Below are 71806 nucleotides of genomic sequence, written 5' to 3'. Positions count from 1 at the left end.
AGGAGACAACTGCAGCCTTTGCCCAGAAAACTGGATACAGCATGAGGAGAACTGTTACCACTTTTCTACTGAATGGAAAACTTGGCAAGAGAGTCAAGATTATTGTTCTTCTCGGGGCTCCAGACTTTTGAAGATACACAGCAAAAAAAAACAGGTAGAATTCAATTGTGGGGACTTTTCAGGCTACAAACAGCAGATTAGTCAGACAAGGAGAACAATATTTGATTTCATGTCTGTAGTGTTGCATGGAAGAACCTGGTTTGACTCCATGTTCTGGCATCTCAATTTCCGGGTTGCGCAGGTCTGGGAACACTGCAATTACAGTTCAGCTGGTGCTTAGAAAAGCAGGTCCTCACAATGGTCTGCAATGACTCTCATTAAGTATAAACAGGCACTGTCAGTCCCGTCTCCTCCCCACCCCAAGAGGCCTACTTACTCAGAAAGAGCAGGCGCTAAACGGATAGAGTTAAAAGTCCAAATACTGATGTGAGACTAAGACAATTTTTGATTGTTCCCATACAGGATTTCATAAAGCCTCTAGCATTTTCTTATCACTGGATCGGATTATTCCATAATGGGATCAATGAATCCTGGGTTTGGGAGGATGGCACAGCTCTAACCCTTAACCTGTAAGTCTCTGGCATGCCTAGTTAGGGGCATTAATAACAACTTCTGACTTTGCCAGTACATGCCAGTTAACAGTACATGTATGTTTCATTTCCAGGTTTGCAGAACATCCAGATTTTAATAGCGGTGACTGTGCAGCTTTCAGAATTGGAGAAGCCCACTCCTATGTTTGTACACAATCAAAACCCTATATTTGTGAGCAGAGGGCCACTTAGAGGAAGCCTGTTATACCAGCATAAGAAAGACTGGAGAAAGACACTGAGGCTTCTTCAGTGGCCCTCAGTGCCTCACTGAGGCACAACAATTCATGGAGCTCTTGGTAACTGGAACTTTTATGCTGCCCTTTAACAAGGGGCGGCATGTGCTCCCCTCCTTGGCTGACCATGGACCTGTTTCCTCCCCACCCCTTTTGAGGTGATTAGTGCAGCTAGCTGCTTGAGGAAGAAGCACATCTTGTTATGCGGGGAAGAGCAAGAACTACAATGGCCATTCCCTGCTTGCACACTCATGCAGAAACTGATCAAAAATCTTGTCCATAATAAATCATCTCCATTTTCTGACAGATTTTCTTCCCAGCTGAAAATTACTAGTTGTATATAGATGGTTCTTGTTACCGAGAGATATGCATAGAAGTCGCCATTTTGTGGGTCGGTCTTATTAGTCCTGATTAAACTGACCATATTTTTGTTGTTTAAAAAAGTGTCCTAGTTTTCTATTATAATGCTGTCATAAAGTGGGCTATCTGGGACACGGTGTGGGGAGGAGCATATACAAGACAGTCTGGAGTGGGTGGGGGAAAGAGGATGAAATTAATTATTTTCCTCCAGTAAACTAAATCCAGCTAGCTGCAAGATTCCATAACTTCCTCTGGAGATAGACAGAGATAAGCTTGACATGAACTTTGAACTACTTTTTATTGTTATATTTAAGGAAAAACTTCAGTGATTGGTTATAACAACTTAGGGCCACATAATCTCTTCTGTGCTAGAGAAGTGCAAAAAGATTTTAAAATGTACTACAAAATTGAGCTTTGTAAGTTAATAAATATGTTTCTACTAATAAGAAGTTTGTAGTAATCAACAGTGGGCATAGCTACAAATACTCATTGAAGAAATTGCATATTCTTATGTAGATGTAGAATGCTTCACTACTGTATACATAGCAGAATCTACAGTAAAGAGTCATGATGTACATAAATATATAGCAATTTCTTCAAGATCTTTGTGTCACTGTTCAGAGCAACTGGACCTTTATACCTCCTCGATGGTTCAGCAAGGGCACCCACTCTAAGCTCCTGGCTCCTCAGCCATCACCTCTTTTGGATGGAGATGTGCATCTTTCTCCCTCCTGACTGGAATATTTCTGGATTGCACAGTTCTATGCATATACTGTGACCTCCCCAGCAAATTCAGACTGCCTAAGCCAGCCTGCTTTACTTTTATCCTCAGAGACAGTAAACAGTGTAATTGCCCACAGTTAAGTTACCACACAGCTCTTGCTAAGCAAACACATTCTTAAGGTGAAAGTATTACAGAGAAAACATTAAAAACAATAAAAGAACCTATATGCTTGCTAATAAGCTTACCAACTACAACAAGGGCTCTGGCCCGTGAACAGTTCTTCAAACACTACACAGAGGTTTCTCCTATGGTCACAAGGTCATCACAATTTTTGCTCAGAACCAGCACATCCAGTCTTATGGGGCCTCAGTAGGCCAAAGTCCTTCTAGCCTTTCTCTCAGGATTGGGGCATCCCTTGAACCAAATTCCCTGTCTGCTTGATGGAGCGAAAGAAGGCTTTAAGTCAGTTTGAACTGAGGCTATTTATTTAAAAGTCCTTTCTTTGTTGATTGGTCCCCAGAAATAGTTTGTATCAGTATTTGCTAGACTATCCAGGTGGTGGTATCTCTCTGGAGTTGCTGAGTAAATCTGTTTAATCATCTCCCACTGTTCTTAGTTCCCGGAAGCTGTGGTCCCACTCCTCCATGGAATTACATACAATCCTTCATCCACAATGACAAACTTAGTTCAATAAGGTTTGTCCAGGATATTGTTATATCTCTCACACTTTGCATTCAAAGATGCATTTGAAAATGTCTGCTGAATCCTTATCTACTCACAGAAACATTCTTATTTTCCTAGACTAAGGTGCAGTTTTCTTCCTATAGCAAATTACTGCTATCACATAAAACTCTTAATTGGAAGATCTTGATATGTTCCATCTTCTGCAATGACTCTTTCAGGGCCTGATCCAAACCCCATTGAAGTCAATGGGAGTCTTGGATCAGACCCTCAAACAACACAATCGTTAAAAATAGAGGTGGATGAAATTTTCAAGATACACAACTTTCTTTTTTTTTCCCCTGTCCTTGCAAATTTCAATGAAAAAATAAGTTAGATTTTTTGACATTCTCAAGAAAAATGTATCCTATTTTTCAACAAGCTCCATAGCTGACTGAAACATTTTGAAATTGAAAAATGTTGATGTTTTTGTAAAAATTTCATATTTTAATTAAAAATTTGGATTATTTTTTAATCTCTAACTTAATTTTGTCATTCACTTCAGTCCATTAATGTAGCTTGACTGTCAGATCCCAAGGCTAAATTTCAGGACTGGTAGTTAGAAAAAAGGCATATTTTTACTTGTAGATAGAGCAAATTTGCTCTGAAATCACACAGACACAATAAATATGGGACTCCACAATGACATTTGTGCTATCATTTCTAAGAGCAAAACAGCATTTGAATTAAGTGCATTTATCATTTGAACCAGCAGCCTCTGTGTTTTTTGATCCTACCCTGAAATGCCAAAATAATACAAGAGACAGATAGTTCCTGTGGTGTTTCCAGCCCAACCAGAAGCTGAAAGCACTGGAAATCTAATGTTGGAAGTCTGCTTTCTCACAAGATTTGCAGACATGAGAAGTTCAACTTTTGCCTGCTTATCCAAACTAAGCCTCCAATCATTTTCTCATAAGATTTGTATATCACTAACTATAAGCAGTAACATAAACATCAGCCAAAATAATCCATATATATTTTAATGGATTCAGTCTTCTCTCAAGCTGGTAATAAGGAGATACATTGTACTCAGAGCTGGTTGGAGAAACTTTCACAGAACCATAGAATCATAGAATCATAGAATATCAGGGTTGGAAGGGACCCCAGAAGGTCATCTAGTCCAACCCCCTGCTCAAAGCAGGACCAATTCCCAGTTAAATCATCCCAGCCAGGGCTTTGTCAAGCCTGACCTTAAAAACCTCTAAGGAAGGAGATTCTACCACCTCCCTAGGTAACGCATTCCAGTGTTTCACCACCCTCTTAGTGAAAAAGTTTTTCCTAATATCCAATCTAAAGCTTCCCCACTGCAACTTGAGACCATTACTCCTCGTTCTGTCATCTGCTACCATTGAGAACAGTCTAGAGCCATCCTCTTTGGAACCCCCTTTCAGGTAGTTGAAAGCAGCTATCAAATCCCCCCTCATTCTTCTCTTCTGCAGGCTAAACAATCCCAGCTCCCTCAGCCTCTCCTCATAACTCATGTGTTCCAGTCCCCTAATCATTTTTGTTGCCCTTCGCTGGACTCTCTCCAATTTATCCACATCCTTCTTGAAGTGTGGGGCCCAAAACTGGACACAGTACTCCAGATGAGGCCTCACCAATGTCGAATAGAGGGGAACGATCACGTCCCTCGATCTGCTCGCTATGCCCCTACTTATACATCCCAAAATGCCATTGGCCTTCTTGGCAACAAGAGCACACTGCTGACTCATATCCAGCTTCTCGTCCACTGTCACCCCTAGGTCCTTTTCCGCAGAACTGCTGCCTAGCCATTCGGTCCCTAGTCTGTAGCTGTGCATTGGGTTCTTCCGTCCTAAGTGCAGGACCCTGCACTTATCCTTATTAAACCTCATCAGATTTCTTTTGGCCCAATCCTCCAATTTGTCTAGGTCCTTCTGTATCCTATCCCTCCCCTCCAGCGTATCTACCACTCCTCCCAGTTTAGTATCATCCGCAAATTTGCTGAGAGTGCAATCCACACCATCCTCCAGATCATTTATGAAGATATTGAACAAAACCGGCCCCAGGACCGACCCTTGGGGCACTCCACTTGACACCGGCTGCCAACTAGATATGGAGCCATTGATCACTACCCGTTGAGCCCGACAATCTAACCAGATTCTGTTAGAATAGAGACATAAACTAAATGTATATCCCCAATTTATTTTTAAGAAAAAAAAACAGAAGACCAAAAACATGTCACCATGGCTAAATAGAGTAAAACAAGCTGTTAGAGACAAAAAGGCATCCTTTAAAAACTAGAAATCAAATCCTACTGAGGAAAATGGAAAGGAACATAAACTCTGGCAAGCCAAGTGTAAATGTATAATTAGGCAGGCCAAAAAAGAATACTAAACTAGAAGCCTAACTGCTGCAGAGGGTCTCTGCCAATCTGACCCAGTGGAAAATTCCTTCCTGACTCCAGATATGGTGGTCACTTAGACCTGCAGCACGTGGGCAAGACCCAGCAGCCAGACTCCTGGGAAAGAATTCTCTGTTGTAACTCAGAGCCCTCCCCATCTAGTGTCCCATCACTAGCTGTTGGGGATATTTGCAGTCGCAGGTCGGCTACATGCCAGTGCAGGCAGTCCCATCATACCCTCCCCTCCATAAACTTATCAAGCTCAGTCTTAAAGCTAGTTAGGTTTTTTTGCCCCCACTAGTCCCCTTGGAAGGCTGTTCTGGAACTTCACTCCTCTGATGGTTAGAAACCTTCACCTAATTTCAATCCTAAACTTGTTGTTGGCCAGTTTATATCCATTTGTTCTTGTGCCCAACATTGGCACTTAACTTAAATAACTCCTCTCCCTCCCTGGATGTATTTATCCCTTTGATGTATTGATCCAGACCAATCATATCTCCCCTCAGCCTTTGTCTGGTTAGGCTAAACAAGCCAACCTCCTTGAGTCTCTTCTTATAAAGTAGGTTTTCCATTCCTCTGAACCTCCCAGTAGCCCTTCTCTGCACCTGATACAGTTTGAATTCATCCTTCTTAAACATGGGAGACCAGAACTGCACACAGATTCCAGATGAGGTCTCACCAGTGCTTTGTATAATGGTACTAACACTTCCCTGTCTCTACTGGAAATACCTCACCTGATGCAGTCTACGACTGCATTAGCCTTTTTCATGGCTGCATTGCACTGATGGCTCATAATCATTCTGTGACCACCAATACACCCAGGTCTTTCTCATCCTCTGTAACTTCCAACTGATAAGTCTCCAGTTTATAGCAAAAATTCTTGTTGCTAGTCCCTGTCGGGGGTTGGCTACATGCTCCAGACTGGCATTGTCACCTAATGATGGCATTTCAGGGTGTAACGCCTAATGGTGAGAATCCAAAGGCTGCCTTGCTATAATTCAGGGAAGTGTTGCCCATTGTTGAGCCACTTTGCCTAGCAACTGTAGCTCAGGGAAGTGTTGGGGTGAGAAGGGTGTAGGGAAACCCAGGCCCACTCTACTCCACCAGGTTCTAACCCAGGCCCCTTTGAAACAGTAGCCCTTGTACAGGGCCTAGGGTCCAATACCCCTAAGCGCCCTCCCTGGGTCACTTCCTATCCTTATTCCAGTCCCATCGATGTCATCATGTGTTGCACTTAGGATCCCTCTTGTGTTCCACTTTTATCCATCTCTGGAGTCTCTTCTGCTGATACACCCCGTCACAATCTTTAAGTGCATGACTTTGCACTTTACAATGTTGAATTTCATCCCTCTTCTATAACTCCATTTTCAAGCTAGTTCAGATCTTCTTGTACGATATTCCCATCTTCCTCGGTACTGACAATACCTCCCTACTTTGTGTTAGCCACAAATTTTATTAGCACACTCCCACTTTTTGTGCCAAAGTCATTAATAAAAATGTTAAATAAGATTGGTCTCAAGATCAATCCCTGAGGAACTCCACTAGTAACCTCCCTCCAGCCTGACAGTTCACCTTTCAATATGACCCATTGTATTTTACCCTTTAACCAGTTTCTTATCCACCTTTCAATTCTCATATTAATCCCCATCTTCTTCAATTTAACTAATAATTTCCCATGTGGAACTGTATCAAATGCCTTCCTGAAATCCAGGTAGATTAGTTCTACTATATTTCCTTTGTCTAAAAAAATCAGTTATCTTCTGAAAGAAAAAGATCAGGTTGGTTTGGCATGATCTACCTTTTGTAAAATATGTTGTATTTTATCCCAATTCCTCTTTACTTCTATGTCCCTAACTACTTTCTTTTTCAAAATTTGTTCTAAGACTTTGCATACAAGTGAGGTCAAACAAACAGGCCTGTAATTTCCTGGATCACTTTTTTCCCCTTTCTGAAAACTAGGTACTATATTAGCAATCCTCCAGGCATAGGGTAAGACCCCGAGTTTACACATTCATTAAAAATCCTTGTTATTGGGCTTGCAATTTCATGTGCCAGTTCCTTTAATATTCTTGGATGGAGATTATCCAGGCCTTCCGATTTAATCCCATTAAGATGTTTGAGTTTGACTTCCATCTCAAATGTGGTAATTTCTACTTCCATATCCTTGTTCCCATTAGCCACTCTGCCACCAACCCTATGTTGCTCAATACACTTATTAAAAACTGAGGCAAAATGTTTAAGTGTTGGGCCATGCCTAGATTACCTTTGATCTCCACCCCATCCTCAGTGCTTAGGGGTCCCACTTCTTCTTTCCTTGTTTTCTTTTTATTTGTATGGCTACAGAACCTTTTACTATTGGTTTTAATTTCCTTTTCAAGGTCCAACTCTGCTTGGCTTTTGGCAGTCTCACTTTATCCCTATACTTTCTGATCTCCAAGAGGTAGCTTTCCTTGCTGATCCATCCCATCTTCCATTCCTTGTAGGCTTTCTGCTTCACTTAGTCACCTGTTTGAGATGCTTTCTCATTCCAGCTTGGTCTGCAACCCTTCCCTATTAATTTTTTCCCCTTGCTTGGGATGCAGGCTTCAGATAGTTTCTGCAAGTTTGATTTAAAGCAATTTCAAGCCTCCTCCACATTCAGATCTTTGAGTTCTTCAGTCCAGTCCACTTCCCTAACTAATTCCCTAACTAATTTCCTTAATTTTTAAAAGTTTGCAGCTCTGTTTTTGTTTATCCTTCCATTTAGTCTAAATTGAATTAGCTCATGATCATTCAAACCAAAGTTGTCCTCTACAACTAGTTCTTCTATGAGGTCCTCACTACTCACCAAAACCAAATCTAAAATGGCATCACCTCTTGTAGGTTCAGCTATCACATCTAGGAAAATCTGGGCCCTACTATTATTAGTAGCATTTGTCATCCAACATATATCTAGGAAGTTAAAGTCTCCCATAATCACACAATTCCCAGTAGTATTTATTTCATTAAAAACAATAAAGAGGTCTCTATTCATATACCAATTAGGCCCTTGAAGTCTGTAGCATACCCCAAGCATTATTCCAGGAGACACTCTTGTAGCTTTCTTCCCCAAAGTTATTTTGACCCAAACAGCCTCTGTTTTATCCATTCCATCACTTCTAGTTTCTTTACAGTCTACCTCATCATTAACAGACAGTGCTACTCCACCACCTTTGCCTTTATTTCTGTCTTTCCTGAACAGCACATGCCCCTCAATACCTGTACTCCAGTCATGACGACTATTCCACTAAGCCTATCATATCTGGTTTCACTTCCTGCACCAGTAGTTCTAGTTCCTCCATTTAGTTACCCAAGCTCCCTGCATTGGTGTACAAACTTATTAGTTGTTTCTGCTTGGCTTCACCCAGATTCCTCACCCGATTAGGTACAGTCATTCTACTGTGAGTATCACCTACCTGACTGTTAGCTTCATGGGTATTGGCACTATATTTCCTCTTAATGTCCATTCTTCTGCCCACTGCTGTTCCTTTCTCCATTGCTGTATTATCTCCTTCTTGATTTTCCTCCCAGTCAGTATTAGAATCAGGCGTAGACTACATGAGCATCTCCCAACCATCTCCCCCGAGTTCCTAATTTAAAGCTCTTTTAATCAGTTGGACCAGCCTCCATCCCAGAAGTCCATTTTCCTCCCTACTCAGGTGGAGTCCATCCCATGAGAACAGTCCTCTGTCCATGAATGCCTCCCAGTGGTCAAACATCCCAAAAAAACCCTTATAGCACCACACCCTGAGCCATCTGTTGATCATCATAATCTTGTCTTGCCCTCACTCTGCTCCTCTAGGGACAGGTAGAATCCCACTGAAGATCACCTGAGTCTCCATTTCTTTAAGCTTCTTCCCCAGCCTGGCACAGTCTCCCTTGATACATTTCAGTGTGAATCTAGCTGTATCATTTGTTCCCACATGAAGGAGAATCAGTGGATTCTGTCCAGCTCCCATTAGGATCCTGTTCAGCCTCAGGTCCACATCCCATATCTTAGGTCCTGGCAGACAGCACACCCTTCTGTTCTCCAGATCACGTGTGGTGACAGGCCTTTCTGTTCTTCTTAGTAGGGAGTCACCAATCATATAAACCTGCCTTTTCCTGGTGTTGGTGCAATTCTATGGCCTTTGCCCTCCTGTTCTTTCTGGCTGCAAGTCTTCTTGTGTTCCAGTCTCACTTGCAATCTTCTGCATGTCATCCTCTTTCCCCTGGGGCTCCAAACTCTGGCTATCTCCATGGACTCTTCCCCTCATTTTGTAGGACTAGAAGCTTTTTTTTTTTCCTTTCTTCCCCTCTCACGTTCCATTGCTGCCTGCTGTGACACTTCTTCATTTTCCAACTCAGCAAACCTGTTCCGGAGCTCTATTTCTCCTTCACTGGCTGGTCTTTTCCTCTGCCTGATTCTTGTAGTCACATACTTCCACTGGCCACTTTCCTCACCCAGCAGTCTCCCCTCAGAATTCTTCAGTCCAGCTTGCATCAGCAAATCTTGAGTTTTCCCTTCAGCTTCCACGCACCTTCCCTCTGCCATCTGCTTGAATCCCCTTCGAAACTCAACCATAGTTTCCACCTGCATCTCCAAACCTCCAACACCACCCATCCACCTGCATACTAAAGCCAGCAACCAAAATCAGACCAACTATTATAACCCTCTGGAGACCAAGCTATTGTGTGTCACAGGCAATGAATAGGAAGCAGCACCAAGGTGCCCCAGTGCTCAAGGGTGGGGTGGGTGTGAGGGGGAAAGAGAGAAGCTGTTTTGCAGCTGCTGCTAGTTTTCTACAAGGCTGGACAAATCAGTTCAGATCCTCCATTAAGTTATGAAAGTTCTTTGTGACAGAGGATTCTTAGATTCTTCACAGAATGACCTAAATATATCTTGCCCTGGCAGCCTTCCATCATCCCACCTATTGTCATCAGAATTGGGACCATCACTAATTTTTGTATATAAATAAATTAAATGCACTTTGGAAACAGAATTGAGAAAAAACAAGTCAAATCTTAGATCCCTTAACCCTGTCAGGATCACTCTACTTCTTAAAGATATGAAAACCCCTTCGCTCTGAACATTTTGGGTAGCGCCAGCACATCAAATTAGCAGAATATGTCTAAGACTTCCTGTGTGGTTTCAGCCAGAACCTTCAAAGGTCATTAATATTTCTTCTATAAATTACTTCTTCCCTCTTATAACCGAACAGCCAATGTGCCTAGCTGTCAAGGGTAACTACCTGCCAGGGAGGAGCAAAAAAGAGGGTTAGCTATGGAGAATGAGGATGGATACACCACTTTAAAATTCTATTCACAAACTCCAGCTTCTGCCTTCAGATCTCCAGGTACCACTTACATATCTAATTATCATCTTATAAGAAGTCTAGCCATCTATTTGTGGTGGTTAATCAGTTGAATATCACTGTGGACAAAAGGGCTAATTCAATCCTTGAATGCATAAACAGGGAAAACTCGAGTAGGAGTAGAAAACTTATTTTAACTCTGCATTTGGCACTGGTGAGATCGCTGCTGGAATACTGTGTCCAGTTCTGGTGTCCACAATTCAAGAAGGATGCTGAAAAATTGAAGAGGGTTCAGAAAAGAGCCAGCAGAATGATTAAAGGATTAGAAAGCATGCCTTCTAGTGATAGACTCAAAGAGCTCAATCTATTTAATTTTACAAAGAGAAGATTAAGGGGTGACTTGATTACTATAAGTCTATACTTATAAACTATAAGGAAACGAATATTTAATAATGTGTTCTTCAACCTATCAGAGAAAGGTATTACATGATCCAGTGGCAGTGATTTGAAACTAGACAAATTCAGACTGGCAATAAGGAGTACATTTTTAACAATGAGAATAATTAACTATTGGAATTTACCAAGGGTCATGGTGGGGTCTCCACCATGGGCAATTTTTATTTCAAGATTGGAAGTTTTACTAAAAGATCTGCTCTAGGAATTATTTTGGGGGAAGTTTTATGGCCTGTGTTGTACAGGAGGTCAGACTAGATGAATACAATGGCCTTGGACTATGAATCTTTTCTATTGTCTACGCATTTATAATGTGCTTATCACTGTAGTGTTGTCAAATGCTCCTTTCATTTTTAAAACAGATAACCCAACATCACTTACTTGGCTCTGTGTTTCAGGAAATGAGTTTCAACATTTACACTTAATCCTCCTGCTGTTTTTCCTTCTGGGTATGTCACAGAATGGAAGTGATGTACCCCTTTCAATAGGAATTTTAGTAAAATGAGGATAAACAGGTTGAAACCTTTCTTCTGTCCACACTAATGTGTAATTCAGCTCACTCTCTATGCAGTTGCAAAATTTCACTGTCACAAATTACAAAAAAAAGTCCACTGAACTAGTTTGGAAATCACTGCAATATATCACTGTGACGTTCCCCTTGTGTTATCCGGACCGGTGATCTGCTAGGTCACTCCAAACCTTGACTCTGGGAGCCAGCCTTACCCTGCTCTACTGTGAGAACCCCCACTCCTGGGATGTTCACGCACAGCCTCTGGCATGAAAGCTTCTCCTTGGATTGTGCAACCGAATGAAACTAGCCAATATCTCCGGTTCCAGACACAACCCTAGGAACCTCCGTCTTGCAATGTCCAGTTATGCCCATTGGACGCTGCAAGCTTATATGAGTTCATCAATTTAACAAAGAAATTGATATGTACCAGACTTGTGATCCCAAGGGAAGTCTCTGACATGCTTCAAACTGCTTCAGGTAGAATAAACAAACAGATTTATTAACTACAATGATAAATTTTAAGTGATTATAAGTCAAAGCATAACAAGACAGATTTGGTCAAATGAAATAAAAGCAAAACACATTCTAAGATGATCTTACCACTTTCAATGCCCTTACAAACTTAGATGCTTCTCACCAGAGGCTGACTGGTTGCTCTTTGCCAGGCTCTCCCCTTTGATCAGGGCTTCAGTCGCTTGGTATGGTGTCTGTAGATGTAGGTGGAAGAGAGAGAGAGAGCATGGCAAATCTCTCTCCCTTTTATAATGTTATTTCTTCCCTCTTGGCTTTGCCCACCCCACTTCAGAGTCAGGTGAGCATTACCTCATCGCAGTCCCAAACTGACCAAAGGAAGGGGGGGTGACTCACTCGAGAGTCCAACAGATCCTTTTGTTGCTGCCTAGGCCACTGTCCTTTGTTCCTGTGAGGCTGGGCTGGGTTTGTCTCATACCTGCCCTGATGAGGTGTGAACTGCCTCTCTGCTGTTGGAGAGTTTTTGCCTGGGCTTATTTTAAGCCATGAGGATACATTTTCAGCCTCATAACTACATACATGAAATTATAACCTATAACATTACAACATTACTGTAACAACAATGCTCAGTGCATCATGAAGCTTCCAAAGATACCTGATATGACAAACTTTGCATTGGATACCACACAATCATTTTACAAGGATGAACGTGGGGGTGCTGGGTGTTCCCCCGAGGTACAGAGAGTCACAATCACACATCAGCAAATTATTCTGTTATGGGAGGAAAGGAGAGGCAAGTTGGCCAGTACGCTCATGTACTGAAGGGGCCCATTGGCCAGTGCTCTCCAGCTGGGATAAGAGTGCATTGCACAGCACGTTCTAATGGCATAGGGGTATGTTGGTTGGCTTGACCTTTCCAATTTCCAGCCAGGGGCTGCCTACCTGGACTCAAACAGCGCAATTACTTTTCAGCCTGCCCATGAGTTCTTCCACCTGTCTTTCTGTTATTTTTCTCCCTCTTACATTCTCTATCACCATCTCCACAGTGGTGGCTCATTGCAGTGATTCTTGAGATCCTCTGTTTGGCTTTGCTGATAACTGCGAGAGTCTTTGATGCCAACTGTAAGTATCAGCAGGTAGATACTAAAGGTGATTGTTCTACTAATAAACATACAGCCACAGCATGGAGAAATCAACTCACATATTTCCTAATGGACATGCATTTAGACATATAGGGCCAAATTCTGCCCATTGTCTCCAGTGGAGTTATACCAGCAGAGAATTTGGCCTATAAACCATGCCAAATGCAAGCATTAACAACGTACAAAACCCTAAATCCAAAGTAAGTTATCCTCTCCCCTATACATATCAGGGCATTAGTCTCCTGTGCTTATCTGTCACCCACAGCCAGCTCTCCGAAACCTGGGGCGGGGTCCTGCTGGCTCAATATAGGTGAAGACTGATGGTTCTCTCTATTCCCCTCCCTCTCCATTCTGCTTCTTTATCACCTTCTATACCCCACTCTGGACTATTCCATTCTCCCTTCTGCCCTGTCCCCTTCCCCTTCTGTCACTTCCCCTACTGCCTTCTCTTTCTCCTCCTTTTGTTCTATCTGCATCCTTGTTCCCCTTCCATTCCCTCCTCTCCCTCAGTTATTCCAGGTCTCTGATTCTTACCTCTCCTGAATTCTTATAATTATTGTAAATTGTTAACAACGGTACCAATGGATTTTGAATAGAAGGGCCACTTAACAAGAAAACAGAAGAGATAAGCAACAGGTAGAGCAATAGGCAGAGGCAAATAAACTTTTCCTCCCTTCTTCCAAATCTCTCAACCATCTTGCATGCCACAACTTTCAATCCAGCAGCTGCTCAGCTCCTCCAATTCCCTCTCAGCCTCCAGTTCTGATGGCTGCATGGTTATTACTGTCCCTGCCATTTTCACCCTTGACCATGCTGGTCCCCTAAACCATTCTTGTCAGCTGCACAGGTCCCAGCCTTGGCTTCTTATTCATCACCATTACATCTGCTCTGCTCAGCTGAGTACTTTTGGAGGAAATTCCAGGATTTTGCTGACTTCCTTTGCTATCAGTTTGTCCTCTCTTCCTTCAGCTCTGATCTTGACCCTACAATCCTATTTCTCCTCTTATCTGCTCTCAGGTCTCTAATCCTTGACAGCTCTTTGTTGCCTTGGCCTCTGGTTAAACTCATCAGAAGTGGTTCCTTGTTCTTCCCTTTTGCACCCAGTATCTTTCCCCTTTATTGATATTCATATGTGAACAGAAGAACAGCCATACAAGGTCAGACAAATGGTGCATCTAGCCCAATATCGTATCTTCTGACAGTGGCCAATGCCAGCAGCTTCAGAGAAAATGAACAGAACAGGGCAATTATCAAGTGATCCAACCCCTGTTGTCTAGTCCATGATTCTGGCAGTCAGTAGTTTAGGGACACCCAGAGCACAAGGTTTTGTCTCTGATCACCTTGGCTAATAGCCGTTGATGGACCTATCCTCCCCAAAAATATGGTTAAAGATGCATGAAATATGGTTAAATATGCATGAAAACATGACTGTGTCACAAGTTAAGGGTTTCATCTAACCAGCCCTTGGCTAGTGCCATTTATCAATCTCTTTTTCTATTTAATGGTACTTTCATTTTACTCTCATTTTAAGATAGTCAGCTCATTTGACTTCTATCTGCTTATCACTCTTCGAAATCTGTTTGCTCCTTTGCACATTTGCTAGCTCACCCGTTTACACAGTAGCCAGACTAGCTTCCCAGTGACACACTGCCCAGCCATTAACTTCTTCTTCGTTATCTTGGCAAGCTGTGCAGGTTTCTGCTTCATTTGGCACAGCCATTAGACAGGAAACTGGCTTTTTAGGGAACTTCCAGTTTTTCACTTGCTCTCTGTAGGCTTGATTCGTCTCTTCATCTCTATCTGCTGATGCAGAACATCGGGGAATGACTGACTCAGGCAGAAACATTCCTTCATGATGTCTGATTCTTTACCAAAGCCAGGTGGATATCTTCCCTTTCCAGACATACATTAAACACAGTGTTCTTCAGCCTATTCACCATAATTCCGTGTTGCTAACTGATTATGCTGAGTCATAGACCTTCAGTGTGTCCAGTGGGTTGCAGCAAAGAGGTGAATGTTGTCAGCAAGTCTCAAGTAATTTCAGTTCCCCTTTCTTCTCACATAATTTGTCCTAAGATGTTCTCCAGGCAGGAGATGGACATCTTGAAATGGAGTATTTTCTTCTCATAAGTAGCTGACTCTCACATTGGAGTAATGTTTATTATCAAACTTTCTTTTACCATACCACAGCACCGTAGGTGTATATGGCTTCTTTCCAGCAAATGTAAATAGATGAGGCCTGATTCTGATCTGACTTACAATAGTTTTACCTCAGTGCAGTTTCTCCTAATTTCACCAGCCAGCATCCCCCCTCATAGCAGGATCTCCATTTCTAGTGCCATAGATGCTGGAACTAGGGATGCTGGGGGTGCTGCTGCACCCCCAGGCTTGAAGTGGTTTCCATTATATATAGGGTTTACAGTATGATTCAATGGCTCTCAGCTCCCCCACTCTACAAATTGTTCCCGCTCCCCTGTCTAGTGCCTCTTGCCAACAACCACTCCAATCCTGCAATGGTCTGATTCTTCTCATGACTTGGCTTTCCAGCCAGGTTGCATTCAGTCCCACCCCTTCCAGGGTAGGAAAGTCCCACAATTAATAGTCCAATGATGCTATGCCAGTTCTTTGGCTCCTAATTGTGGGCTCAGTGTTCCTTATACCCCTTGTCTCCAGGCTTTCAATAGTCCTTACCCCTTGTATCAGGGTTTACTGCCTCCTAGGACTGTTCCTACCTTAGCCTGTCGCTAGGTCCTTTTCCACAGCCCCTTTTCAGGCTCAACGACTTCTTTCCAGCTCCTGTTAGGAGGAATGTCTCCCAGGGCCTTCTCTTGGAGGCTGGCTCCTGCCCTTTTATCATAGCTCACTACAGGACTTCACTCCACCACCGTGGCTTCCCTGTGTCTCTCCTGGCCTTTTACCAGAGTACCCTTCCTAGAAGAGGATCCCAAGGCCTGGTCTCCCTGGGCTTCCTGCCTCCCTACTGTCCTGAAGCCCTTCCTTTATATTTCCATTTAGCTCTGACCCAGCTGGGACTCATCCTTAACTGGGCCTGACACATACTGTAGTTGCCACCAGATGCCTTAGTTGAGCTCTCCAGCTACCCTTAACCCTTTCAGTGCCAGCATGGGGTACACACCCCATCACCCATTAGTCTAAGTGAGATCAGAATATGGTCCATTGTTCCTGCCTAAAGACAACTATGATGCAAAATTAGACCAAAAACATTGCAGCAGCCTTGTTACCAGATGTGCCCGTTACTCTGGGGTATGCTCATTTATTAGGGTTACTCTTCTGGGGGGAGGGGTTTCTGTAATTCTATTAATTTACTGCTTGTGTCACTTGTGTGTTCGTATGGAGCTCTACTCCTTCCTTCTGCAAGTTGCCTCCCAATGGAACTATCCTGCAGGAACTAGGCTCCCCAGGATTGGGTTCCTCCAGCCCTAGGACTAGATGAACACACACACACACACTAACAGAACAAGTCTGAGTGGACCAGGTCATTCAGCACTCTCAAGCTGATCCCCTTATATGTCCCTGTACTCAATCGGCTGGGTTAAGCAGCACTTTCAGCTGCCCCCTGCCCCTTATGTGCCACAGGTTTAATATGTCCCTATCCCCACCTTCACGTCACAATTGTACCAGTAGTAACCCACTTGATGAGCAAACCCCACAGTATTTTGGGCACTACAGGGATCTTTATCTTAGGTAAAAGAAGCGCTGCTGCAGAGTAAATGGGGGAAGCTAAAAACCCAAAAGAGTAAAGTTCAGAGAGAGAGAGAGAGAAGCAACCAGCTTAACCATAAAAGTTATTTATTGAATAATAGTGATAACTACACAAGGAGAGCCTAAACCAACATAACAGTTACATTATTAAAGATTAATACCTGAGGTAGAAAAGAAAACAGAGAGAGAGAAAGAGGGGGATCTCACCCATTCCATGGAGCATGAACTGGTCGGGGTTCCTGGGTGATGGTGGTAGCTCAGGGTCCTGAGTGCTGGAGACAGGCAGAGCCCCCAGCACAATCACTCAGGAGATGGAGTCCCAGTGGAACTGATTCATAGTTTGGATCTAAGCATCAGAACGCTGACTGGAAGGTGAGTAGGGATTTTTGTAGAGAAAATACAGTGGTTCAAGGGAGAACACTAGATTTGTTTATAGGTAAATTGATGACTCAAGGGTTTTCTTTAGGCTAGACAAAAGGAGCTGATCACTCTTGGCACTTTCAAGCTGGTGGTGTTTTCTTCCAGGGAGCTCACAATGCAACTAAGCTGCTTCAGTATTTTGGATACCAATCAAGGATTTATTACTAGAATTGGTCTGATAATTGCTGACCTGGGTGTGTGCAGGCATAGGTTTATTAACATCTGGAGCAGAGATTCCCATGATACAGTGCTTCCCTGCTTTTCTGGTCCCAGAGTTCAGTGCAGTTCTCTGTTCTTCATTCTTTATGCTAATCCCTGTCCCATCTTTCATGCAGATGAGGCTAGGGAAGTTGTCTCTATTCTTCATTCTGTATGCTAATGGAGATGTCTTAATCTTGTCATCCTTGTCAGGAGGGGTCTAGGTGTGTCTCCCAATGACCTTCACTGCTCTCTGCAAGCCTTTTCTCTGATTGGTTTTGGTTCAAGCAGAGACTGGTGCAGGGTGGGGGTGTCTTTCATTAGTCAGACAGGCTAGATACTGCACCCTGATTCCCCAAAAACACAGAGCTGACTGGTATCAGCCTGCAGTGGCTGAGGGCAGGACTATGATGTATAACATAAAACATTACAGCTGTTAGAGTGATCATTGTTCTGTCGATTATTTCATTTCCTCCATGGCCCAGTAAAAACAATGTATTGTTCCCTTATTCTGATCTGAAGCCTCTCAGATGTCCTGCCTGGAAACCAGAGAGCATGACAACCTCACCCAGCAGAGGGAAAACCTGGAGAACCTCACCCAGCAGCTGGAGCTTCTCCAAGCACAGAACTTAAACCTTTCAGAGGCTGTCCAGCAGCTGGCAAGCTACTGAAGTACTAAACCATATTGGGGAATCTGCTGTCACCCCAAGGCAGTTTCATAATTGTATGCAAAACTATGTTTATACACTTGGAGCCTGCTTCTGCTCATGGTGAAATCAATTATAATTTTGCCATTGACACTTCAGTAGGAGTAGGGTAAGGCCCTTAATCATGCAACAGCTAATGCCATTTTTGGCAATAAGTCCTATTACAAATAGACCGAAGAAATAATGATGGGTGAGTGGTACTAAAAAGTTTTAAAATGCAAAAGTTTCCAGCCATAGAATGATATTTTGCTAGGTAAATTACTCTGAAATTAAACTGCATCACCCTCAAATGACTGATAAATATGGTGTAACCCTCAACTTGGTTTTGTTTTGAAGGCTCCAAATGCTGCCTTTGTCCAGATAAATGGCTACAGCACGGAGAGGATTGCTACCACTTTTCTAATGAATTTAAAATTTGGCAAAAGAATAAAGATTATTGTTCTTCACTCACTTCCAAGCTGCTTCAGACAGACAGCAAAGAAGAACTGGTAAATATTTCTTTATTTTTTAATAGTGGTAGACATAAATCAACAAGATAAAAATGTCTTAATGGCCTAGGGCAGAATAAACTATACAACCCACTGTTATATGGGTAAAGGAAAGCTGCAGCTATTCATTATTTAGAACACAATGTAACTGCAGTATTTATTAGAAATGCTTTTCACTGTTCAATTATCTTCCTAACAGGCTGTAGTGCTGGTGGTGCTTGCTTCATTGGCCCAATACTGAGAATAACCCCACTGGTTTCCCCTCAACTGACATTAAAACACAAGTAACTGCTAGAGCAGATGGACAGAACTATTTTCAGCACTGTTACAGAATATTAGAGTCCTGTAGGGGGTCAAATTGACATGTCCTATGCACCACCTGAGTCCCAATTAAGACCTATTGTGAGGGCTTATGTGGGACTTAAAAGCATTAAGGCTGCATGCTGGCTTTCTGCTTAGCACACTTTTGGGAGCAATAAAAATAATTGATAGTAGGGCTGTCGATTAATCGCAGTTAATTCACACCATTAACCCAAAAAATTAATCACAATTTTAATCATACTGTTAAACAGTAAAATTTATTAAATATTTTGGATGTTTTTCTACATTTTCAAATATATTGATTTTAATTACAACACAGAATCCGAAGTGTACAGTGCTCAGTTTATATTTTTTTTTATTACAAATATTTGCTCTGTAAAAATGATGGTCCACACTGCTTTGGATTGTTATTAAGTAGAACCCATCATCAGCATGGACACACATCCTCTGGAATGGTGGCTGAAGTATGAATGGACATATGAATCTTTAGTGCATCTGGCACATAAATATCTTGCGACACCGCCTACAAAAGTGCCATGCGAATGCCTGTTCTCACTTTCGGGTAACATTGTAAACAAGAAGCAGGCAGCATTATCTCCTGAAAATGTAAACAAATTTGTTTGTCTGAGGGAATGTCTACACTACAGAATAAGGTCAAATTTATAGCAGTCGTTTTTTTAGAAATCGGTTTTATATATTCGAGTGTGTGCGTCCCCACAAAAAATGCTCTAAGTGCATTAAGTGCATTAACTCGGCAGAGTGCTTCCACAGTACCGAGGCTAGAGTCGACTTCCGGAGCATTGCACTGTGGATAGCTATCCCACAGTTCCCGCAGTCTCCACTGCCCATTGGAATTCTGGGTTGAGATCCCAATGCCTGATGGGGCTAAAACATTGTCGCGGGTGGTTCTGGGTACATATCATCAGGCCCCCGTTCCCTCCCTCCCTCCGTGAAAGCAAGGGCAGACAATCGTTTCGCGCCTTTTTTCCTGAGTTACCTGTGCAGACGCCATACCACGGCAAGCATGGAGGCTCAGGTAACCGTCACCCTATGTCTCCTGGGTGCTGGCAGACGTGGTACGCCATTGCTACACAGTAGCAGCAATCCCTTGCCTTGTGGCAGCAGACGGTACAATACGACTGGTAGCCGTCATCGTCATGTCTGAGGTGCTCCTGGCCACGTTGGCTGGGAGCGCCTGGGCAGACATGGGCGCAGGGACTAAATTTGGAGTGACTTGATCAGGTCATTCTCTTTAGTCCTGCAGTCAGTCCTATTGAACCGTCTTATGGTGAGCAGGCAGGCGATACGGATTGCTAACAGTCGTACTGTACCATCTTCTGCCAGGCAGGCAAGAGATGAGGATTGCTAGCAGTCGTATTATACCATCTTCTGCCAGGCAGGCAAGAGATGAGGATGGCTAGCAGTCGTACTGTACCATATTCTGCCGAGCAGCCATGAGATGTGGATGGCATGCAGTCCTTCTGCACCGTCTGCTGCCAGCCAAAGATGTAAAAGATAGATGGAGTGGATCAAAACAAGAAATAGACCAGATTTGTTTTGTACTCATTTGCCTCCTCCCCTGTCTAGGGGACTCATTCCTCTAGGTCACACTGCAGTCACTCACAGAGAAGGTGCAGCGAGGTAAATCTAGCCATGTATCAATCAGAGGCCAGGCTAACCTCCTTGTTCCAATAAGAACAATAACTTAGGTGCACCATTTCTTATTGGAACCCTCCGTGAAGTCCTCACTGAAATACTCCTTGATGTAAAGACACCCCCTTTGTTGATTTTAGCTTCCTGAAGCCAACCCTGTAAGCCGTGTTGTCAGTCGCCCCTCCCTCCGTCAGAGCAACGGCAGACAATCATTCCGCTCCTTTTTTCTGTGCGGACGCCATACCAAGGCAAGCATGGAGGCCGCTCAGCTCACTTTGGCAATTAGGAGCACATTAAACACCACACGCATTATCCAGCAGTATATGCAGCACCAGAACCTGGCAAAGCGATACCGGGCGAGGAGGCGACATCAGCGCAGTCACGTGAGTGATCAGGACATGGACACAGATTTCTCTGAAAGCATGGGCCCTGCCAATGCATGCATCATGGTGCTAATGGGGCAGGTTCATGCTGTGGAACGCCGATTCTGGGCTCGAGAAACAAGCACAGACTGGTGGGACCGCATAGTGTTGCAGGTCTGGGACGATTCCCAGTGGCTGCGAAACTTTCGCATGTGTAAGGGCACTTTCATGGAACTTTGTGACTTGCTTTCCCCTGGCCTGAGGCGCATGAATACCAAGATGAGAGCAGCCCTCACAGTTGAGAAGCGAGTGGCGATAGCCCTGTGGAAGCTTGCAACGCCAGACAGCTACCGGTCAGTTGGGAATCAATTTGGAGTGGGCAAATCTACTGTTGGGGCTGCTGTGATGCAAGTAGCCCACGCAATCAAAGATCTGCTGATATCAAGGGTAGTGACCCTGGGAAATGTGCAGGTCATAGTGAATGGCTTTGCTGCAATGGGATTCCCTAACTGTGGTGGGGCCATAGACAGAACCCATATCCCTATCTTGGCACCGGAGCACCAAGCCGGCGAGTACATAAACCGCAAGGGGTACTTTTCAATAGTGCTGCAAGCTCTGGTGGATCACAAGGGACGTTTCACCAACATCAACGTGGGATGGCCGGGAAAGGTACATGACGCTCGCATCTTCAGGAACTCTGGTCTGTTTCAAAAGCTGCAGGAAGGGACTTTATTCCCAGACCAGAAAATAACTGTTGGGGATGTTGAAATGCCTATATGTATCCTTGGGGACCCAGCCTACCCCTTAATGCCATGGCTCATGAAGCCGTACACAGGCAGCCTGGACAGTAGTCAGGAGCTGTTCAACTACAGGCTAAGCAAGTGCAGAATGGTGGTAGAATGTGCATTTGGACGTTTAAAGGCGCGCTGGCGCAGTTTACTGACTCGCTTAGACCTCAGCGAAACCAATATTCCCACTGTTATTACTGCTTGCTGTGCGCTCCACAATATCTGTGAGAGTAAGGGGGAGACGTTTATGGCGGGGTGGGAGGTTGAGGCAAATCGCCTGGCTGCTGGTTACGCGCAGCCAGACACCAGGGCGGTTAGAAGAGCACAGGAGGGTGCGGTACGCATCAGAGAAGCTTTGAAAACCAGTTTCATGACTGGCCAGGCTACGGTGTGACAGTTCTGTTTGTTTCTCCTTGATGAAACCCCCCGCCCCTTGGTTCACTCTACTTCCCTGTAAGCTAACCACCCACCCCTCCTCCCTTCAATCACCGTTTGCAGAGGCAATAAAGTCATTGTTGCATCACATTCATGCACTTTTTATTCATTCATCACACAAATAGGGGGATGACTACCAAGGTAGCCCAGGAGGAGGGAAGGAAAATGCCACACAGCACTTTAAAAGTTTACAACTTTAAAATTTATTGAATGACAGCCTTCTTTTTTGGAGGCAATCCTCTGTGGTGGAGTGGCTGGTTGGCCGGAGGCCCCCCCACCGCGTTCTTGGGCATCTGGGTGTGGAGGCTATGGAACTTGAGGAGGAGGGCGGTTGGTTACTCAGGGCCTGTAGTGGCAGTCTGTGCTCCAGCTGCCTTTGCTGCAGCTCAGCCATACACTGGAGCATACTGGTTTGGTCCTCCAGCAGCCTCAGCATTGAATCCTGCCTCCTCTCATTACGCTGCTGCCACATTTGAGCTTCAGCCCTGTCTTCAGCCCGCCACTTCCTCTCTTCAGCCCGCCACCTCTCCTCCCGGTCATTTTGTGCTTTCCTGCACTCTGACATTATTTGCCTCCACGCATTCGTCTGTGCTCTGTCACTGTGGGAGGACAGCAGGAGCTCGGAGAACATTTCATTGCGAGTGCTTTTTTTTTTCTTTCTAAGCTTCACTAGCCTCTGGGAAGGAGAAGATCCTGTGATCATTGAAACACATGCAGCTGGTGGAGAAAAAAAAAGGGACAGCGGTATTTAAAAAGACACATTTTATAAAACAGTGGCTACACTCTTTCAGGGTAAACCTTGCTGTTAACATTACATACATAGCACATGTGCTTTCGTTACAAGGTTGCATTTTGCCTCCCCCCACCACGTGGCTACCCCCTCAACCTTCCCCCCTCCCTGTGGCTAACAGCGGGGAACATTTCTATTCAGCCACAGGCAAACAGCCCAGCAGGAATGGGCTCCTCTGAGTGTCCCCTGAAGAAAAGCACTCTATTTCAACCAGGTGACCATGAATTATATCTCACTCTCCTGAGGATAACACAGAGAGATAAAGAACGGATGTTGTTTGAACGCCTGCAAACATACACTGCAATGCTTTGTTGTACAATGATTCCCGAGTACGTGTTACTGGCCTGGAGTGGTAAAGTGTCCTACCATGAAGGACGCAATAAGGCTGCCCTCCCCAGAAACCTTTTGCAAAGGCTTTGGGAGTACATCCAGGAGAACCGCGAATGCCAGGGCAAAGTAATCCTTTCACATGCTTGCTTTTAAACCATGTATAGTATTTTAAAAGGTACACTCACCGGAGGTCCCTTCTCCGCCTGCTGGGTCCAGGAGGCAGCCTTGGGTGGGTTCGGGGGGTACTGGCTCCAGTTCCAGGGTGAGAAACAGTTCCTGGCTGTCGGGAAAACTGGTTTCTCCGCTTGCTTGCTGTGAGCTATCTACAACCTCATCATCATCATCATCTTCTTCGTCCCCAAAACCTACTTCCGTATTGCCTCCACCTCCATTGAAGGAGTCAAACAACACGGCTGGGGCAGTGGTGGCTGAACCCCCTAAAATGGCATGCAGCTCATCATAGAAGCGGCATGTTTGGGGCTCTGACCCGGAGCGGCCGTTCGCCTCTCTGGTTTTCTGGTAGGCTTGCCTCAGCTCCTTCAGTTTCATGCAGCACTGCTTCGGGTCCCTGTTATGGCCTCTGTCCTTCATGCCCTGGGAGATTTTGACAAAGGTTTTGGCATTTCGAAAACTGGAACGTAGTTCTGATAGCACGGATTCCTCTCCCCAAACAGTGATCAAATCCCGTACCTCCCATTCGGTCCATGCTGGAGCTCTTTTGCGATTCTGGGACTCCATCATGGTCACCTCTGCTGATGAGCTCTGCATGGTCACCTGCAGCTTGCCACGCTGGCCAAACAGGAAATGAGATTTAAAAGTTCGCGGTTCTTTTCCTGTCTACCTGGCCAGTGCATCTGAGTTGAGAGTGCTGTCCAGAGCGGTCACAATGGAGCACTCTGGGATAGCTCCCGGAGGCCAATACTTTCGAATTGTGTCCATAGTACCCCAAATTCGAGCCGGCAAGGCCGATTTAAGCACTAATCCACTTGTCAGGGGTGGAGTAAGGAAATCGATTTTAAGAGCCCTTTAAGTCGAAATAAAGGGCTTCATCATGTGGATGGGTGCAGGTTTACATCGATTTAATGCTGCTAAATTCGACCTAAAGTCCTAGTGTAGACCAGGGCTGAGTGATTGGCTGAACAAGAAGTAGGACTGAGTGGACTTGTAAGATATAAAGTTTTACATTGTGTTATTTTTGAATGCAGTTTTTTGTACATAATTCTATATTTGTAAGTTGCACTTTCATGATAAAGAGATCGCACTACAGTACTTGTATGAGGTGTACTGAAAAATACTATTTCTTTTGTTTTTTTACAGTGCAAATACTTGTAATCAAAAATAAATATAAAGTGAGCACTGTACACTTTGTATTCTGTGTTGTAAATGAAATCAATATATTTGAAAATGTAGAAAACACCCAAAAATATTTAAATAAATGGTATTCTATTATTGTTTAACAGTGTGATTAATTGCGCAATTAATCACAATTTATTTTTTTAATCATGATTAATCACGATTATTTTTTTAATCGTTTGACAGCCCTAATTTGATAGTAATTAATAATGGTGAAAACATGATTGAGACTCAGGACAAATACAACAGCATGAACTTAGGTCTTGGGAGATAAGGGATGGAAGAGATGAGTTTCACTATTTCATTTTAAAATTATATAATTTTCATATGGAATGATAGCCATTAAAAAAATAAACTTTGTCATCCATTAATACAAAATTACCACATTGTTACTACAGTTATTTCCTGCTGAAAATAAAGAAAACAATGTATGCTGACTGTTGACAAAAAGCGATTTGCTAATGGCTACAATTATATTTTGTTACTGATCTGAAAACTTAAAAGTGCAGATCTACTCTCCAAAATGACTTCATAAAAATGGCAATTTATTATTTCACAGATTAGCTCCCTGTGTGTGCAGTCAGAGTCAGAGCTGCTTAGCTTAGTGATAAAAGTGATACTTTGAGATGAAATTTTCGAAAGCACCTATGTGATTTGGAAGTGAAAGTCCCATTTTCAAAAACAAGTTAAGTGCTTAGGAGCCTGAGCCTCATTGAAACTCATTGAGTCTTCGCCTCATAAGTGCCTGGGACATGTTTCAAAATGGCACTTTGGCTCCCAAGTCATTTAGGTGCTTTTGAAAATTTTACCCCAGATCTTCAGCTAAAGTAAATCAATGTTGCCCCATTAGCTTCAATAGAGCTACACCAAATTACACCATCTGAAGATCTGACCCTCAGGCTCCAGGTTGAGTTTACAGGGATGGCAGTTAGATAAAGGTATATTTTTACCTGTAATTTGTCAAAATTTCATCTTGAGTTACTGAGAGACAATGGACAATGAACAATAAAGTTTGTGATGTCATTTTGGCAGACGTACTGAATAATAAATATGCATTTCAATAATAAAGCATGGTCCCAGTGCTGTTGTGCTAGTGATTGTATAAACATATAACAAAGAGACAGTTCCAGCTCTGGGCAATTTATAATCTAAGCCTCTCAAACGTTAAAAGTTCTGGGCCTGATCCTCAGTTGGTATAAACTGGTGCTAAGTCTATTGAGGGTAATATAGCTATGCTGATTTACACCAGTTGAGAATCTAGCCAATTATCTCCTAATAGCCTCTGAAAACACTTTAATTTTATTTGAGAGAACCAACTATAAACCTATGTCACCATATTAGCCCGTCTGGCTGGGGTTTGAGATACAGGCTTTTGGCTGTTTGGCAGCAGAAAGCTATGCTACTTAATTAAACTTTTGCACACAAACAAGCTCTCTGCTCTCTCATATAGCTATGCTGATTTACACCAGTTGAGAATCTAGTCTATTGTCTCCTAATATCCTCTGAAAGCACTTTAATTTTATTTGAGAGAACCAACTATAAACCTAAGCTTCTGGTATGGGAGAGAAAAAAGGAATGGGGGGCTGATAGACAGCTAGCTATTTTATTCCAGGACACTAAACAGAGGGACTCAGCTGACTTTATTTTCCTTCTGGTTAGCATATCCTGAAGGCAAGAATTTTTCCAACCTGAGTGAGATCATCTTTGGCCTGTGAAATCATTAACTGCATGAAACTCCAGTGATGATACATATCACTGTGCAAGAGCATTAACATTAATTACTCTAATGAGACTATCCTGTCATTTCCAATGAAATATTCAAATAGGAGAAACTTAGTACTTACATTAGTTCTCTTGTTCTTGTGCAGGATTTCATAATGCAGGAGTTATTTAAACTTTCTGATGTTTGCCAAGGTCTTCGTTACCATGAAAATTACTGGTTTGGACTGTCATATAACACAGCCATTAAGAAGTGGGTGTGGGAGGATGGCAGCACTTTATCCTCTCATCTGTAAGTATCTCTTGGCATTTTAACTCATGTTTGCAATAGGATTAAAGGTATCTGCCTTAAATGAAATGTGAAATCTGACTTTGCATTCCAGATTTCAAATCCCAGAAAATAATTATAAATTTTATCGGAATGGGGTTTGTCCCTATTTTCAAGGTGAAAAAGTCCTTGCTGGAGATTGTTGGCAATTGGGATATACTATCCATGAGAAGAAAGGAAGATTTAGTGCCTGACTGGATTAAGACACCAAGAAAAGAAGAGGAAGCAGAATGGAACAAAGATAAGTATAGCCCAGGACTTTTGAATTGATAAGAGACTGGTCCCTTGGGATGTTACAAAACAACATATATTGTTATGTACAATTTTATTAAACAAAACTGGTTTTAATGATTGGGGCAAATATTGAGGGATTAGGAATGTGGAGCAGCAGCCTCATTTGATACACTACATCTTTGGGAATGTTCCTTATCTGGTCAAACTTCTCCCACAAGCCTGAATAAAGGAGAGATTCTGCTCTTAGTTACACAGGGGTAAAATGGTAGTAACTCCTTTGAAGCCAATGGAGTTACTCCTGATTTACACCTCTGCAAATGAGAGCAGAATCTCTCAGTTCAGAATCACAGGGAGCTAAACACGAGCACACTAAAGAGGAGTTTCATCACTAGAACTGATTTTAAAGCAAAAGAAGAGTATTGATGCACCCTAAAGTTTCTTTGGCTTGTCATTCCTACCTGCTTTCCTCTTACCATTTTTAGAGCCATGAGCTCAAACCAGTGACCTGAACCAGATCTGAACCCCTGCAAAGTTTGGGAAGTTCTGACCTGGGTATTACTTCTACAGTTTGGGCCTATCTCTCATTATTTTAAATGACTGTTTGATATAGTCTGTCTCTCTCCCTTCCAGCATGGTTCTTCCTGCTGCTGGAGCTTGGAGTGATGTCGGAACATTACTAGATAGTAGGAAACAAAAGGACATCAAAAGCTCAGCTTTATGACCTCACTGCAAGATGAGATTAGATGGGCTGGGAAGCAGCAAGCCCACTAGACCTAATGGGTCACATTCCATTCGCACACCAGTGCCATCTCTAGGGCCTCTTGTGAATGCAGAAAGAGATTGACTTAAACACTTCTTGGAACCATATTTATAATTAGAGCCCTACCAAATTCACAGTCCATTTTTGCAAATTTCATGGTCACAGAAGTTTTAAAAACTTGAATGTCATGGTTTCAGATATCGAAATCTTAAATGTCATGGTGTTGGAACAGAGCATGAATATGTATTTTTAAATGGCAAAATATAAACATGTAAAGTCTTTAAGTCAGAGTTGCTCAAACTGGGAGGTTGTGGGGTGAAGGGGGGAAGGTTGCTAGGCTACTGTCGGGGGAGTCGCAGTATTGCCACCTGAACTTCTGTGCTGCCTCCCCAGCCAGGTCGCCAGAGAGCAGCAGCACCAACGCTAATGGCAGCGCCAATGCCCGCAGCAGCAGAGAAGTGAGGGCGGCAATACCGTGCCGTGCGGTGTTCTGCCGCCTAACCCTCCACCCCTCAGCAAATGGGATTGGAGACACTTTCCGCATCCACGAACATCTGTCACCAGTTATGACAGGGTAAGGTGGCAGAAATTCTTTAGTGGGCATTTACACTGGCAGTGGATCTGGCTCTTTTTCTGGCAATCAGCCACCACAGTGAGAAAAGTTGGAAAACCACGTTAAGGGAAACAACAAACAGACACAGAACTGTAGCGTGTATAAGAGACAGAAAGAGAGAAAACAGTGACTCTGTCTGTAATATTTTGCATCTGAAATGAGCTGCTCTACAAAAATGGAAAAAAATCATAGCACTGCTGCCACTCCGTTAAATAAATGCCTTGTATTTAAATTGACGACAGAATCCTAACATCTCTTTATGCATGTGTGTGGGTACACACATACACACTTATCAAATTTGCCATTCTGTGCTAAGAATCTTCATCCATATTTTTGTAAATTTTCCAAGATTATGTAAACTTTTAGCTGATCAAAGCCTCTCATGCATCTGGAGTTTCCAGGCACCGTGAGCGCCTCAATTAATACAAAAGACAAACCAGTACTTTAGCAAAGGTTTCAGAATAGCAGCAGTGTTAGTCTGTATTCGCAAAAGGAAAAGGAGTACTCCTTTTCTTTTTGCTTTAGCAAAGTGAATTCCAAGGTGGTCAGGCAATTCAAATTGAAACTCTCTCTTGTAAAGATACATATGTCCACCCCCGCAGAGCTTTGGTGAGAAATACAGCACATATACAAGCCAGTTACCACTTCCTGTGTAGTGTCAGCCAAAGAAGGCACATAAGAGTCCAGTTCATGTACATGATATCTGTGACAGACCCAGGGTTGGACACTGCTATGGCGTGATATGCTGTTCTTTTTCTCCCCTTTAAATATTCTTTTGTTTGAGGAAAAAAGCCCTGCAAGATAGAATGCTAACAGTCATTTTGGGCCTCCTTTGTTCACTTCAGTGTAAAATCAGGGTACTCAGCACCTTAGGATCTCACTTTGGGAAAGCAAAATACTTCATTGCATCTTAAGAAATAAAAGTATTGACCCAAACTGTATTGATGGACCCTAGCCAGCTACCAAAGGACTGTGACCTGGATTCACAAAAGGTCCTTAGATGTTGTGATGCTGAGCATTGAAACACCTCACTTTTGGGCACCTAAAAAGACATAGGAACACACTGTGATATACATGCACACTGAGTTAGGTGTCTAGGCTCCTTATACAAGGAATGGAGAGAGACAAGCAGAATGGGATTCAGAGAAGCCAGGACACTAGGCAGGGATGTGTCTTAAGCCCCACCCCACTCAGGGAGATAGGAGCCTGAGTCCAGACTGCACAGAGGTGCTTAGCCCTGATAGTGATTCACGCATAGGAACCCCTGTTCTGGAGGCAGTCAGCGTAGGCACCTAAGCTACTTCTTGTGAGAATGAGTTAGTCAGGTGCCTAACTCCACGCAAAACAAATGGAGTAGAAGATGGTGGTGCCTACCTCTAACCAGGGGTTAGAGTACTTGTTTGGAATGTGGGAGAACCAGGTTCAATTTCCCTCCCTCACTTGGTAGGGAGAAAGAATTAACACCAGGCTCTCCCACTACTCAGCACAACATGCTCTAATCATGGGGTTAAAGGCTATTCTTATAGTCACCTTCCTCACTCTCTCCTGTTGAAGTTGTTCCAGTCTGGATAAATAACTAAAAAGTGACTGGAGCAGGGGGACTGGACCCTAGATCTCCCCCTCCCAGCTGAGTGTCCTAACCCATGGACTAGAGTCACTGTCTTGGTATTTAAAGTTATTTTACTGTGTCTAAATACTTAAATAATCAATAAGAAAAGGAGTACTTGTGGCACCTTAGAGACTATCCAATTTATTTGAGCATAAGCTTTCGTGAGCTAGAGCTCACAAGCTTATGCTCAAATAAATTGGTTAGTCTCTAAGGTGCCACAAGTACTCCTTTTCTTTTTGTGAATACAGACTAACACGGCTGTTACTCTGAAACCTGTCATTAAATAATCAATGGGACAGGAAGAGAATGGCTGCAGGGCCCAGTTCACCTGCTCCATTCACTCTTTAATTATTTGTCCAAACTGGAACAACTTCATCAGGAAAGGCAGAAGAAGCCTCACATCAGATTACTATGCCACAGGAAACATAATCCCAGCAAAGGATGTTTTTATGGTACACCCAGCTCCACTGAAAACAGAAAACTGTGGAAACCTCATGTGAAAAGTCTGTTTGCTCAGGGTCTGAGTCTGCTTCTTTTGAAGTTAACAGTAAAAAATGCCACTGACTTCAAGACTAGCAGCCTCAAGCTTTGTAAAAGTTTGGATGCCTATTAAAAAAAAAATCTTACAAGCCCCCAGATATTTTCAGATAAGATTTATATGTCACTAATTATAAAATAGACTATAAAGCATGCAAAATAATCCATATGATTATTCTAATACATTTATCCCTGTTCCATGCAGACACTTCTGAGATGAGGGTGGCATGGTGAAAAATAGACTTAGCCCTTCTCTCCACTGGGATGTTAGTCACTAGTGTAGTTGCCCTGTGGCAAATTACTAGTGTAGACACAACTGACATCAGTGCAGTGAGGTTTGCTCTGGGACAGCTTCCCCTCAACTGGAGTAAGCTTCCCCAATGTAAATCATACTGAACCAGTATAGATCACCAATGCAACTATACTGGTGACTAAAACCCTAGTATAGACAAGGCCTGAAATTCACAGTAAAATGACATGCACTTGTACATGCCCTGAGCAAAGGGTGCCATATAAAGTATAATATCCAAAGCCTCTGTCACCACTAAATCTTGACTTCAAATCCAGCAGCTCATTGTTATTCGCAGAGTACCTATGCTGTCACAACATTAAGACAAAATAGCGATGTAGTCATCAATTTATTCACGCAGCACATAAGGCATTGCCACATTTGTCACAGAGTAGCCATGTCTGCTATTCACACAGCAGATTAGATATCACCACCATGTAATTTTCACAATACTCTACCATCACCTTTTATTCTTACCCTATCCATGTAATCACCATATTGTTTTCATATTAGCTGTGTCATGACAGTAACCAGATGTATTTTACAATGCTAAAATAACATCTCAAAAAACTAAAGCAATTACCCCAGGAACTAGAGACTGAAAGAATAAATGTACAAGAAAATAAATTGCTCTGCATCACTTGGGCAGAACAAAGGCTCATCAGATGCCTTCCCTGACAGTGTGATCTCAGTGAAGATTTCTCTCTGAGATGGTGGGATGGGAGCTTTTACTCTTGAGCAACCCTTTGACGCCTCAGCCATCACTCACCAGGGACGGCAGGTTTGTATAATTTTTGGTAGTGCCCAGAATGGGTCCAAGTCCCCCCCTCCTCCCCAAGGCTCTGGGAGGGAGTTTGGGTGCAGAAGGGGGTTTGGGGTGCAGGCTCTGGGACAGAGTTTGGGTAGAGGAGGGGTGCAGGCTCCGGTAGGGAGTTTGGGTGCTGGGTGTGGGCTCTGGGCTGGGACAGGGGGTTGGGATGAAGGAAGGATGCGGGGGTGGGAGGGGGGTTGGGTGTGGGACCAGGGTGTGGGGCTGAGCCAGGGATGAGGAGTTTGGGGTGCAGCAGGAAGGCTGCCCTGGGGCCGGGGTAGGGGGCCAGAGAGGAGGACTCCCCCAGCCCTCTTGGTGCCGGCAGCAGCAAGCTCTGGGGGAGAGAGGGGCCCCTCCCCCCAGCCTGACACTCACCCAAGCCCCCCGAGGCTATTGCTCAGGAGGTCCAGCCAAGATAAGCCCCTCCCCACTCGGAGTCACCTGCCGGGGGGGGGGGGGCTGCCATGCACCTCCTCCCTCCGCAGGCGCAGCAGCCGCCTTAGCCTGCCCCCAGTGCTGCTCCCTTGTAGCTGGCAGCGGCTGGTGAGGAAGTGCAGAGTGGAGCTGCAGGGGAAAGCCGCCCACTGCCCAGGGCAGGCAGGGACACTCCGGGGGAGGCACGCAGGGGCGACAGGCAGGGCCGGGGTGGCAGGCAGAGCTGAGGGAGAGACCTGGCCCAGAACATTGGTGGAGCTGGGACCCCAGGCCCTGAATTTGCTGGAGCCTGGGCACCACGGGCTCATACAACTAGCCACCCCTGCCACTCACCACAAAATAAGACACATTCCTGCATCAAGTGGTACGTTAATATAAAGAAAAGGAGTACTTGTGGCACCTTAGAGACTAACCAATTTATTTGAGCATGAGCTTTCGTGAGCTGTAGCTCACGAAAGCTCATGCTCAAATAAATTGGTTAGTCTCTAAGGTGCCACAAGTACTCCTTTTCTTTTTGCAAAGACAGACTAACACGGCTGTTACTCTGAAACCTACATTAATATAGCTATTTCTGCTGCATCCCTTAACATTCAGGGTATTTCATTCTATCAGAATACACAGGGTCCACTATTCTGCAGTTGGTTATGGCATAAAGCACCTGAGAGGTCCATCCATGGGGTGGAATGTTTACAAGTAATGTTACCCTTCATCTGATTGGGCCCTCAGTCAATAGAGGAGTTAGAGATGGAAAAGACTTATTTGGTAACACCTAATCCATCCACTTTCTTATCTCTAGGGCCAGTTCAAGATTGTGTCCTATAGCATATTCTCTTTTAAAAGGTTCAAGCAATGGCACTTCCAGCACTTCCTTGGAGGGGAATGGGAGTGGGGGGAGCAGGTAGGATGACTTCCAAAAATCCTCACGGTTAGGAAATGGTTCTTGATATCCACCTGTAATTTCCCTTCATTCATTTTCATCCAGTTTCCTCCCACTTACATGCTTTGGAACCAAAGCAATCCCTTGCCAGCTATGGTGTCCACCTCTTGTAAATCCTTGTAGACAGCTTTCATAGAATCATAGAATATCAGGTTTGGAAGGGACCTCAGGACGTCATCTAGTCCAACCTCCTGCTCAACGCACGACAAAACAACTTTCAGTCCCATCCACATAGTTGCTATTGCTGCAGGTCGGAGCCTTCTCTTCACATGTATGACTGGAAAAAGCAGCAAAAGTGGGGGTGTCATGGGTGACAAGACTTTTAACCACCCCCACCCTTCTCCCTGTGGTGGTACTGGAATGCTTCCTTGTCACAGATTTCATTCACTCAAAGCTGTACAACTTCATAACTGAGCACCACCTTGAGGCCACTCAGAATGATTGTTTCTGTTTGGTTGGTCCCCTTCAGTGCAGCCAATCATGATGTAGAGAGGCGTTTGAGTGGTGCAGGATATATTTCTCAATTCCGAGTTGGGAGTCCCTTCTGGATCCTAGTGTTTATTTCAGAATTTCCCACCCTCCTAACTACATTCTGCATTAAAAAAAATTAGAGGAACTTTCCCAACACACACTCCATTCTGATTTCCAGAGGGGTCAGCCCCTTGTTTCCCCAAAGAGGGGCAAAGTCAGAGATCCACTCCTTCCCAGTACACAGAGGCATGCTTCAGAGCACAGTGTAGTCCCTGTCGAGACTCCTCAAATCAACGCCAGCCACATCAGCATATAGTTCAGGAACCACCAGCTCAGGCACCTGGAGCACCACTTGGTCATTGCTGCTCTTGGCTGCTGTTTGCAGGCGCTTGATCAGCTCTCTGGGTGGCGGCCGGTCTGTAGCACTCCACCGCCAGCAGGACTTCATGATACCATACCTGTAAGACAGAGGAGTGGTGCGAAGCCAGGAATGAGGCACAAGGACAAATTTATGCTACAAAGGAATCCCCACCCCTCAGTGAAAACTCTGGAGACCACACCTTGATCTCATCTACATACACAGCTAGCATAAGGGACCTTTGAAATCGCACACTTGCTAGTATTAGAATTCACCTATGAGAATGGAATGGGGGAGGAGGGGTAATGTTCATTAAGTCATACCACTTCCTTGATTATTGAGAGAGCTACCAGGACTCCTTGTTGAATATCCAGGGGCTCTTTTGTCCAGGACTGATGTCAGCACAGGAGGTACTGTCCCACTAAGATTATTCATTCATTTAGGGGAGAATTCAAGTTATTATCAAGGAGACTCCTGTACCATTTGGAAGACCTGATCACTGCTTTGACATTTCCTCTAATTTCTGAGAGTCAAGAAAACCAGGTTCAAATTGGGGTAGACCCAGATGGAACAACAGCACAGCAGGACAGATGGGGGATCAAAGTGACAAGAATAAACTTCAAGAGAAGGAAGGAGACCTTTGGGCAGTCAAAGTTTCATACAGTAGCATCCCAAGGAGATTAAAGAGATCTGTTAGAGCACATCATGTCCATCCTCCCATATCTCCTTAGCCAATAAATGATTGCTGCCTAGTCTATTCTCCAGGCTTTTTTTGAGTCCTAGTTTTAAGTGTTCCAAGTGACTGGCCTCCTCTGTTTCCTTCCTTCCTATAGTCTCATAGCATGTGATTTTTAAAGGTATTTAGGCACCTAACTCCCACTGGAATCTATGGGAGTTAGGCACCTACAAATCTTTTTTTAAAAATCTGTTCCATAGTCCCTCACTGTTATTTAATGTTCCTCAATATCCAACCTCAACTTTCCCTTTACTCACTTTCATTCAGTTTAGCACTTGCAATACTCTCTTTTACCAGTACCAGAGTAAATAACTTAGCTCCCTTATTATTTACATCCTACAAATATTCTAGTCCATTCTATCCCCCTCAGATATAAGAACATAAGAATGGCAAAACTGGATCAGGCCAATGGTCCTTCTAGCTCAGTATTCTGTCTTCTGACAGTGGCCAATGCCAGGTGCTTCAAAAGGAGTGAACAGAACAAGGCAACTGTCAAGTGATCCACCTCCTGTCGCTCAGTCCCAGCTTCTAGCAGTCAGAGTTTTAGGAGTTGCATCTCTGACCATCTTGGCTAATAGCCATTGATGGACCTATCCTCCATGAACTTACCTAATTATTTTTTTTAACCCAACCATATTTTTGGCTTTCATGATATCCCCTGGCAATGAGTTCCATAGTTTGACTGTGCATTGTGTAAAGAAGTAGTTCACTATGTTTGTTTTAAACATGCTGCCTATTTTCATTGGGTGACCCCTGGTTTTTGTGTTATGTGAAGGGGTAAATATCACTTCCTTATTCACTTTCTCCCCACCAGTCATGATTTTATAGACCTCCATTATATCCCCCCCTTAGTCAACTCTTTTCCAAGATGAACAGTACCAGTCTTTTTAATCTCTTCTAATATGGAAGCTGTTCTATACCCCGAAGCATTTCTGTTGCCTTTCTTTGTATTTTTTCCAGTTCTAATATATCTTTTCTGAGAAGAGGCGATCAGAACTGCACACAAAATTCAAGGTGTGGTCATACCAAGGATTTATATAGTGGAATTATGATATTTTCTGTCTTATATATCCCTTTCCTAATAGTTCCTAACCTCTCTATTCAAATCTTTCCTCCACTCCCTTAATCATTCTCAGAATTCCTCACTAGTCTGTCAACATCTTTCTGGTAGTGAAGTGCTCAGATATAGACTGAGACTGAAAAAAAGAAGAAAACCCTTAGCAAGTAGTAGCAAGGACAGTGTGTGATCTTTGAGGGTAGGTGTAAATACTGTAAGACAGTGGTGTGCAAACTGGGGGATTACCCCTCTGGGGAGGGGGGTGCAGGAGGTTCCCTGAGAGGAGCATAAAGAAACTTGTATCCCATGGGTCCCGCTGGACCTGCCGCCATAATAGCAGGAGCAGGGAACGGAGTGGGTATTGCAAGATGGGTGTGGAATTAATAAAATAGTCCTCCCATGCCACAAACAAAATGAATGCCCTGGCCAGCAGATGCCGTTCTCCAGCGCCCAGCTCTAAAGAGAGCACCATAACCAGCAACAGCACAAAAGTAGGGGATTACTTCAGATTACAAGTAATGGTGGGGTGGGGAGACAAATTCAATGAATGGTAAGAGGGATGCGACTGGAAAAATTTGCAAACCGTGGCTGTAAGAGCTTCTCCATGCAGCTCTGAGCTGGGAGCAGAGTATAAGCCCCACCACTCAGATCAGGTTAGAAGAAGAGGAAGCCTCTTACATAGCTGGCTGGCAGGTGGAGGGCCTCTTCATGACCTTCCTTCTCTGAAGGTGTTGTAGGATATGAGAAGGTGGCACCTCAGGAAACGGTGGAGCCCCTGGAAGAGAAAAATGAACAACAAAAGTTAAAATTATCAGAGAAAATGATTTCCAAGTTCCAGCTCCTACATGAGGCCTATCCTCTTTCCTACCACAAATAAACCAGTGAAGGTGTGATGCCAACTTTCCTTTCCCCTCAAAGAAATGCTGAGTGATGAATCATGAAAGGTTAACACCTGGTGGCTGGACAGGGTAATTGCACAGAGCAAAAGTAGCATCTGTAACTAGGTTAGGGTGGCCAATTGTCCAGGTTTTTCCAGGATGATTCCTTTAACGTCGCTGTCCCAGATTAAATGGTTCGGATGTCCCAGTTTTTTGCAGCTCAGAAGTGACAGCCCTAAACCACAGTGTGGAAATGTGCAGCATAAAGTAAGGTGAGGAATAAGGGTGACACACTGTGGCAACATACAGGAACTGCAGTCTTTTAATCACAAATTTTTTATTCTTTTTTGGTCTTTCCTATCTCTCTCTTCTTCCCATGTTTGTAAGGCCAGAAGAAGAGAGGCACATTTTTAGATACAGCATAAGTTGCATCCTTATTTGGGGAATACGAAGATAACTGCTGGAGAAGCCCCTCTAAAAATGTGCTTAATATCAGAAATGGAATCTGGAGTGATGAGATAGCACAGAGTTTAAAGAATGGGATATGGAACCTTTCATTTCTAGGGCAATGTTTCCAGAATAACTAGGAGGACTAGATGGCTCAGGAAGATTGTGGAATAGGAGGCAGAGCCTTTCTTTTTTAAGTTATCTGACACTAGGTGAGTAAACGTAGAAAGATATTCTCATCTGAAGGCTGTTCTGTTGTCTCTGTGAAATGAGTTGTAGAGGTCTCAGTCCAGTTCCTAGCAAACAGAAGTGACCACATGACATAAAAGACACCATGGCCATTTCCCACACACTCTTGATTCTGATGTTGCATGCAGCAGCAGTAGAATGTAGCCTATCTTTTTTTCTGTAGCCATACTGCCAATGTAATTCAGGCCCATAAGTCAAAATTTTCAACCTTGGGTGCCTAAGGTTAGGCACCAAAATCCATATTTATGCTCCTAAAAGGGCATCCTGATTTACTAAGGTAAATCCCATTGACAGGAAATCCAAAAGGAGTAGTGGATGATATACACCTTTGAAAAAAATCAAACTGTTTATTTAAACACCTAACTGTACACATTCAGGTTTGAGACTGTTAGCCTGAGCTGTCCCTTGACACTCCAGCCTTTCCCTAGGATTTTATTTTTTCTTCTTACCTAATGTGATCATCTCATACAGTAAGATTCCAAAGGACCATCTGTAAGAAAACACAGTGTCAGTTTCACTGGCAGGTCTTATTCCAATCTCTAGCCTGAAAGCAACTGAAAAAAGCAAGATAATAATTTAAACATATGATAACAATGAGGGTGAGCTGGGGAGGTGAGCAGAGGGAGGAAGGGGCAAGCCACCAGGTGGAGCTCCATGCTGGAAGCAAGGGTGAGCCCTACAGTGGAGTTTTGATCTGTGGATCAGAACACAGTGTTGTGTGAGGAATTGAAAGTGATAGATAAGGTTTGAAAGCTAGATATAGTTTCACCCCAGAACAAACCATACATGTCTGCCTTGATGCTGGGAGGTTTCATTAATAGCCGCTCTGGTGCCTGCCACTTGAGTGGCACAATCTGTCTGACACAGCTGGTGCCATAGGTGTGGGTTTCACACGCCAGACCCAGCCCACAGAGTTTGGCAGTGAAGTCAGACTGAATCAGGACATTTCTGGCTGCCACATCCCCATGGAAAAGTTTCTTCTGCTGGAGAAATTCCTAGCAAGTTGGAAAAAGGGGAAAAGTTAGTTGTTTTTCTCTTTAACTGACTGAAAAAATCAATTAATTTATGCCCTTTGCCCCCACCAATGATGCATGCACCACAGTGACCTGGGTCCCTGGCAGCCAGCCATGTGGTGAGTGTACCTGGCACACCTACATAATATCATGAGGAGCTTTTATCAGAGGAATATTCTCATTGGTTAGGCCAAGAAGTTCCAATACCACACAAAGATCTATCATGCTTCCTCAGCCCTTTGGCCTTTCATGCAAAATTCCTAAGGAAACTCACTTCAGCTACCACCACTGAAAGCAGCCACCTATAGTGAATATCCATCAGCAGGGTCCACACCTAATCCACCAAGGGGAGGTGGGGGTGGGAAAATCCACCAATAAAGGTCCTTGCTCCTACTGAAGGGAAAATCCACCAGTCAGGTGATACCCACTTCTACTGGATGGGAAAATCTGCCAAGGAGGACATTCTATTCCTAAAAGAGTGAAAATCACTAATTGAGAGACCTTCCTCTTCCACTGAGAGGGAACATCTGTTCTAACTAGTAAGAAGGGGGAGGGTGAATCCATCCAGTGGGGGAATCCAGTCCTGCTGAAATGGAAAATCCAACAGTGGGGAAACCCATTGCCTCCTATCTTTTCCCTGTTACTCTTGTGTGTGCTTCCCCCTTTCTTTGCTATAACATTTTCATTCATGAAACAGAAGGGCATTTTGGGTTTCTCTAATAATATTCTGTTCAGCATTATTATTGTATTTGTGAGATTCGCAAATCTTTTTCTAGCTGGGTTAAATATTTGTATTCCAGTAGTGCCTAAAGGCCGCAACTAAGATCAGGCCCCATTGTGCAAGGCACTGTACAAACACATAGTAAGAGAAACCCCTGCCCCAAAGAGCTTACAGTCTAAATAGAAATGCATTATTATCCCCATTTTACACACAGGTGACTGAGACACACAGAGCTTAAGTGACTTGCCTAAATTTGTGACAAAGCTGGCCATTGAACATTGATGTTTTGAGTTTTTGTCCAGTGCCTTAATCATACTACCATCCTTCCTCCATTTTTATCTCTTCTGTTTCTTGGGAACTTCCATTTTTAAACTACAGTTTTTCTACTTAAATGTCAGTTTGTGCTACTACAGCAGGTAAACAATACAGATTCTTGAATGAAAGTAATTCCTGGCCTGTTTCAAGGATTAATAGAAACAGGCAGTAACAGTGTCTTATCAAATCTAGGAGGAACTAAAACCATTTGTGCTTCCTATTTAAATCTAGCACACATAATTTTTAGTGGATTCTAAATTTGAAAGAATAGAGTTCCCCCAGGTTGGACTCTGACGTTAGAGTGGGTTTCTGTCTCTTTTTTTGTCTCTCCTATCATGGTAAATGAATCAAGATGTAGACTTACCAAGGCAGCTGCAACCTGCTGCCCAACTTTATATACCTGCCTCTCCGTGAAGTCATATGGGATACCATCCATGGTCATTACATCCTAGAGAAAGAGAAGCAGAAAGCACATCAAACAAATGCCACAGTAGAGAAAAAGAGGGGGAATTCTGCTTCTTTCTGATGAGATTCTGGTTTCAGCAAATGGCACCATATCCATCTAACCCTTGCATCCTCCCACAGGCATCATTCTCCTTACGTGCCCCATAGCAAATTGGCATTATTGGCCCTGCTTGAGATAGTTATTCTTTATAAGCATTTATAATGCTCAGGTACTGCATCAAACACAAACATGGAAGAGGTAAAAAGGTGAACGGTTAGACAATTGAAGGGTAGGTGGTACGTTGGAGGAATGGATGGTTGGTGGGGCAGGTGAGTGATATAGTGGGGATAGCTTGTGGGTAAGCAGCAAGAAAGGGGAAGTGTGACAGGAGGTGAATGACTAGGTAGAAATATACATACATAAAAAAGCAAGAGTTGTATTGTGAATGGATGGATGGTTAGAGAAGCCTAAGGATGGATGGATTAAAAGAACCACACATGATAAAGATATCTTCTTAAATAGATGTATGTAAGAGACATGGACAGAGGTGAAGGATAGACATGATAATTGGTCTGGCATTCACTTCCTCAGACTCACCCTGCGGCAGGTCCACAAGAAATTCAGGAGGTCCCCATGGGACACATCCTCCAGGATCATATAAAGGGGCAGCTGGACTACACAACATCCTATCAGTTCAACCATGTTATCATGATGACCAAGGGACTGATGGAACTTAATCCTTCCCAGGAAATCCTTCACCTCACTGGGTCCAGCAGTGTCTGAAAGTACCAGAGAAAAAGACAGCATCACCACAGGGAGGCAAAGAAGAGAAAAGATCATATTCAATATTCTCAACACAGAATCAAAGAATGATAGGACTGGATGGGACCTCAAGAGGTCATCTAGTCCAGTCCCCTGCATTCATGGCAGGACTAAGCATTATTAGACCATGCAATACAACCTCCTTTAACATGCATATATACTGCTTGTGACTAAACCCTGCTAAGACCAAAGTTTAACCATGACTAGCTGACATAATGATTAACACTACTTGTGCTTGCCTACAGTGAATGCAAATTCATGGTCAGCATCTTGTCATCTCACACCTTTACAGGTATATTCAAATATGATCAAATTCTGTAGTGAAGTCAAGGCCATAGAGAGAGATTGAGAGGGTACACAGACAGAGAGGAATCACTGGGGGGATGCACACAGGAAAGCAGGGAGCAGTAGCTCACAGCAGAGAAAGGGGAAGCCCCTTGTGCAACTGCTAAGAAAGAAAACGGACTCAGAGCTAGAGAATGGGGAATTTCTAGTGGATTCACACAAGTGGGAAACAGAGAAGTGTATAAAAATGGAGCACTCCTGCCACCTCTGTTACCCTGTAAGGCTTTCAGGATGACTGTCTTAGTTTTCCCAGGGTTCCCAGTCTCCAATTCTGCTCTGTAGATTCCCCCAAAACTGCCATTGTGTATCAGCTTCGAGGACCCTGGTATGAGTCTGTCTCGTGGTATTTCCAGCTCCTTCAGAGTCAAGGCTGCAGATCTCAGTAGACTCTCCACAGTTGTCTCACTCAGCTGGATGTAGGTGTTCTCTGACTCACTGTGTTCCTTCTGGTTCTTGTCCTCTGCTGGCAATGGGGCAACAGCTGTTGCAAAAATAAAAGCCAAATGATATATAAGTGTTTGGGGGATGAATTTTCCTCCTTTACATTTTGCCACTGGCTATGAACTGTTCCCTTAGGCTCATGCTCTATTTTGATTTTCAGAATCATGGCTGGGGAAGTGTTATTTGGTCTCAGCTAGGCCAGCCCACAAGTAGACAGAGGACTCTGCTTCCCCAGGACTCCCACCCAACTTGGCTGAGAGGCAGGAGAAACTGAGACCTGAAATCTATGGTGTATGTAACTTCTAAACCCTTATTTTCTGGATACTGCATCTTTACATGTCTAAGAACTCTGACAGTGTGTAGATACAGCAGCCATTTTGTTCTCAGAATTGCTGTAGATTGTTACAGAGAAGAGACATACAGTGTCCTTAGAGACTTTACTTTCGTTCTTTCTTAATTCCCTTAATATATACCAATTAAAAATACCAATTCACTTTAGACTGTAAGTACTTGTTCTGCTCTTTGTGCATGGATATAAAACAAGCTCAGATCTGGGTTTCTTGCTTTAGCCACTTTGCAAACCCCAATTCTGTAGCGTTGCCAGCTACAACTGAGTGGACTCCTGGGAATTGGCCACTATAACCGGGAATCAAATTTGTGATACCCACACAGAATATGCCAACCAATTTAGCCTCATAGTGTTCCTAGCCATAGGACACCATGACTGGAAACTGAATCTGGATCTACTGCAGTGCAGAGTATTAACGTCCAGATGGCACTGTGGTCAGCCTACACTGGCCCTGAAGGAATTGAGGCTAAAGCTTGAAACCATGTCCCCTGCATGACAGGTTTCAAGTGATTTTACCACTACGTCATCTAACTGTACCCCCAGCAGGGTGAGATGACACAATGCTCTATGGACCTGAGTCTCCTCTATGCTACAACCTCCACCATGGCTACCATTGGTGGAGCTGTACTAGTGGTGAACTAGAGGTCCCAATTTTCCTAATGTAGACAAGGCCATTGAGTTCCAAGCTCAGGCTCTTCAGTTCTCCTTGTCTCTGACAGCCCTGGGGGTGGGAATGAGAGACTTTCCATTGAACCCAGCTCTCCCCTCTTTGTTACCTTGGCGTCTGGGCAGTTGCTGTTGCTTCGACCTCCAGCTTCGATAGCGGAGCCAAAGGATCACACTTAACAGGATGACAAAGACACCCACTAGGAAGACAGGGATGATGATCACTTCAGTCTGGTACTCACGCACAACTGTCAATGGGAAGAGAAAACGGGAAACAAAGAGTAACCGTTATTGCTCAGTGAAATAACTGTGTGTACAACACTCCCACACTGAACAAAGCCTGTACAACACCATAATAATAGTCCATTCTAGTAATTTTCAACATGAAGGAGCTATCTATCCATGCTGTGCTCATTGCAGTAGTATCTAAGCACCTCATCAACTGCTAGCCTGATTTCCAGAGGGGCTGACTATTAAGACTCCCACTGAAGTCAATGGGAATTCTTCACCTCTGAATATCAGGCCACTTCTTTAGGTGCCTTGTGGTGGATGGGATCTCCTGGCGTCCCCCACAGACCACGGTTTGGGTTGCTTCCTTCCTCTGACACTCACAGATTCCTACCCCTGCTTGGGGTAGACAAGAGTCTCTCTCAAAAAATAACAACACACACACACACACACACACACTTTTCCCCCTCTCCGGGGGCAGGGAAGACCAAAATAAAGAAAAGGGAGATATAAGGCATTCAGTATCATGGGTAAATCTTGGTCCCAGCTTAATCTATAGGCATTTTATTGTCATGATCGGGGTAGAGTCCTTCCCTAGACCCCGGCCTCCTCCAGCTTTTTGGGAAACATCCACTCTGTACCTGGTCCAGGCAATCCCAGGATCAATGACTGCCTCCCCCTTCACTAATCTATTCCTGTAATCAGCTGTCTCTGAGGCACAATAATCTTCCCCAGTTACCAACCCTTGGACTGGTGTTCCCTTCTTAAGCTTCCTCCTCCAGGCACAGGAAGTTTTGCAGATGTGTGGACGAACCCAGAAGAGTTTATTATCTTCTTCCTCAAAAGGGTGAATGCATGACACCCACTGCTCCGCCACATACTTGTATATGAAAGTGTTAGCCAGTGCATTTAGGGATCACTCACCAATGAAATGCAGCTAGCTCTGGGGTGGAGCCTGGGCAGCCATTCTATGTCAACAATGCTGTAGAACAGTGTAATTGAGGTGAATAACTTCTCCCATTAAAACACGGTCGGGGGGGGGCTGGAATATTAGAGCGGAAGAGTAAATTAACTGGTTTGGAATTTGGCCAGAATGCTGGGGTTAACATCCTTACTCTCTTGGGTTACAATACTCTGGGATACCCAGAGACCGTCGAATTGTGGAAGTCAATGAATGGCTATGCATGTGGTGTCAGAGAGAAGGCTTTGGATTCTTTGACCATAGGATGGTGTTCAAAGAAGGAGGAGTGCTAGGCAGAGACGGGCTCCACCTAACGAAGAGAGGAAAGAGCATCTTCACAAGCAGGCTGGCTAACCTAGTGAGGAGTGCTTTAAACTAGGTTCACCAGGGGAAGGAGACCAAAGCCCTGAGGTAAGTGGGGAAGTGGGATACCGGGAGGAAGCATGAGCAGGAGCACGCGAGAGGGCAGGGCTCCTGCCTCATACTGAGAAAGAGGGACGATCAGCGAGTTATCTCAAGTGCCTATACACAAATGCAAGAAGCCTGGGAAACAAGCAGGGAGAACTGGAAGTCCTGGCACAGTCAAGGAATTATGATGTGATTGGAATAACAGAGACTTGGTGGGATAACTCACATGACTGGAGTACTGTCATGGATGGATATAAACAGTTCAGGAAGGACAGGCAGGGCAGAAAAGGTGGGGGAGTTGCATTATATGTAAGGGAGCAGTATGACTGCGCAGAGCTCAAGCATGAAATTGCAGAAAAACCTGAGAGTTTCTGGATTAAGTTTAGAAGTGTGAGCAACAAGGGTGATGTTGTGGTGGGAGTCTGCTATAGACCACAGGACCAGGGGGATGAGGTGGACGAGGCTTTCTTCTGGCAACTCATGGAAGTTACTAGATCGCAGGCCCTGGTTATCATGGGAGACTTCAATCACCCTGATATCTGCTGGGAGAGCAATACAGCGGTGCACAGATAATCCAAGAAGTTTTTGGAAAGTGTAGGGGACAATTTCCCGGTGCAAGTGCTGGAGGAACCGACTAGGGGCAGAGCTCGTCTTAACCTACTGCTCACAAACCGGGAAGAATTAGTAGGGGAAGCAAAAGTGGATGGGAACCTGCGAGGCAGTGACCATGAGATGGTCGAGTTCAGGATCCTGACACAGGGAAGAAAGGAGAGCAGCAGAATACGGACCCTGGACTTCAGAAAACCAGACTTTAACATGAGGGGGAAAGGAGTCCAGGAGAGTTGGCTGTATTTTAAAGAATCTTTATTGAGGTTACAGGGACAAACCATCCTGCTGTGTAGAAAGAATAGTAAATATGGCAGGCGACCAGCTTGGCTTAACAGTGAAATCCTTGCTGATCTTAAACACAAAAAAGCAGCTTACAAGAAGTGGAAGATTGGACAAATGACCAGGAAAGAGTATAAAAATATTGCTCAGGCATGCAGGAGTGAAATCAGTGAGGCCAAATCACACCTGGAGGTGTAACTAGCAAGAGATGTTAAGAGGAACAAGAAGGGTTTCTGCAGGTATGTTAGCAACAAGAAGAAAGTCAAGGAAAGTGTGGGCCCCTTACTGAATGAGGGAGGCAACCTAGTGACAGAGGATATGGAAAAAGCTAATGTACTCAATGCTTTTTTTGCCTCTGTCTTCACCAACAAGGTCAGCTCCCAGACTACTGCACTGGGCAGCACAGCATGGGGAGGAAGTGGCCAGCCCTCTGTGGAGAAAGAGGTGGTTCGGGACTATTTAGAAAAGCTGGACGAGCACGAGTCCATGGGGCCAGATGCGCTGCATACGAGAGTGCTAAAGGAGTTAGCGGATTTGATTGCAGAGCCATTGGCCATTCTCTTTGAAACCTCATGGCGATCAGGGGAAGTCCCGGATGACTGGAAAAAGGCTAATGTAGTGCCAATCTTTAAAAAAGGAAAGAAGGAGGATCCTGGGAATTACAGGCCAGTCAGCCTCACCTCAGTCCCTGGAAAAATCATGGAGCAGGTCCTCAAGGAATCAATTCTGAAGCACTTAGAGGAGAGGAAAGTGATCAGGAACAGTCAGCATGGATTCACCAAGGGCAAGTCATGCCTGACTAATCTAATTGCCTTCTATGCCAAGATAACTGGCTCTGCGGATGAGGGGAAAGCGGTGGACGTGTTGTTCCTTAACTTTAGCAAAGCTTTTGACATGGTCTCCCACAGTATTCTTGCCAGCAAGTTAAAGAACTATGGGCTGGATGAATGGATTATAAGGTGGATAGAAAGTTGGAGAGATTGTCGGGCTCAACGGATAGTGATCAATGGCTCCATGTCTAGTTGGCAGCCGGTATCAAGTGGAGTGCCCCAAGGGTCGGTCCTCGGACTGGTTTTGTTCAATATCTTCATAAATGATCTGGAGGATGGTGTGGATTGCACCCTCAGCAAGTTTGCAGATGACACTAAACTGGAAGGAGAGGTAGATACACTGGAGGGCAGGGATAGGATACAGAGGGACCTAGACAAATTGGAGGATTGGGCCAAAAGAAATCTGATGAGGTTCAACAAGGACAAGTGCAAAGTCCTGCACTTAGGACGGAAGAACCCCATGCACCACTACAGACTAGGGACCAAGAGGCTTGGCAGCAGTTCTGCAGAAAAGGACCTAGGGGTTACAGTGGACGAGAAGCTGGATATGAGTCAACAGTGTGCCCTTGTTGCCAAGAAGGCCAATGGCATTTTGGGATGTATAAGTAGGGGCATTGCCAGCAGATTGAAGGACGTGATCGTTCCCCTCTATTCGACATTGGTGAGGCCTCATCTGGAGCCTCATGTGTCCAGTTTTGGTCCACACACTACAAGAAGGATGTGGAAAAATTGGAAAGAGTCCAGCAGAGGGCAACAAAAATGGTTAGGGGACTAGAACACATGACTTATGAGGAGAGGCTGAGGGAACTGGGATTGTTTAGTCTGCAGAAGAGAAGAATGAGGGGGGATTTGATAGCTGCTTTCAACTACCTGAAAGGGGGTTCCAAAGAGGATGGATCTAGACTGTTCTCAGTGGTAGCAGATGACAGAACGAGGAGTAATGGTCTCAAGTTGCAGTGGGGGAGGTTTAGGTTGGATATCAGGAAAAAAAATTTCACTAGGAGGGTGGTGAAACACTGGAATGCATTACCTAGGGAGGTGGTAGAATCTCCTTCCTTAGAAGTTTTTAAGGTCAGGCTTGACAAAGCCATGGCTGGGATGATTTAGTTGGGGATTGGTCCTGCTTTGAGCAGGGGGTTGGACTAGATGACCTCCTGAGGTCCCTTCCAACCCTGATATTCTATGATTCTATGATTCTCATATAAAGTGATAAGTACCTTCAACTGCCCATGAAATTAATAGGGGCTGGTGGGGCTTGGCACCTACCACTATCGGTCCCTTGAAAAATACCATGCGATCTTTAAAGACCATATGTGGTCAAGACCTCATCTATATACCTCAACCAAAATATGATTTCCCCTAACCTCCTGCAGGGGCATTGATTTCAGTAGTGATTCAGAAAGAAGAGATTCTCCTAATGAGTCACAAACAGCATTTCTTGCAGCATCTGGGTTTCCCTTGGTGATCTGCCAGAACAGTTAAGGCTGCCAAGCCTGCAGATGCAGGGCATCCCAGTGAGAATGCTTTTGTGTTGTTTATTTCTTATACTCTAGTGCAGGGGTGGCCAACCTGAGTCTGAAAAGGAGCCAGAATTTAACAATATACATTGCCAAAGAGCCACAGTAATATGTCAGCAGCCCCCCATCAGCTCCCCCATCCCCCACTCCCAGCACCTCCCACCCATCGGCAGCCCCGCCAATCAGCGCCTCCCCCTCTTTCCCCGCACCTCCCGATCAGCTGTTTCGTGGTGTGCAGGAGGCTCTTGGGGATGGGGGAGGAGCAAGGTCAAGGCAGGCTCAGGGGAGGGGGCGGGAAGGGGTGGAGTGGGGGCAGGGCCTGTGGCAGAGCCAGGGGTTGAGCAATGAGCACCCCTGGCCCACTGGAAAGTTGGCGCCTGTAGCTCCAGCCCCGGAGGTGGTGCCTATCCAAGGAGCCGCATGTTAACTTCTGAAGAGCCACATGTGGCTCCGGAGCCACAGGTTGGCCACCCCTGCTCTAGTGCTACTGGTGTGAGTGCAACACTGATTTGGGCTGACTCAGAGCTCTGTGATGATAATAATTTGACCCCCCCCCCAGGTGGAATTAGTATACCTCCGTCTGTAACTTTGGTGTTACATCGCTTCTCCTGTTTAACAGGAAATCTTCATCCATCATTCCCCTATCCTTTCCACCCAGCCATATACACCAGTGCTGGAAACATATTCTTTGTTCTCCACCCTGAGTGAAAAAGCCAATACACTCAGCTGAAAAGGCAAAACAGATGGGGGCAGGTGTGAAGAAGAGGTCATGCATTGGGATTTACTGCAGGGGACGCCCAATCAAATCACTCTCTGGAGGTGAGGGTGGCTCACAGTTGACTGAGCAGGTCCTGCTGCTCAGCTTATGAGACCTGGACACACAAAAGTAAAAGGCAAGGAGATAGTTGCCTGGAATCTTACCACATAACTTGTCACTGTTGTTGCATTCCAGTAGCATGCGTCTGAGTCTCCTTACGTTCCCTGCCATGATCAGCTGGGTGTGAGCATGTCCTTCATCTCTGGAATTTCCACTGCACAGATATGAAGCATTACTATAAATACAGTGGCAGGACAAGATGGTTGCTGGGAAAGTGGGTGAGAAGCTATGCTCTTCACCCTCTTTGTCACCGGTTCTAATCCAGCCTCAGATTAGTGGGAGGAAGTGAATCAGAGACTTGGGGAACTATAGGCACTTAGGTGTTAATGGTCTAATATGGCATAGTCAGAATCAATTTCTGGTGATGGCATCTCAGTACAGGAGCAGAGGCTAGGTTTGTTCTGCAGTACCATGCGGGAGAGTCAGGTACCTCTCATTCCTCAGGAAGGCATAAGTTGAAAGACATTAGTTTACTTATATTTTAAATTATCTGTGTAAATCACATTTCAGATGCAAGAATAACTCAGTCTTTTATCTCCAGGCCTGTAAAACATCAGGCACATGTGCATAAGACACCACATCACACCATTCTACCTGGCATTCCTGACCGAGTGCTTTCACTATGTTATTGCATCATGAACATATACTAAGAAATAGCAGCTTTCTCACTAAGGTCTCCAATACTGATTCCATATTACAGACATAATCAGATCTGTAAGGAAACGTCATACATATGATTCATTACACCTGTAATTCTCTCTAACGTTCATTACACCTGACATTCCGTGCAACATGCAAATATGCACCTTTACACCTGTAATTATGTATAGTGACCCTTTATCTATGGAAATCTCTATAACTACCATTTGTGCACCCTTGCATACATAGGACTAGATTCACCAATACACACCAGTTGCTTTGTGCTACTCTGGCATTGCAAAGCAGCTGTAAACCTTCTTTAACCATCCAATTAATATGGATTTACATCAGTTTTGCATTACTTGAGATGCGTAAAGCAGCCAGAAGGTACTGGTAAGTCTGGTCCATAATGCTGTGTAGTATCTAGGTGTGGCCATAACAGCTGCAATTCTGTACAATATGCAGGGGTACAGTTTCATACCAATAATTCTGTTCATCACTTTTCAAAGATCCATTTACAAATATGTGAACCATCAGATAACATATGACAGCATACCTATAACTTCGAAATATCACCTGTGCAACAGCGGCATTTTCTACTGTGCAACTCTGTTTTTTTCTACTATACTTATTTCACATTCTATCTGTCTTTAAATTGTCTCACCTGAACTCCAGTAACAGGGTGATAGTATATATATTTGTGAAATACAGGCAGGTGACTATTTACCATGTCAGTAATGCTTACTCAGTGACAAACTTGCATCAGCTCCAATGCCAATATTAGTAAACATTTCCAGGTATGTGTCAGCTTATTGGTAAAACTATAAAACATACAGGTATATGTGTCATTTGGCATAGGATGTTATGAGCCTTGCAAGATAACATAGCTGCAATTCCTACATATAGAGTGGGGTGAAAAATGTTTCTATTGTAAATAATGGGTCCTTTTAATTATTTATTGATTGAGACATCAACTGATCAAGATCAAATTTGGTTTACTAATCAAAGACTACAAAAACAATGAGGAGTCTGGTGGCACCTTAAAGACTAACAGATTTTTTTGGGCATAAGCTTTTGTGAGTAAAAACCACTTCTTCAGATGCATGGAGTGAAAATTACACATACAGGCATAAATATAGTGGCATATGAAGAGAAGGGAGTTACCTTACAAATGGAGAAAGAGTGATGACAAGGCCAATTCAGCCTGTAAGGTTCCACTGGACTCCTCGTTGTTTTTGTGAATAGAGACTAACACGGCTACCCCTCTGATACTAATCAAAGACTAGACAGCTAAGATCAAACAGCACAAGGTTAATTTACCAATTCTGAAATATCAGGCCTGCCTACCCACACTGGTATGCATTACAGCAGTTTCAATGGACTTTTATAGACAGGATATTTATCCCACATTACAATTTGTGGCAAGTGACATGATTGGTATCATTTAATCATTGACAAAGGTCAATTTTGTTGCCAATGGCTTATGTATTACATTTGCTCTAAATTTCCAGCATAACAAAGTATCACAACAGTGTAACCTTTTAACTGCAGAGTTTAGTGTGGGTTTAAAACAAGAGTTTTAACCAATTAAAGATTAATGTCACCTTTATAACTAATATTCCCTATGCACCTGTGAGACATGCTATGTTTTCCATATATGCCTTTCTTGTGTTTCAGTTATAATCAGAGTTAAACACAAAGGTGTTTTTTTTGCAAAGCACAGCTAATCATAAAGTATAAAAAATGTAAACAGCAGGAAAAAAATAGGCTATACCTTAAGATATATTTTCTGTTCTATAAGCAATATAAAATCTGCTTGCTAATAACTCTTTATTGTCTCTCTTAACCTGACTGTGCAAAGCTTCCTGGGGAATTTTTCTTGACACTTCTTTAGCATAGTCATGAGAAATGCTTAGGTTTTAGGCCAACATGACAACCCTATTCTGTTCAATTCTAATTTAAGTTCAATTTGACCATATTCACATCACATCCATTCTTATTTGCTTACTGCAAATATTTGTGCAAGCATTTGTTTGCACCAATATTCAGGGGAAACTCATGACCATGCAATCCTGCATACTCCTGGGAGAATGCATATGTGCATTGGAAGGGTTCCCGTTGTCATCCTACATTTCTTTCTTTCTTTCTTTCTTTCTTTCTTTCTTTCTTTCTTTCTTTCTTTCTTTCTTTCTTTCTTTCTTTCTTTCTTTCTTTCTTTCTTTCTTTCTTTCTTTCTTTCAGATTGAAGATACAAGGAGGGAGGGAGAGAGAGAAAATGACTGTAGTGAATTAGAAAATGGAGACCAGTAATTTGATCAGTGCTCTTGGAGTAGGCCACAACACAGCTGTGGGATAGTATTCATGAAAACCTTGATCACAGCCCTGCCACTGATGCAATTTTAGTCAAATGAGACAAAAATGTGTGCCCACCCCCTCCCTTTGCAGCTAGATCTAGTCACTCACACATGAGGCCAGAGTCTCAACTGGTGCAAATTGGCATAGTTCCAATGGAGTTGCACTGAATTACACCAGCTAAAGATCTGGCCCATTATATCTAAATTGTTTGAGAGAGTTACTGTGGTGAATGGTAGCAGCTGACAGAAAGGTGAGTAAATTCATTCAAGGTACTTGTATTGGACCAGTGGGACATTGTTCACAAAACTCGTGCCCAGAAGCCTGGCCCTGGGAACCCACTAAGACATTTCATGCAGATCATTACACAGCTGCTAGGGCCTTGATCCTGCAAGTTCTTGCATGATTTAGAGCTGACTGTGCAAGGCTGCTGCATTTCAACACAATTGTTAGTGTTGCACTGTGTCCTTACAGACACAAATAAGGTTTATAGCCTTTGGTGGTTCAGAAAACACTCAACAGAGTTGACTTTGGGATACCATTACAGATGGGTGTTTGACATGTGCATAGGAAAAAAGATGGGAAGAAACAAAGTGGGATAAAGCTAGGGCCTGCAATGTGCTGGATGATCATGATGGTCCCTTCTGGCCTCAAGTCTATGAGTCTACAAGCAGCAGTTTGGGAATTCCCAGCTGGCACTGTATTTCATTTTTTAATTCTGTTCCTGCTCAGTGCAACAGCAGATTCACCTGTTTTTAGGGAGTGGCTCCGAAGTGAGCAAATCATTGAAACCAGAGTCAACCAGAAGGACGACTGTTACTGAAAAGTCAATAAGATCAACCCAAACCTTTCAGCCCTACCTTGTAAGCAAGCAAACTAAGTAAACCCACCTCAAGTATAATACACGCACACTGTCATGGACAAATACATGGACACAGTCAGTAATAGGTACAATCTTAGGCACTTGGATTCCCAGTTACACACAAGCACTCACACAAATAAATACATGCATGTGGTCCCCGATTCAGACACACATGCAGATCCACACAAAAAAATGCACATTCACACTTATACACATATGCACACCCAGAGATGTGTGTGCACACAGACTTGTATCTACACACAGATGTGCTTGTGTGGTCACAAAGGTGCTCAGAACCAAACAAATTCACACAAACATCTGGACACAAAGGCTGTATCTACATCATCCCTTTCTCTGAAAAAAATCCCAATGTTGTTTATACGGGTGCACTCTATCAGCAACCGCTGTGGCGGGAGCATTAATACAGGAAGGTGTCTATCCATGATCAGGGCAGGTCTACGCAAGCTGGTGATAAAATAGATGGCAGCGACCAGCACCTTATTTGCACTGGCACTCTCACTGTTGCTCCTTTTGGTGGAACTGCACTGCTGTTAGCGATGGAAAGAATTTTTTTCAGTCAAAGGCTAGTTTAGACAAGCCCATTCACATAACAGCCCCTCCAGCAAAGCTGAACCAAATGGGGACAAAATCCAGAACGCCATTCCATTTAAAACAAAATTATAATAATCTTCTGAAATATTTTTCAGTGTTATTTTCAATATAAAGCACAAATTGATTCTAATGACTTGGCACTTTACATGGGCCACTCTTCTGATCTGCAGTATAGCAATTCTTGTGTGCTAGGATCCCAGCTTTGAAGCATAGCACGAATATTAACTGATTGATCACAAAGCCCCCTGTGTGGTAGATAAGTATTATTATCCCCCTTTTAGAGCCTTGGGAACAAAGAAGGGTTACATGGAATTTAACATTTCCCAATTCCCAGTTCCGTTCTAAATACACTCTTTGCTAATTAATTGTGTAACAATCATGAAACTGTATCCAGAGGTATGAAGTGTTCAACTTACATGGTGTTTAAAAAGAGTTTAAGCAAATGAATCCCTGGGGGGACTGGCTGGCTTAGCACATTTGCTACCAGGCTATAGACACTCGCACTTTTTGGTAGGCAAAGTGAACCCAGCTCAGGTCAGTTCAATATTGACTGAAAGTTGTTACCATCGGATAGTTTTTGGGTGGTTTGTATGAAATGCATTGGTAGATCTCAGTCCAGTTCCTCTTATTTCAGGTGTTCACATCTCAAATACTAATCGGCCTCCTGCTGACTGTCTCAGCAGAGACCAAACATGAAACACGCTCTTAAAACTAACCTACCTTCTGTCTTAAAAATGGTCCCTCCAAGGTCAGGGTTAAGGCACATTAGTGGAGGCACAATGAGGAACCTTGCATTGCCACTGCCTATTCCATACCTCTTCTGTGAATAAAGACAGCACTTCAGACTCCAGGGTTGCCACCTTGCACCAGCACCATGTTCTCAAATGTTTCAAAAGACAAATTAAATAAAAGACAAATTCTCTCTAATAACAATACAGGGGTATTTCTTGAACTACAATATTATTCTAGACAGTATGTGTAGACATACAAATGTGAATCTATATAGAGATTTACAAATATGTAACAGAGAGTGATTGCTCTTAAAACCACTCTTAATTCCATGGAAACTCCCTGATTCTCTGGGTACCAGTGCTACTTACTAGCCCTTTCCTCAAAAGCAGAGACTAGAATGAATTCATATCTCCTGTTCCTTGCTCAGTAAAAAAGATAGATAGATACATAGATACATAAATATTAAGGTGAGAAGGGACCATTATGATCATCTAGTCTGACCTCCTGCACAATGCAGGCCACAGAATCTCACCCACCGACTCCTGCGATAAACCTCTCACCTATGTCTGAGCTTATTGGAGTCCTCAAATCATGGTTTAAAGACTTCAAGGAGCAGAGAATCTTCCAGCAAGTGACTCGTGCCCCATGCTACAGAGGAAGGCGAAAAACCTCCAGGGCCTCTTCCAATCTGTTCTGGAGGAAAATTCCTTCCCAACCCCAAATATGGCAATCAGCTGAACCCTGAGCATATGGGCAAGATTCACCAGCCAGATACCCAGGAAAGAATTCTCTGTAGTAACTCAGATCCCACCCCATCTAACATCCCATCACAGGCCATTGGGCCTATTTATCATGAATATTTAAGATGACTGCTGACACTTATGAAAAGTAGCTCTGAGGCTCTTGAGTCGGATGCAGCAAGGCAGCAAAGGATATTTCGGCAATATCTGAGAACAGTGATAGATAAAAACCAACAAGTGAAGGGTTTTTTTCAATAATCTATTTTATTAAATGCAAACAAGCATTCAATATCAAACCCGTATAGCAAATTTACACAAGCATAGGTAACAGAGATAATATTTTACAGTTCATACAATGTGTCTCACTGAGCTTTTCCCATCAGCGTAGGTACTCCACCTCCCAGAAGGGAGGTAGCAATGTTGATGGGAGAAGCCAGGATTTTAGTTGGGATAACTGCATCGCTTAGGGGTGGGTATTTACCATACTCCTGAATGACATAGCTATGCTGACATAAGTTGGTGATGTAGACCAAATCTGGGATTCCAGACTACCATGTCTCTGTTATATGAAGAGATGTAATACCCTAGGTACAGATGTGAGGGAGCTGGAGAATAAGGGGCAGTCCCCATTTATAATACTGCTCTGTGATTAAGTGTTGCACTGGCAACTAGTGCAGTTGCTGGTAAATTGTTGGGTCAGCTGTTTTGACATCTCTTCTTGAACCTCTTTGTACACAATGAAAACTTCACTTTGGAGCTGTCTGTCCTCCATTCTCATTTCCATCTCCTTTCAGAAGTAGTCTTGCTTCAGTTCCTTGCCCTCCTGCTTGGGCCTGTCCTGTTTGTCAGAGGTGGCTCTTGTTTTCTTCTCTTCAACCCGAAACATTTGGTCTGAGTCTCTATTCATGTGTCTGTGCATATCCACAAATAGGTCTTCCCCATTTTTCATATTCCTAGACCTGAGGTTTCTTATCCATTCCACTACCGTGAATCCCATCCACTTGCCCTTTGGGACAACCATAGCCCAGTAGTAGACAGTGTATTAAAAAGTAAGAAATGATAGTTAATTGCCAGAGCAACAGCCCATTCTTCCCTCAGAATGCAAGTAAGAAAAGTGACACTTCAGTTCAGTTTCAAATTTCAGTGCCTTCTGGGGAGCAATGAGGAAAGGAGCAATGGTCTCAAGTTGCAGTGGGGGGACGTTTAGATTGGAATTAGGAAAACTTTTTCCTCGGAGGGTGGTGAAGCACTGGAATGGGTTACCTAGGGAAGTGGTGGAATCTCCATCCTTAGAGGTTTTTAACACCCGGCTTGACAAAGGCATGGCTGGGATGATTTAGTTGGGGTTGGTTCTGCTTTGAGCTCATGAGGTCTCTTCCAACCCTAATCTTCTATGATTCTATGATTCTTACAAAGCACTTTCTCATTGAAATTGATGGTAAGAATATAAAATTAGAATTCGTACCTAATACTCCTCATAATAAATGAATTGGTGGTGGTAGCTTATTGTGAAAATAGGAGCAAAACAATTGTTTGGAAGGGAAGAGGAGTTGTGGAGGTCAGTGTAAATAGATGTTTTAAAGGTTATATTTTGTAGGTGAACAGAGACCTCAGAAAAACTCTGTGTTGAGGGTCCAAGAAAAAGAAAAAATAGACGTTTTCGAGAGAAAGAGGGGAAATGCTGCTAGGCTTGCACCAGAGACATTTGTACAGCTGATGCTGGAGAAAAAAGTCTGTGAATGAAGAAGCTGATGGAGGTTCTGTGATGATACAAGGAATTATGCATGACCCCTAAATTTCACAGCCAGGTTTGATCATTTACTTTATGAACAATTTTCAAATACTAAGGACTTGTTATGCCATCCAGATGGTCTTTAATTATTAGACAGTCACACAGACCTGGTTAAAGCTGATGGGTGTGCTAAGAACTTTTTCCTCAGGCTAAATGGAAGGAACCATTCAGCACCTTTTATGCAATGACAACAATAGAAGCCACCATCCAAGGGACTGCGCCACATGGAAAGGCCAGAGCAACAGTCAACTCAAGGGGAGTTAGGCCATATCTACACCACCACTTATGTTGGTATAACTTATGTTGCTCAGCAGTGTGAGAAAAATACCCTCCTGAGGACAAAAGTTACACAGACATAAGCACCAGTATGTACAGTGCTATGTTGGTGGGAGAGCTTCTCCCGCAAACATAGCTACCGCCACTTGTTGGGGGTGGTGTAATTATGTCGACAAGAGAGCTCTCTCCCCTCAGCATAGAGCAGCTACACAAGAGATCTTACAGCAGCGTAGTTGCATCAGTACAGCTGGGCTGCTGTAAGCTGTCTAGTGTGGACAGAGCCTAAGAGGGTTTCTGTTGGGGCTGGTTGCAAACACAGGTACTAAAGGGTTTTTTGGCAAGAATCTGAGTGTCTGAGAGTTAGGAAGCCCACAAAACCAGAGAAGCAGTCATGAGCATAGCCTTGAAAGGGAGCAGAGAGACAGAGCTCCTTGGGCACAGAACACGCTGGACATGCAGGCTTGGAAACTCTGAGGAAGGAAACTGCCGGCTGTTTGTTTCTGTAGTGTTCAGAAAAACATGACTTTGTGTACACACTTTGTAAATAAACAGGATTGCACCAAAAAATACATCTGACGTGTAGCATCCAAAATGGTTGCTGACAGAAACAACCCAGCAAGGCCCCACATACTGGTTAACTATTCAGATAAAAAGGGGCAACAGACTGAAATTAATGACTAGGAAAACTTATTTTCCACTAAAGGAAACATTCATAATAACTCTTCCCCCAGCCCTTAAGCCTGCCAAACTGGCCTCCATCAGAACATATTTAATCAAAAGCTACATACCTGGTGTACAGGGCCCCTTGTCTGCTGATTCCTCCTGTTCCTTCAGAATACCCCAGCTATCATTTCAACTGCCCTGTCTGGATCCTGGGACTTCCCAGAGATATCCTGAAAACCTGGTAATGTCCCTCTGGTACACTCAGGCTTGATCTACACTAGCAACTTATGATGGTATAAAATCCACACCACTGAGAGACGCGGCTATACCAACCTAACTCCAGGTGTAGACAGCACTAAGTTGATGGGAGGGCTTTTCCCATCAACATAGCTACTGCCTCTCGGGGAGGTGGATTACCTACTCTGACAGGAGAAGCCCTCCTGTAGGCATAAGTAGAGTCTTCACCGAAGCACTACAACGGCGCAACTACATCGGTGCAGCCGCACCGCTGCAGCATTTTAAATGTAGACAAGTCCATAGTCCATGGAACAAGAAGTATTGTCCTCTTCATCCCTCACCTATCATTGCAAGTTGCTTCCATTCTATTACGCAGCTCCTCAAGCTGCACTGAAGGGCGAGTTCTGAGGATTCAGTCCAGCTCATCATAAAATGGACATGCTTTCCACCCTGAACCAGACATATACGATGTAAAGCTCATGTAAATTAGATCAGAATCAGATCCATAGGTATGTATCACACATACGTAACACAGAACTTATATACAATGTGTACAGCATTTCTCTACATTAGAGTTCTCAACTCCCTTGTTTCTGATGGACAGACCTTAATTTTGTGCAAAAATCTTCCTCTTCACCCAAAAAGTCCCCTAGAAGTCATTTCACTTAGACAGAACTGAGATGAATGTCCCCTGCACAGCTCCTTTCTTCCCTCCCTCTCTCCCAGCCCCACTGCCCCAACATCACCGTTACTATTGGCATTTACAAAGACAGGTATTCTCAGCACAAACAGCTGAATAGCTAAAGAGCCACATCATAGAGTAGGTGACACACAAGTAAAATTTCTTTCAAAGATTTAAATATACATCATCTATTATCTTTCAGCAGTGTTTTCTCTTGCCTACCTGAGTTAACCCCCTTCTACTGACACTGTAGCCTTTTCCTGAAGCTCCAATCTGTTGCTTCTTTCCTAGGTATCTCACAACAGTGCTGACGGCTATGTTGCGTGTTTCCCACCAGGACTAGTTCCTTCCTGGTGATTTTTGTACCCTGGACCTGGCCAACATCCCTTCTTTGCTCCTCAAAGTCTTCTCAGCTGTCTCCCCAGGGAGATCATGTGATTGTATTTCTAACACTCTGGCTGACTGGTACACCCACACTGGTAAAACGGGTCTGCCTGGCTCTTCCACATACAAATACCCCCTGCAGCTTTGACAGCAAAGGCCAGAGAGAGTCCTGGAGCGGGGACCTCAGAACATAGTGATCAAGAAAGAGAAAGAAAGGCAGACACAAACACAAATCAACAGAGGCACAGAGAAAGAATGAAAAAGAGAAACTGGGGAACAAGAAAACACCCGAAGTAACACACTTCTGTCATATTTTTCAGAAAGAATTGGTGCACAGAATAAAGAACCTGTAAAAAAAAAAAAAAATCCCAAAAGCGAAAGGCTCCAGACACCAGGGAATCTTTCTCAAGCAGAACAGATCCTGAGGGACAATATGCAGGGATTTTTCCAAATATTTATTCTACTTTTTTTTCTCCCTTTGTGGGTGAATTAGTGACTCAGAGAGGGAGACAAAGACTGATAGCATTGGGTAGGCTGGCCACATAGACAGAGGCCAGTGCAAGCTTTCTTCACATGTAAACCTGTCACTTCACCTCAGTCCTACCCTGTAGCCCCTCTGCTATTGCAGTCCTGGGCTCACACACAGCTCTGTCAATGCCCCGCAACCCTGACCTACCACAACTCTTCATCTCAATACAGCTATTTCAGTTCTTCACAAAGCTCTGCCCATGCATCTCATATCTGATTCCTAACTAGCAGCTCCGCCTGCTATTCAAGTCCTGTGTCGCACACCCAGCTCAGTCAGTGCACCTCAATCCTGATCTGCAGCACACACTGCTATTCCAGTTCCAGAAGTCAGCTCAGCTGCCACTGTAAAACCTTCCATTCGAGTTTCATGTTACTGCTATCAAGTTATGCGAATGGGTACAGGATTATTTGCTCAGCTATTTAATAAAAGTGGGTGGTGGTTATATTACAACAGGAAATTACATATCACCTGCTGTTGAGACACAGAGTCCGTTTCCCAGGCAATGACATGCTGCAGGTGGCTTTGGAGAGAGATGCATCCTGATATGATCACAATCAACCACCTGGAGCAGAATAAACCTTTTCCCTACTAACACTTGGTGTTGTGCTTATGATTTTCTTTTGGGTAGATTTTAGCGGTGGTAAAAGATGATGGTTTGACAACGCTGGAGAATGAGGTAGTTCATTTGGCCACAGAAGAGAAACAGCAGAGATGGTCGTGGTGTTCCCTGAACCTCCCTCGGCCATTGTGCCTTAGCTCTTCACAGTACAGCCTGCCTGTCAGAAGTAGGAAAGAGAGTTGTTGGTTCTCTGGTCCATCATTGCTTGGTCTTTCTAATGAGACTGGCAGTAAGGGCAAATTAGTGTCAGTGAAAGTGTTTTTTTGTGATGACTCTTGCCCACTGGGAACCAGTGAGGCCTTACCTGCATTGAAGATTTGCCCCAGTTACCAATATTGATATAACATCATCAGTGCAAATCAGTACCAGGCACTATTTCTTATTAACATTGGTGCAAGGGAAGATGAGTTGAATCTGAGGGGTGTCTCTTCTGTGAAAACAGTAGGAACTCCATTGTACACCCTGTTCCCTATTGAAAGATGGTAGAAAGAGCAGATGAATCATAAGGGTCTGTTCTCTATTTAATCAGAGTGCAAGGTCTGTGAGGTGACACCTATGGTTACATTCCTCATGGAGAACCTAGGGAACATGTTCAAGTTTCCTGTTTCTATTAATGGACAACCTGCTTCCCTTCTTCCAGTCTCATTTCTCCCACCTCCTGACTCTAGGCAGAATGGTGGGAGAGATAAGGGGTTCATATTCGAAGCCTGCTTTTGAGCAGCTGCTTCTGTTGTTATTGATTTCCCCTTTTAAATCTACTTCCTGTGCTATTCCAGTCAGACTGGTTGAAGGAGATATTTGCAGAGTTCAGAGTTCAGGTCTCAGGACATGGCTCCCTCCCTGTTCCACTCTCCTGCCCCTCTTCCTGTTTGGTTCAAGGGACAGGAATCAGTCACTTTCAGATTTTCTCTTGTGAAAAACAAACATTTCTGCTAGGAGAAAACCTCTCTCTCTCTCTCTCCACATCATAAAGAAAACACAACATTGTTTAAATACTTTTGTTTAAGTAGATATTTTTAGCTCTGGTGAAAGGTAGTGGATTGACAGCCCTGCTAACTCAAGTTGTATTTTGATCTCAGAACAGCAACAGCACAAGCAGTGACAGTGCAAACTACACAGACATACACCATCCCTACCAATATGCTTATGGAGGTAGGATGATAATTCAGTCACTGTGGTCATTTCAGTCCTGGGCCTCTCTGATCAGACTGCCAACAAGAGTGCCAGTTTTGATAGCCCAGTTCCTAATGGCTAATACAATACAATTCCTAATACAATAGACAATAAATCATGCAATCTAAGACTGGAGTGGTCTCACCCTTAATTATTTTATCATCAAGCCACTATTGCAGATATAGTTTTGCTAATATCAAAACCTGCCTGGGCTTATTCAATCCTTTCCAAAGTGCCAACAAGACATTGCCTTCATAAAAATAAGTTGTTTGGGGTTTTATATTTTAGGACCTGATACTGCCCAGTATTCAGTGGGACTACTCAGAAATGAAGGTAATCTGCAAGGAAAGTGTGTCCAAATCAGGCCCTCAATATATTTGTAAAAGCATGGAAGTTTTCTGTATTATTTTTTATAAATAATGTTTGAACCTCATAGCTAAGGTTAAGATTCTGTCACAGGTATTTTTATTAAAAGTCAGGGACAGGTCACAGGCAACAAACAAAAATTCATGGAAGCCCGTGACCTGTCCCTGACTTTTACTAAAAATACCCTAGGGGGGATGGGGTGGGGATTAACTCAGAGTGCTGTCGGCAGCTGCTCCAGCCCCACTGGTGCTTTGGGGCCCTGGGCCAACTGCTCTGGGCGTCAGCCCACCGGCCAGTTGTTCCAGTGGCCTCAGGGACCACTGCTTTTGTGGCCCCAGGGCTGGCAACCAGCTGCTGTTCCAGCGGCCTCAGGGCTGACCACGGGCTGCTGTTCGGGTGACCCCAGGGCTGACCACTGGCCACTCTTCCAGTTACCTGACAACCACTGCTCCGGTGGCCCCAGCTGCTCTGGTGGCTTGAGGGTCATTGTTCCTGCGTCCCTAGGGCTGACTGCTGGCTGCTGCTCCAGACCCACCACTGCTCCTGAGGCAGGGGCTGACAGCTACTGCTTCAGCCACAGTGGGGCTGACCCAATCCCAGTCGCTGCTTCAGCCCTTGAGCCACTGCTCCAGCAGCCTTGGGACTAACAGCTGCTCCACACTGCCCCGGGAGAAGTCCCGGAGTCCCGGATAGTCACAGAATCCATTACTTCCACGACAGAATCATATTCTTAATGTAATATATAGATAGGCATTCTAAAGCCTAAGCTGAAAAGAAGTCTTAAGGATGCTCGTATACTACAACTTTTAAACAAGTTTTAGCCAGTCAGGAATATAGTTGGTGCCAAACTTAGTTTGTACCCAGACACACCATTAATACATAGGGTTGCTAACAGTCCCTTAGTATAAGGGACATCCATTTTTCATCTCTGTACAAATTGGGAGTTGCTGAGTGCTGCAAAAAGTAGCAAGAAATGCCTCTGTCAAAAACAGGGGAGTACTGCTTATTATTATTGTTGTTGTTAGGAGAAAGGGTGGGGCCAGGGTGCTAAAAAAGCAATCTCTCATTTTTGAAATACAATGTTGACAAAAGTTAGTAACCATGGCAACTAACAGTGTTTTTCCCTTGCAGATAAACTGAGACATGGTTGTCATTGGGTAAAAGTCTGGTGCACTGTTGTTTTCATATTGGGTTCCGGGAGGTGGGCAGGCACAAGCCCACCCACGGCTAAAGGACCCTCCCCTAGCCTATGGGGAGGATCCACTGAACCTGGGACTCAAATAATTATAGGGGGCAACAGAAAAAATAACAAGGATGGGTATGAAGGTCAAAGGGTCAAAAGTAGGGAACCTGAAGGGGATACTGATCAGAAAACCCTGGATGGCACTTGCTGCTCCTCAAAGGTGTCAAGGGAGACAATGAATGCCACACAGAGGAACTCTGCCCAGTTACGTGAGCCGAGAGAGAACAGAAATAGGCCCCACAGTCGCAGAGAACTCCCTCAGCCAACATCCTCTCTCTGGTGTTATAGATGGCTACTTTGGCGATCGCTAAGAGGAAGTTGACAAGGAGGTCCTGTGACTTTGTGGGGCCACAGAGAGGGTGTGCATGTATAAGAAGGTGAGGGGGAGAGTGCAGCCAAAAATGTAGGAGGTCCAGGAGGAGATGGAAGAGGGGGTGCAACCTGGCACACTCAAGATAGGCGTGCACCAGGATCTCCCTCACGCCACGAAACGGACAGGCAACGGAAACGGGGTGAAGTGTCCAAGGTATATGCCCATACTCACGGCTCCGTGAAGGAGCCACCAACAGATATCCCCAACAGGCCATGAGGCCAAGGTGGAATATAGGCTGGCCCACCGGGGTTCCTGACCCTCAACAGGTGACATTAGGTCCCACCACTCAGTGTTGGGGTGGGACAAAGCCCTGGCTGGGATGATTTAACTGGGAATTGGTCCTGCTTCGAGCAGGGGGTTGGACTAGATGACCTTCTGGGGTCCCTTCCAACCCTGATATTCTATGATTCTATGATGACACAAGGGTGAGGAAATGGAGAGTATGGACCATGAGCATCTACAGATGTGCCCTTGGTGCCGTTTGAAAGTGAACCGGCTGCAGGTTTTGCAGCCTGCTCAAGGTATATGGGTGGGGTGGCCAGGGGAGCTCAGGGGTGTGGGGTGGGTGGGACCATAGGACCCGCTTGAGGTAAGCCCGAGAGGTGGCAGGCAAGGCTGCCCTCACCTCCTGAAGTGTGCACTGTTGTTTTGAAAGGAAGGAAGGAATCTCTAACCATGGCTGATATTTAGCCAGTGCTCCTTTCTGTGAATCAAACAGTCCATTGCCCCAGGTGCTGCTGATGCTGGCCTGTGGACATGTCCTTCAGGCACGCTGCACCCTGTTGAAGAAGTGTGAGTGAGCTGCCTAGAATTTCTGAGAATGCAATGATACAAGCAAGGTCAGGCATCCTGATATGGGCAATTATGCACACATGTTGTGACAAAGGTACTGTCTGAACACAACTACACTGTGTTTGTTCTGAGTTAGAGGAGAGGATCATGACCTGGTTACAAAAAAACATGGTTAGTACTTGTAGCATGGACAAGGCGTAAGTGGGGAAGCTCTTGTGAACACAGCAGAGAAAGTTGTAAGGACCCAGTCATGGGGCATTGCTGCCACATAGTGCCCCCCTACTGGACAAGTGTGCCACTACACCTGCTTCCTGTCTCACTTTCCTCCCTGAAGGTGAGTCTCCTCAGCTCTCCACACTCCAGTCTCTGCTGGTGATATGGTTTAGGCTGGGAGCTCCAGGTTCCTCTGCCACCCACAGTGGCTTGGACCTCCAGTCCACCCGCTGCCTGCAATGGCTGAGAGCTGTGGGGCCCCCGCCTTCCACAGTGGCTGAGAGTTCCAAGGCCAGTGGCTTGGAGCTCCAGATCCCCACCACCACCACCAGCAGCTGAGAGCTGTGAGCCACTCGCCACCGGCTGGAACTCCAGAGCTCCTGCAGCCTGACAGCTCTGGCCCGCCACACCAGGGCTGGAGTGGAAAATGTCACAGAATCTGTGACTTCCATGACCTCCGTGACATAATCTTATCCTTACTCACAGCATAAGGTTACTATTTTACTGTCTGCTACATTGCAACAAAGAGTTTACTCAATCCTGGAGGGTATACACTTCACTAGGAAGGCAGACAATGACTCCAACTCAGTTGCAGGTGTTTAACAGAAAACACAGTGAATCCGCTACTGGGAGTCTCTCTGACTCCCTTGGTGAGATGCGTAATATGGATAAAAAGGCTGCCTGTGAGGAGGAGACACTGACTGAGCCCTGGTCTACACTACGGTGTTAGGTCGAATTTAGGCGTTAGGTCGATTTTAAAATGACTGCGTCTACACAACCCACCCCGTTCCGCCAACCTAAAGGGCTCTTAAAATCGACTTCTGTACTCCTCCCCAGCGAGGGGAGTAGCGCTAAAATCGACTTTGCAGGGTCAAATTTGGGGTAGTGCAGATGCAATTCAACGGTATTGGCCTCTAGGAGCTATCCCAGAGTGCTCCAATGTGACCGCTCTGGACAGCACTTTCAACTCTGATGCACTAGCCAAGTACACAGGAAAAGCCCCAGGAAATTTTGAATTTCATTTCCTGTTTGGTCAGCGTGGCGAGCTCAGTAGCACAGGTGATCATGCAGTCCCCCCAGAATCACAAACGAGCTCCAGCATGGACCGAAAGGGGGACACTGGATCTGATTGCTGTATGGGGAGAAGAATCTGTGCAGGCCGAACTCCGATCAAAAAGAAGAAATGCTAATATATATGCCAAAATCGCACAGGGCATGGTGGAGAGAGGCTACAACAGGGACACACAGCAGTGTTGCGTGAAAGTCAAGGAGCTCAGGCAAGCCTACCAAAAGACAAAGGCGGCAAATGGTCGCTCTGGGTCAGAACCCCATACATGCCTCTTCTATGATCAGCTGCATGGCATTCTAGGGGGGGACCCTACCACTATCCCACCACTGTCCATAGACACCTGCAAGGGGGGAGTCTCACGCAACAGGGAGGAGGATTTTGTGGAAGAGGAAGAGGAGGAGAATGAGAATGCACAGCAGGCAAGTGGTGAATCCGTTCTCCCTGGCAGCTAGGACCTGTTCATCACCCTGGAGCCAGTACCCTCCCAAGGCGGGATCCCCGAATCTGAAGCTGGAGAAGGCAGCTCTGGTGAGTGCACATTTGTAACTACAGTACAGGATTTAAAAGCAATAGTGTTTAATGTTTGATTTGCCCTGAAGAATTGGGATGCATTCGCAGCCAGTACAGCTACTGGAAAAGTCTGTTAACGTGTCTGGGGATGGAGCGGGAATCCTCCAGGGACATCTCCATGAAGCTCTCCTGGAGGTACTCTGAAAGCCTTTGCAGAAGGTTTCTGGGGACGGCTGCCTTATTTTGTCCTCCATGGTAGGACACTTTACCATGCCAAGCCGGTAGCAAGTAGTCTGGAAACATTGCAGCACAAAGCATGGCAGTGAATGGTCCTGGGTTTTGGTCGCATTCAAGCAACATTTGGTCTTTATCTTTCTGTGTCAGCCTCAGGAGAGTGATATCATTCATGGTCACCTGGTTGAAATAGGGGAATTTTTGTAAGGGAATAGTAAAAGGACCCCATTCATGCTGGGTTGTTTGCGCTTGGCTAAAAGGAATCATCCCGGAGAATAGCCATGTGGTGGGGTTGGGGGAGGTGTGTGCTGCACATCCACCCGAAAACCGCAGCCCCTCCTTTTAAATGTGAAACCCAAACGGCATTGCTTGCTATGTGAAAGGATGGCGTTGCAGTTTGAAACCATTCCCACATGTCATGAAGGCATAGGAAGCCAACTCCGTGTACCAAAAGACTTACCACGGCTGCCTGGAAACCGAATTCTGTTGTTCAGCCGTTTGTGATGTGTCACCATACCAGCAGGCGGTCAATATAAAAAGCAAAATGCGACCTTGCACCTAAAGCACATATGCTGTCTGCTTGATTCACTGTGAAAGAGTCTCCCTTTTGTTCTCAGAAATGTATCATCTTAAATTTTACTCTCCTTTTTTATATTCCCCAGGTACAAATGTTTCTATGCTCCCCCCATCATCTCCATCCCTGAGGTTATCGCAGATTAGAAGGTGAAAAAAACCGCACTCATGATGACATGTTTTCTGAGCTCATGCAGTCCTCCCACACTGATAGGGAACAGCTTAATGCATGGAGGCATTCAGTGGCAGAGGCCAGGAAAGCGTTAAGTGAATGCGAAGAGCAGAGGCAGGAGGCTATGCTGAGGCTAATGGGGGAGCAAACAGACATGATGAAGTGTCTGTTGGAGCTGCAGGAAAGCCAACAAGAGCACAGACCCCCGCTGCATCCATTGTATAACCACCTGCCCTCCTCCCCAAGTTCCATATCCTCCTCACCCAGATGACCAAGAATGTGGGAGGGGAGGGAGGCTCAGGGCACCCAGCCACTCCACTCCAGAGGATGGCCCAAGCAACAGAAAGCTGTCATTCAAACAGTTTTGATTTGTAGTGTGGCTACAATAAGCAATATGGCCTTGTCCTTCCCTCCTCCTGCACCCCACCCCACCCGGGCTACCTTGTAGGATATCTCACTTTTTTTTTTAATTAATAAAGAAAGAATGCATGGTTTCAAAACAATAGTTACTTTATTTCCTTTGCAAGGCTGTGATCAAAGATGGGAGGGTGGCTGGCTTACAGGGAATTAAAATCAACAAAGGGGCGGCTTTGCAGCAAGGAGAAACACACACAACTGTCACACCATAGCCTGGCCAGTCATGAAACTGTTTTTCAAAGCCTCTCTGATGCACAGCACACCTTGCTGTGCTCTTCTAATCGCCCTGGTGTCTGGCTGCTCAAAATCAGCCGCCAGGCGATTTGCCTCAACCTCCCACCCCACCATAAATGTCTTCCCCTTACTCTCACAGATATTAGGGAGCACAGAGCAAGCAGCAATAACAATAGGAATGTTGGTTGTGCTGCGGTCTAACCTAGTCAGTCAACAGTGCCAGCGAGCTTTTAAACGCCCAAAGGCACATTCTACTACCATTCTGCACGTGCTTAGCCTATAGTTGAACTGCTCCTTACTACTGTCCAGGCTGCCTGTGTATGGCTTCATGAGCCATGGAAGCAAAGATAGGCTGGGTCCCCAAGGATAACTATTGGCATTTCAACATCCCCAATGGTAATTTTCTGGTCTGGGAAGTAAGTCCCTTCTTGCAGCTTTTCGAACAGCCCAGAGTTCCTAAAGATGCGAGCATCATGCACCTTTCCCGGCCATCCCACGCAGATGTCAGTGAAACGTCCCTTGTGATCCACCAGTGCTTGTGGCACCATTGAGAAGTACCCCTTGCGGTTTATGCATTGGTTGGCAAGGTGCTCCGGTGCCAAGATAGAGATATGTGTTCTGTCTATCTCCCCACCACAGTTAGCGAATTCCATTGCAGCAAAGCCATCCACTATGACCTGCACATTTCCCAGAGTCACTACCCTTGATAGCAGAACATCAGTGATTGCATTGGCTACTTGGATCACAGCAGTCCCCACAGTAGACTTGCCCACTCCAAATTGATTCCTGACTGACTGGTAGCAGTCAGGCATTGCAAGCTTCCACAGGGCTATCGCCAGTCGCTTCTCAACTGTCAGCGGAGCTCTTATCTTGGTATTCCTGCACTTCAGGGTGGGGGAAAGCAACTCACAAAGTTCAAGGAAAGTGGCCTTACGCATGCGAAAGTTTCGCAGCCACTGTGAGTCATCCCATACCTGCAACACTATGCTATCCCACCAGCTGTTGTTTGCTGGGCCCAGAATCGGCGTTCCACTGTATCAACCAGCCCCACTGCCACTATGATGTCCCAGTTGCCACAGCCCGTGCTTTCAGGAACGTCTGTGTACATGTCCTCATCACAGTGGTCCTTGTGCTGGCGTCTCTTAACCCGGTTCTGCACATACTTCAGGATAATGTGCGAGGTGTTTACAATGCCCACAACATCAGCGGTGAGCTGAGCAGACTCCATGCTTGCCATGGTATGGAGTCTGCACGGGTAACCCAGGAAAAAAGTCATGAAACGATTATCTGCCGTTCCTTTCACGGAGGGAGGGGCGACTGATGACATGTACCCAAAACCACCTGCGACAATATTTTTGTCCCACCAGGCACTGGGAGCTTAACCCAGAATTCCAAAGGGCAGCGGAAACTGCGGGAACTGTGGGATAGCTACCCACAGTGCACCGCTCCATAATTCGATGCTAGCCACGGTATTGAGGACACACTCCACCAACTTAATGTGCTTAGTGGGGACATACACAATCGACTGTATAGAATCGATTTCTAAAAATCCACTTCTATAAAATCAACCTAATTTCATAGTGTAGGCATACCCTGAGTTAGACTGAGACAGCAGAACTGTAACTAAGCATTTTAGCCCTCGGGCGACCAACCATATTTCATAGAATCATAGAATCACAGAATATTAGGGTTGGAAGACACTTCAGGAGGTCATCTAGTCCAACTCCCTGCTCAAAGCAGGACCAACCCCAACTAAATCATCCCAGCCAGGGCTTTGTCAAGCTGGACCTTAAAAACCCCTGAGGATGGAGATTCCACCATCTCCCTAGGTAACCCATTCCAGTGCTTCACCACCCTCCTAGTGAAATAGTTTTTCCAAATATCCTACCTAGACTTCCACCACAGCAACTTGAGACCATTGCTTCTTGTTCTGTCATCTGCCACCACTGAGAACAGCCTAGTTCCATCCCCTTTGGATCCCCCCTTCAGGGAGTTGAAGGCTGCTATCAAATCACCCCTCACTCTTCTCTTCTGCAGACTAAACAAGCCCAGTTCCCTCAGCCTCTCCTCATAAATCATGTGCCCCAGCCCCCTAATCATTTTTGTTGCCCTCCGCTGGACTCTCTCCAATTTGTCCACATCCCTTCTGTAGCGTGGGGACCAAAACTGGATGCACTACTCCAGATGTGGCCTCACAAGTGCCGAATAGAGGGGAATAATCACTTCCCTCGATCTGCTGGCAACGCTCCTACTAATACAGTCTCATATGCCATTGGCCTTCTTGGCAACAAGGGCACATTGCTGACTCATATCGAGCTTGTCATCCACTGTAATCCCCAGGTCCTTTTCCACAGAACTGCCGTTTAGCCAGTCAGTCCCCAGCCTTTAGCAGTGCATGGGATTCTTCCTTCCTAAGTGCAGGACTCTGCACTTGTCCTTGTTGAACCTCATCAGATTTCTTTTGGCCCAATCCTCCTATTTGCCTAGGTCACTCTGGACCCTATCCCTACCCTCCAGCATATCTATCTCGCCCCCCAGATTAGTGTCATCTGTGAACTTGCTGAGAATGCAATTCATCCCATCATCCAGATCATTAATAAAGATGTTGAACAAAACTGGCCCCAGGACTGACCCCTGGGGCACTCTGCTTGATACCGGCTGCCAACTAGACATTGAGCCATTGATCACTACCCGCTGAGCCCAACCATCTAGCCAGCTTTCTATTCACCTTATCGTCCATTCATCCAATCCATACTTCTTTAACTTGCTGGCAAGAACACTGTGGGAGACTGTATAAAAAACTTTGCTAAAGTCAAGGTATATCACATCCACCACTTTCCCCATATCCACAGAGCCAGTTATCTCATCAAGGAAGGAAATCAGGTTGGTGAGGCATGACTTGCCCTGGGTGAATCCATGTTGACTGTTCCTGATCATCTTCCTCTCCTCCAAGTGCTTCAATATTGATTCCTTGAGGACCTGCTGCATGATTCTTCCAGGGACTGAAGTGAGGCTGAGCGGTCTGTAGTTCCCCGGGTTCTCTTTCTTCCCTTTTTTAAATATGGGCACTATATTTGTCTTTTTCCAATCACATCAACCAACTCCCTCAGCACCCTTGGATGCATTAGATCCGAACCCATGGACTTGTGCATGTCCAGCTTTTCTAAATAGTCTTTAACCTGTTCTTTCACCACTCAGGGCTGTTCACCTCCCCCCCATACTTTGCTGCCCAGTACAGAAGTGTGGGAGCTGACCTTGTCCGTGAAGATGGAGGCAAAAAAAGCATTGAATATGTCAGCTTTTTCCACATCATCTGTCACTAGATTGCCTTTGCCATTCAGTAAGGGTCCCAAACTTTCCCTGACCTTCTTCTTGTTCCTATTATACCTGTAGAAACCCTTCTTGTTACCCTTCACCTCCCTTGCTAGCTGGAAATCCAATTGTGCTTGGCCTTCCTGATTACACCCCTGCATGCTCGAGCAATATTTTTATACTCCTCCCTAGTCATCTGTCCAAATTTCCCCTTCTTGTAAGCTTCCTTTTTGAGTTTAAGCTCATCAAAAATTTCACTGTTAAGCCAAGTTGGTTGTCTGCCATATTTGCTATTCTTTCTGCACATCGGGATGGTATGTTCCTGCACCCTCCATAAGGCCTCTTTAAAATAGAGACAGCTCTCCTTGACTCTTTGCCCCTCATATTAGCCTCCCAGGGGATCCTGCCCATCAGTTGCCTAAGGGAATCTAAGTCTGCTTTTCTGAAATCCATATTTTGCTACTCTCATTTCTTCGTTTTGTCAGGATCCTGAACTCAACCATCTCATGTTTTGTACCCCCTAGAGGCAACGTGTCGAGGCCAAGCAGAGTTACACCTCCCTTTCCCCCAATTTGTTCCTTCCTGTTAGCAGAGAGGTTTTCAAACTGTGAGGTGCACATCCTGAGGGCGATGCACCTCACAGTTTGAAAACCACCACTACCTGCAATGAGCTGGCAGATTGGAAGTTTGTGGAAACCACCCAACCTGCTCAGGCCCCTGGCTCTCCACTCTGTGGGAGAGGGGTGCTGGCTGACAGCCTGGCAGCCCTCCCTGCCCCACTCCCCAAGCCGTGCTGCCACTACATGAGCTGCACCCTTCACACACTCTTGCCTCTGTCCTGAAGGAGCCTGGCAGTGGCCAGCTATGCCCCATGGAGCTGGCCCCTGCCCATGGAGCCTGGCTGCCTTGAGATACTCCCTGAGGTGCTCCCTGCATGACGCATCTCCCTTGGGCACCTGCCTCTCAGCAGCCTGGTCACACTCTGCTCACTGCCCAGGGACCTGCCATTACAGCCAGGTCACTCTCCCCACACTCCCTGCGTGCAAAGTGGAACCACCCCTTGATCCCACTGGCTACCCTGCCCCAGCCTCAGCTCCAGCTCCGTGGCAGCTGGGCTTGCAGTCACACAGCCCTACCTCTGAGCTCAGCCACGTGAGTCTGGTGCCCAGTTCAGGCACTGGAGGCAGGCAGCTGCTGCTGACAGGATGGACTCGCTCCCACCAGCTTCAGAAACCGAGGCCATGAGAATGGATGACCCCTCGGATTACCACAATTCAAGTTGCCAAATAGAGGAGGACACTGCTGGAGAGAGGGGGAACTGGAGGGGGCGATTACAGTTGGAGGGTGCTGGAAGAGGTATTTGGGGGGTGCTGGGGTGTGTTTGTATACTGGGGGTGCTGGAGGGGTATGTGTGTACTGGGAGGGGGTTGTTGGGGGATACTGGAGGGAATATTTGGGGTGCTATAAGGGTGTGAGTGTACTGGGAGGATGCATTTGCAAGGTACTGAAGGAGGTACCTGCAGCGGGGGATACCCACTGGAGATGGGAGGCAGTGTCACTCTCCCTCTCACAGTGGCATGGTGGATGGCACAGACCCAGAATGCTGTGCCGGCCCACCAGTCAACACCTCCCTGCGGGCTTCTCCCCCTTCCCGGGCAGGAGCTCAGTGCCCTGCCTGCCTGCTGCCACCACCATAGTCCTAGTGCTACGGGGAGACCCTGCTCCAGCCAGAGTCACTGAGCCCGCGATACTGTGGGGAGGGGTTCCCTGAGTCCCTGGGCTCCATCCGACGCTGCTGGGCCCGATCTGGGGGAGGGGGAATGAGACTGAGCAACCTCTGCTCCGACTGATGTCACTAGGCTCAATCCCGGGGTGGGGGAGACTGACATCACTGGGCCCAATCCTTTGCCACCCCATTTTTCGACCCCCGCCAGCTTTGCAACCTGGGTGGCTGCCCTGCTCGCCCTGGCCCAGTTACAGCCATGTGAGACAGAGACAGAAATTGTGGGGGGGTGCACACTATCTCACCCACCCCCAATGCTGGGGTGCCTAGGTCAAGTGGAAACTACCTAAACTTGCAAGGAAAGGCTAAGCTTTAGGTAAGATAATATGGACTAGGTTCACAAGCAGGACTTAGATAACTATGTCTAACATTTAGGCATCACTGATATTCCCAAAACCACTCCGCTGGTGCCACCTAACCCTA

The 71806-nt window shown here is 44.8% G+C and overlaps 3 protein-coding genes across 3 annotated transcripts in view; 2 read left to right on the top strand and 1 right to left on the bottom strand.

Moving 5' to 3' along the window:
- LOC140906785 (natural killer cells antigen CD94) overlaps positions 1-842 on the top strand; it is a 10468-nt gene extending 9626 nt beyond the window's left edge. Inside the window, exons 4-6 of the mRNA XM_073331461.1 lie at positions 3-154; positions 523-629; positions 725-842. Of these exons, the coding sequence (XP_073187562.1) occupies positions 3-154; positions 523-629; positions 725-842 (377 nt within the window). The remainder of the gene's footprint in view (positions 1-2; positions 155-522; positions 630-724) is intronic.
- A 16967-nt stretch (positions 843-17809) lies between these two features.
- Positions 17810-26747, top strand: LOC140906740 (oxidized low-density lipoprotein receptor 1-like). Its single transcript, XM_073331329.1, has 4 exons — positions 17810-17938; positions 18361-18474; positions 26375-26517; positions 26609-26747. The coding sequence occupies exons 1-4, from the start codon at positions 17810-17812 to the stop codon at positions 26745-26747; spliced, it is 525 nt and encodes a 174-aa protein (XP_073187430.1).
- Positions 26748-32348: 5601 nt separating this feature from the next.
- STYK1 (serine/threonine/tyrosine kinase 1) lies at positions 32349-47914 on the bottom strand. The gene is made up of 9 exons (XM_073329281.2): positions 47845-47914; positions 42202-42339; positions 40850-41116; positions 40066-40247; positions 39388-39471; positions 37761-37969; positions 37424-37464; positions 36079-36175; positions 32349-33707 (listed from the first exon to the last, which is right to left on the bottom strand). Exons 1-9 carry the CDS (start codon positions 47909-47911, stop codon positions 33503-33505), a joined length of 1290 nt encoding a protein of 429 aa, XP_073185382.1. The 5' UTR covers positions 47912-47914; the 3' UTR covers positions 32349-33502.
- Between the last annotated feature and the right edge of the window lie 23892 nt (positions 47915-71806).

The sequence above is a fragment of the Lepidochelys kempii genome, chromosome 1, assembly GCF_965140285.1.
Source record: "Lepidochelys kempii isolate rLepKem1 chromosome 1, rLepKem1.hap1, whole genome shotgun sequence".
In the NCBI taxonomy this organism is placed as follows: domain Eukaryota; kingdom Metazoa; phylum Chordata; order Testudines; family Cheloniidae; genus Lepidochelys; species Lepidochelys kempii.
This window is presented reverse-complemented; position numbering and strand designations above follow the sequence as displayed.

Coding starts and splice junctions, on each gene's coding strand:
- LOC140906740 (XM_073331329.1), top strand. CDS start 17,810: ATGTCCTGCCTGGAAACCAGAGAGCATGACAACCTCACCCAGCAGAGG. Junction 17,939..18,360: donor CAGAGGCTGTCCAGCAGCTG/GCAAGCTACTGA, acceptor AAATGGCTACAG/CACGGAGAGGATTGCTACCA. Junction 26,518..26,608: donor AGCACTTTATCCTCTCATCT/GTAAGTATCTCT, acceptor TTTGCATTCCAG/ATTTCAAATCCCAGAAAATA.
- STYK1 (XM_073329281.2), bottom strand. CDS start 47,911: ATGGCAGGGAACGTAAGGAGACTCAGACGCATGCTACTGGAATGCAAC. Junction 41,117..42,201: donor GCAACTGCCCAGACGCCAAG/GTAACAAAGAGG, acceptor TTTTTGCAACAG/CTGTTGCCCCATTGCCAGCA. Junction 37,465..37,760: donor CCCAGCATCAAGGCAGACAT/GTATGGTTTGTT, acceptor GTTTTCTTACAG/ATGGTCCTTTGGAATCTTAC.